Source organism: Motacilla alba, chromosome 9, assembly GCF_015832195.1.
Source record: "Motacilla alba alba isolate MOTALB_02 chromosome 9, Motacilla_alba_V1.0_pri, whole genome shotgun sequence".
Classification (NCBI taxonomy): Eukaryota; Metazoa; Chordata; class Aves; order Passeriformes; family Motacillidae; genus Motacilla; species Motacilla alba.
In genome coordinates this window covers 23,002,636-23,074,366 of record NC_052024.1, presented here as the reverse complement: position 1 = coordinate 23,074,366, position 71,731 = coordinate 23,002,636, and the positions used below count along the sequence as shown (strand labels likewise).

Sequence of the window (71,731 nt, the reverse complement as noted above, 5' to 3'; positions counted from 1 at the left end):
AGTGTTACAGAGTGTTTGGGATTTGAGAATTCATTTGATTAGTGCACGGGGAGGTGATACAGACATATGGATTCATGGCAACTGACAGTAAATAATGCAAAGGAAAGCTTGAAATGTAAAATAATTCCATTTTTGTTGTAATGCAATTAAGGAGCCTTTAGTGGCAGGCTTAACTCCTCCCCTTTAATCTTCACAGAAGCTGTAAAAGAGTTTTGCTAAAACCAGAGCCTGGCTCTGCACATTTCTTGTCAGAGTTTTGCAGGGAAGGCAGTAAATGTTGCTGTGAGCTAAAGGAGACAAAGAGGCTTTGGTTGGTGCAATTAAAGATCAGCTTTGTCATAATCATAAACCAGGATTTCAGAGTCCTGGCCACAGGCAGCTCTGTCTTCATTAATAAATTATGATCCTGTCTGCTATATTTAATTATTTGCAAGGGTCTTTTATTTCTCCCCTCTCCAGAGCGATGCTCCCCACTCTGGTACTGGTGGGGGCAAAGAAAACAATCCCAATTTCAGCTTGTTTGGAGGTTTAAATATATCAGAGCACGTCCCAATGAGTTTTGTGTTTAAAATTTTCTATTATCCAAATATAACATTTCGGGACTGTGCCCTTTGGCTCCTGAGGAAGGTGCTGGGCTGGGAGCAGCGGCAGGGGCAGCTTCTGTGCTCACATTTTGTCTGCTTGGAACAGAAAAAGCCATTAAAGGAGAGCTTCCAGAACTCTGAGTTAAAAGTTCACCCCCAAAGTTGTTCATCAGGAGCAAGAAGCGGCTCCTGAGCTCTCTCAGTGAGAGTTATGGGGCAGGGAATCATAAAGGTGTCACCGAGGGGAGTTTTAGTGCCCAGGGTGCCTGAGAGGCCCCTGGTTAACAGGAATTTTAAGGGACCCAGCCTTAAAAAAACTTTCTCAAACCACGGGATATTTCATCCAATATTTGGGAATATAAATTGTTAATTGGAGCAAACTGCTTCGGTTAGTTTGATACTGTTGTAGTGAAAATAGAAACCCAGTTATTTGGGAATGGGATGAACAGATGAGAAGTCAGTCTGAGATTCCTTCCTGAATTATTTAGGATATTGACAGGAGGAAGGAACTGCTCAGTAGTTTCCCCTATGTTCATAATGCAAGGTGAGCAGTAAATACAATTTCTTAACTCAGCCCCCTGATTTATGGCTTCATTAATGAAATGGATGGAACTTCTTTCATTCATTACTTATTCAAATAGTTTGGATAAAATATATGTTTTAAATCAAATGCAGTGGAATTTCTAATGAAGCCTCCAGAGACACATGGAGTGAATATTCAAAGAAATATCTATATATACTGATTCTAGAATAGTTAATATATTGGCAAGGAAAAAAAAAATTCATCTTGGCTCAGTCATACCATGCAAGATTTCTAATTCCCTGATGTGATGGATGGAACTAGTGTTCAATTGCTGAAATTAAAAAATAAAATATGAAGTATTAAATATATGGAGTTATTTTCTGTGGGTGGTACAGTCAGCAAGAGAACTCCCAGGATCATGGGAAGTGTCTGGATTAACAAATCCTGACGAGGAGAAATCCATGGAGCACGCACAGGATTTGTGGTTCGGTTTAGTTTGGGTGCTTTAATTATCATTTTTATTTATTTATTAAAATTTTGCACAGGAGGAGCAAGCAGCACCTCTGTGATCCATCCACTGATCTTGGGTGTTCTTTCTCTAAAAGGTCTCCTGCAGCTGGAATAGAGCTGGAGCAGAAAATAAAACACTCCATGCCTAGAAAATGAGGAATTCAGAGTTTGAGGTTGTGGTGGTGCCCTCAAGGAAGGAACTGTGGGGGAAAAATGGGCTCCAGATGTGCCTGGACTGGGTTGGACAGGGCTGGGAGCAGCCTGGGCCAGTGGAAGGATGAACCTTTTGAAGGTCCCTGCCAGCACAAACCAGTCTGTGATTCCAGGAGAGCTCATCCATCCAGCACAAACCAGTCTGTGATTCCAGGAGAGCTCATCCATCCAGCGTTTTCCCAGTATTCCTGCGGTGGGAATAAGGGAGGGAGTGCAGAGCAGGTGGAGAATTGCCCTTCTCCACTGGGGAAGGTTTCTGTGGCTGGAATCCTGATCTGTCCTCACGCAGAGCCTGTGGGGCAGAGGGAGGGAGAGGGAGCAGGACGGTGAAGCTGAGCTTTTCTGGGAGCAAATCCAGTTCCTGGGCAGCTCCTGAAGCAGCTCAACATGTCTTTCCATGTTTCCATACCAAGTACTTCCTCTGCTTATGTGGAAAAATAGGAAAGGAATATTTGATATTGTTGGCATTTTCCTTGGGCTTCCTCTTTCTAGCTGAGCTCAGTGTGCCCACAGGAACGCAATCCCTGCTTTCTGCACACGGGAACCTTGCTAGGCTGAGCTTGGGAAGGAATTAGGAATTGTCCTCTGGTGTGAAATGAGCTGGGATTCTGCTGTCAGTCACTGATCAGTGCTCTCCCGAAATTGTCCTCGGAGTTGTGTTTGTGTGTGTAACCACCTGTTTCCACTAATTAACAAAAAGTTAGGAATGAAATTCCCAAGGGAAATTAGTGTCAGAACCAGGTCATAGGAATAATTTCACCTTCTGCTTGATCCCATTTCTGTGTTATTAAAAATCCCATTTCTGTACTATTAAAAATCTATACAGTTCAATTCTGAAAATTTCTGGCATTGGTTATTTTCATGCTGGCTGGAGCTCTGTTCTGACACACTGACAATGAAAATGTTTTTCAGCAGAGCAGCTCAACTGACTTTTCACCTGGAGAGGGAACTTCAAACAGGCCGAAATTCTATCTTTAATTATATTTTAACTACTGAAGGTGGATTTTCTTTGGTCAGACATTAAAGGAGCAGCTCTATGGCACTGTCAGCTGTGCTTGAATATAAAATGGAGCCACTGGATTTTCCTGGTGAGGCAGGAATTCACAGTTGTTGTGCACTGCAGCTCTTAATGAAGGGATGGAGCAATATTTTGGACTCTTTATTATCCTCATTTATGACTTTTAAGGAGAATGCTTTGGTGTTTGGAGTTCCAGCTGGAACTTGATACATTTATTAAAGTTCTTTTTGTTTGTGCATTGTCACCACTTTGGGTGTAAATCTCAGCCAAGGCATGGAAAAATGCAGTGTCTCAGAGGGGATGAAATTCCAGGCACGTGGAGAAGATTTAGGGAGTTTCTTGGGGTGCAGTTAGGGTGAGAGGCAGCGGGAAAGGTTGGAATTCCATCCCTGAATCCCTTTTGCAGTGCAATCTGCGTTTCTGAAACAGTGTAGATACAATTATTTAACCCATATGGGTTAAACCTGTGTTGGGCTGGGAGAAGGGAATTTATGGGTGTTAAATATTACCAATAAATTGCTATTCATTAGGCCCTAATAATTAGAAAAGCCTAAATTAATATCCAGATCATAGCATCATGAAGTTTAGAAAAGCCATGGGGTCCAAGCATTCCCCCAAAGGTGCCAAGTCCAGCACTGAACCCTCGAGTGCCACATCCATGGCATTTTTGTTGGGATCCACACGTTTTCCATGGAGCTGAAGGTCCCACTCATGGTTTGTAACTTGGAGTCTGTCCCAGCTGGGGTTCAGGACCTCTGGGTGCTGGGAGGAGCAGAGATGGAAGTCCCCATGTCCATGAGGGCAGTGTGGAGAGGCAGAAGGGATTTTCCACTGCCTGTAATGAAGGCCAGGTTTTTAATTCAGTGCAAATCACAGTAATTCCTTCATTCCATAGAAATCCAGAGTCAGATTCCTTCTGAATTCCTGAGACTTTAAGATATGAACCACTAAGAAGTGCACTGAGATAACAAGAGCTTCCAGAAAGAAACACTGTGACCCATTTTAAAAACCTTTGTTGATTTTTGAAGCATTATAATTAGTTAGACACAATACAGCAGGATGGTTTTAATGTTTGGTTTTTAGGTAGCTGCTAAATTGTCCTCTTGAAATTATTTCCTTTTAAATGGCACAGCTCTTTAAGGATGATGACTTTATTCATCTTCAGTCTGGGAGGGCCAGGCACTGAGTGAGAAATTAAAATTGAAGGGGGTGTTGTAGATAGGCTGGTCCCAGTCCTCCTGCAAATGCCAGCAGCAGCCAAATCAATTTCCAAACTTTGATTTGTTTGTAAAAATTATTTTGACAGATGGCATGTGCAGGGGCAATTTCAAACCTGACTTTTATGGTGTGTTTATGATTCTTTGTAAATAATTGCGTAGTTTCTTCTGAAGAAATAACATCTTAAAAGATGATTACATCTGAGGCCGTTCTGCTTAGCTCAGTCTAGCACAAATCACAGAGGCTCTCTGTTAAAGCGAGTCCTGCTCATTGTGCTTTATTGTGCAGCAGCATTGCTGGGAACGATTGTTTCCTTTTGTGCTGTGGCAAAGTGGGGGCTGCAGTCTGTGTTCTCACTACCTGCCAGACTTCAGGCACCAGCTTTTCCCTCCTCCTTTTCCCTCCTCCTTTTCCCTCCTTATTTTCCTTTCTATTTTCCCCTTCTCCTCTCTGCTTTCCTCTCCCCATTTTCGCTTTTTTCCTCCTCCCTTTTTTCCTCCTCCCTTTTTTCCTCCTCCCTTTTTCCTCCGACCTTTTTTCCTCCTCCCCTTTTTTCCTCCTCCCTTTTTCCTCCTCCCCTTTTTCCTCCTCCCTTTTCCTCCTTTTTCCTCCTCCTCACTGCTTACCTCTCCCCATTCCCTTTTCCCTCTCCCTTTTTCCCTCTCCCTTTTTCCCTCTCCCTTTTTCCCTCTCCCTTTTTCCCTCTCCCTTTTTCCCCTCCTCCCTTTTTCCCTCCTCCCTTTTTTCCTCCTCCCTTTTTTCCTCCTCCCTTTTTTCCTCCTCCCTTTTTTCCTCCTCCCTTTTTTCCTCCTCCCCTTTTTTCCTCCTCCCTTTTTTCCTCCTCCCTTTTTTTCCTCCTCCCTTTTTTTCCTCCTCCCTTTTTTCCTCCTCCCTTTTTTCCTCCTCCCTTTTTTCCTCCTCCCTTTTTTCCTCCTCCCTTTTTCCTCCTCCCTTTTTCCTCCTCCCTTTTTCCTCCTCCTTTTTCCTCCTCCCTTTTTCCTCCTCCCTTTTTCCCTCCTCCCTTTTTCCCTCCCCCTTTTTCCTCCTCCCTTTTTCCCTCCTCCCTTTTTCCCTCCTCCCTTTTTTCCTCCTCCCTTTTTTCCTCCTCCCTTTTTTCCTCCTCCCTTTTTTCCTCCTCCCTTTTTCCTCCCCCTTCTTCCTCCCCCTTCTTCCTCCCCCTTTTCCCTTTCACACTCCCCACACTCCCTCTGAAAGAACTGCCCAGTCTGCTTTCCCTCTAACTCCAGGGCTTGAATGTGAGAAGGTGAGGTTGGAGGAGTTCAGGAAAGCATCAGATAACTGGAGGGCTTGATGCAACTGGGAGAGCAATCTCTAAAAGTCCTCCCAAAGGTGGCTCCTGGCACCAGGCATTGCTCGGTGCCAGCTGCACCCCACTGGCAGCAGTTTGTCCTGTGAATGCTTTTTTTTTTTTGGCTCCCTGCAGAATTTTATTAAATATTAGTTTCATTTGCTGCCATTGTGTAAGCCAAGATAAATCTGTTGGAGCTCCACATCTTTGCTGCCTGTTCCTTCTCTCTTGGTGGGGCAGAGCTGTTCTGAGGGGTGGCAGGAATTTTCTGGAATCACAGGTTGAGGTGGCCGTGACCCTGCAGGGTCTGTGCCCTCACAGGTACCCCTGAACCCAGGGCTGGGAAAGCTTTAAATTGTGAAAATATTTGTGCCTTGATTCCAGCCCTGCCCTGCTCAGCCTGTTCCAATGCCTGACCATTCCTTCCATGAATTTTCCCAGAAATCCAAATTTTCCCTGCTCTCCAAACCTCCCCTGGCACAGCTCGGGGCCGTTGCCTCTCCTCCTGTCACCTGGGAGATCAGACAATGCAGACATGCCTTAAATGATGGCATCAACATTTAATAAATCCCTGAAAACTGAGCCACATCAGCTGCCCTGGGGCACAGGGGGCAAAATTGCTGCCAGTGCCTGCGTGGGGAGATGGGAGGAAGCACCAGTTAAGTGAAGGCTGGGCACAAATTAGGGAACAAAGCAGTTTTTAATCACAGGGCTGTACAGTCCAGCAATTCCTCGCATTCCTGTTTTATGATCTGCATCTTGTTAAATCCTCTCTCATCGAAGAAGCACTCAAAGCATCACTTCAGGTGATGAGCTGACAATCCCCAGAGGAGATTATTATTTATTATGAGGTGATTAATTTGCATCCACTGCTGGATAGCTTTGGAATTTGTCCCTGCACTGATGAAAACAAACTCTTCTTAATTTGTTTCTCCCAGCACAACTTTTCTCCTTAAAATCTGATGCAGGCCTTGATCACTGATCTGTGAAATCCACAATAATCCCTTTATGACAGCGTTGTCTCTTGAGCTGACCATTTAAAGGCCTAAGGAACTGCAGAGTTCTTCTAATTAACTTGTCTGAGACACTGTTTATTCCATTTGTCTTTTTTCTTTCTTATTTTGCAGTGTCACCATGGCATCTGTTTGTTCTCAGCCTTTCTTCTCCCCTCTAATTATAGGCAGGGGAAGTGAAACCCTAACCTTGCTGCAAATTCGTTAATATTAAAATATTCCCCAGATGAGCCTGTAAATCTCCGTGCTGCAGTTTGTTGCTGCTTTGCTCAAGAATTCACCTTTGGAGTGAATGCAGATCTGCAGGACAAATTAGTAACTGTTCCTTGCATATTTAAATTTCATTTTCGACTCACAAACCTGAAGAAAATATCTGCTTTCGTGCTGAGAATTGGCAGGGATGAACTGTTCCAAACTTAGGGTGAAATGAACAAAGAACTTTCAAGAAATTCTGTTGTGACTATGTCCTTTTAAGAAAAGCTCAAAGTTATTTTTTTACTGTTATTAAAGGAATTATTAAATATACATCTAACACAGTACAAATAGAGAGGTCTGGGTTCTAAAAACCAGGAATCAGACAGAAATATCCTCATTTGGGAGACTTTCCAAGATGATTTCCTTGGGACTTTTTGAGTAATGTGAGATGAAATTTTGACCCTTTGCTACAGGTCTGTCAGCTTTTCTTCTGATTAAAAAATACAAGTTTAATCAGAAAAGATACAAACAAAATAACCCAACTGAAATTACATTCTGAATTATTTAGGAGGGCACAGGAGATGAAAGCTGCTCAGGAGTTTCCAGGTTGGAGATAATGCATGATGATCGATAAATGAACACTGTCCTCCCTAACCCCAAATATATTTGGCATCCATTATTAAAGAGGCATAAAATTGTCTGATTCCATTATTAATGCAGGGCTCTGCTGGAGCTGAGGAGGTCACACAGGAAGAACTTAGACTTGGATTCAGAGTTTTTATTTTTAATTATTTTAAAGGATTGTAGAAGAGTGGGTTTCAGTCCTCACCTCCCCTTCAATCTTTGTGTCCTGGTTAAATCCTTTTTAGTCTTTGGAGAGAAATGTGAGTTGGAGGGGTACAGCTCTTAAATTTGGGGGTGCTTGGGGTCTGTGCCTTCAACAGATAATCCCTAAAAACACAAAGCCAAAGGACAAAGATGAAACAGAAGTGTTGACAGTGCATTTACATTGTCTGTGCCTTGTACATTACAATTCCTAAATTCTCAAGCTTTTCCATAGCAGCTCTGCCTTTATTTCTGTAGGATTTTCCTTTCTGAACCACTCTGATCTTTCCCTTCCACATCTGCCCTCATCTCCCCTTCCCACAGACTGCAAATGTCAGCAAGTCCTGCTGATAATTTGCATTTTGAGGCTTCCTGACTCTGGAACAAACCCCTAATGTTTGTTATGGCATGGCTGTGTTCTCCCAGTGCCTTTGTTCCTGCCATCACCTAATTCCATTTAATTTTACGTAACATCCAATATCCAGAGATATTTATAAAGTTTGGGATGTATTTTCAGCTGGTTTGTACTGGGAAATCCTTCCATGCCAGGAGTTCTGAACACCTGCCAGACCTCAGGCACCAGCATTTCTCCTTTCCCTTTTTCCTCCTCCTTTTTCCTCCTCCTTTTCCCTTTTTCCTCCTCCTCCTCCTTTCCTTTCCTCCTTTTTCCTCCTCCTTTTTGCTCCTCCTTTTTCCTCCTTCTTTTTCCTCCCTCTTTCCTTTTTGCTCTGTGAGCATAAATAAGTTGTTGTGATGCGCTGGATTTAGGCAGAGAATTTTGTTTTATTTCCCAAAAGAATCACAGCTCCAGAGAGGGAAGCTACAGCTGGAAATCTGACTTGGGCTCTGGGCATTATTTAAGGCTTTCCATCTTCACAGTTTGCTGTTGTTCTACAGTAAATCTTGAGTTTTCACTTGAATTTTACTTTCACTGTCAAACTGTTGTGAATCCACGTTCTGGCCCTGAAACATGGGCAGATTCTCTGCTCAAACTGAGGGTCCCTCTGGAGTGAGAGTGGAGGAATCCCGTAAACCTTTTAAATTGAAAATTAATCTTAAAGGGAGAAAAAACAGAGTTATTTTTATACTTCCCACTTAAAAGCTTGATGTCAAAAATTTAAGCAACTTAAATGAAGTTGATTAAAAAAATGAAGTAACCTACCTGCTGTTTTTGAAGTTGCATTTTCATCTCCAGTGATGTGTTTCCTTCGCCCAGCTGGATTTCAGAGCTGTCCCAGGGAGTCCAAATCCATCATCTCCTAGAGGAGAGAACAGAATTTACCCTCTTCTCATACAGAGGAGTGAACTCAGTTGATTCTTGTGGAAACCTTTGTCATTCCAGACTCTCTTCAGATTCCAGTACTTTATAATCAAGGAAGGAACAGTGAGAATTGTTTTTCTGACGTGATTTTTTTACACGCTTTTAACTTTCATGTCAGCTCTGGTGTGTTCTGAAGCTGTGCCTTTTGGCCAGTTTGACTCCTTCATTCTTTTTTTTTTAGGTTTTTTTATCTCTGCAGAGCAAAAATCTTGTGAACTTCTCTCCAAGGTTCAATTTCCAGGTTGCTCTTAGTGACATTTTACAGACTTGTAAATCTTCTTCCAGGATCATTCACAGATAAACTTCATTCTTTACTAGGAAATAAAAAGGTCCCACTTTGAGTAGCTTCTCTTTTATAGCTTCTTGGATCTTCCTTGTTTCCCAGCCAGGTGAGGTCAGAATTGCTTCTTTCCACTGGTAAAAGTCAAATTTATTGAAAATCACTCCAAATGCTGCAATTCATTAAGGTATAATAGCAAGATTATATCTTGTTATTTTTGATTTTATTTCACTGCACAGATTTAAACCCAATTATTTATCATAGCACGGTGTTAAATGTTCTAAATGCTTTAGGTGGCATCTGTGTGCTTTAACAGAGATAAAATTATTAACAGAAGTACAAACACTCCCAGAAATAAAGGGAAAAAAAAGCTGCATTTTTCTTTTCACCTCTCTCCTTTAAAGTTCTTTCAGCTGTTCCATCTTCTCAGGAGTCTCTGCATAAATAACAAACAGAAATACAAAAGGAAAAATCAGCAGCACTCATTTATTTTTCTTCTCACCTAACTGATGTTGTGGCTCTCTTCTGGAGTTGTGCATCTTATTTTTTATTTCAGATGTGTGTTAGAAAGGTGAAGACATCTCTAAGCAGGCAGATGAGACCAGATTTCAGTGGTGATGGATAAAACTGATAAATTGTTTTTACCTGGCAGAATCATCTCCAAGGTTTGTGGCTGTTCCAAGGCCACAGCCCTTGCTGGAAATAGAAAGCAGCAATAAATTGGCAGAAACCAATGATTCAGCCTTAAAATTCCAGAAAACCTGAGCAGAAATCCACTCCCAGCTCCCAGCAGTATTTTGTGCACATAAATTCCATTTTTTACATGAAAGTTTAAGAAGATTTGGAGCAGCTCTTGTATAACATCTCTCCTGTCCAGGATGCAGACAGTGTAATCCTTAGCTCTGCCCAAATTCCAGTCCCATCAGGCATTAATCTGTGTAAAGCAGGGAATGAGATTGCCATGGGCTGGATTATTCCAGCTCTGCCTGCTCTGGGCCAGGCAGCAAGAGTCCATTAGGGAAAGGGACCCTGGCATAACTTTTAAATTCTTCACACCAGGAGGAATTTGCAGCAGAGGAGTTTCCTGTCCATTATAACCCAAATTTTATAGATAAAATCAAAGCAGCTGCGGGTTCAGTCCCTGAAGGCTGTCTCTGGTAACCCATCTCTCCCCATGCCAGTCTCTCTCTGTAATTCCATGGATTTTTGGTGTGGAATGTTGTTGGGAATGTTTTCTAGGAGCTCAGATAAAAGGTGGAGAAGATCTCCATGCAGGAGTAGCCCCGGCCTTTGTGTCAGCATCAGGACAGCTTTTAATTCCTGTGAAATTCTCTTTTCTGCTCCTGTTCTTCACCTCTTGAGACACACAGGCTTCATGGTTTGCTTTTAAACACTCCTGCTGGCATCAAAACCTCACAAATGCTGGCAAAAAATCCCACTTAGGCCCCAATTGTCCCAAGATTGAGAGACCAAATCTGGCAAATCTGTGCCCGGATCTGAAATCTGGGGGAATTAATAGCTCTGACCTGCACCTGCTTCATTCCTGCAGTGCCTTGATGGGAGAATCATTTTCCACATGAGCTTCCAGGAGCATCTTTGCCAGTGCCAGGCTGCCTGTGTGATTTATTCCTCGTTCCCTGTGTGCCCAGAGAGTGCCTCATCCTCCTGGACAGATGGTTGGATGATTTGCAATCCCCACAAACTCTCCCCGATGATTTCTGCCTTCAGCAGCCACTGCCATGTTTATTTTTGGTCCCGGATTATTGCCTTGCTTTTTCTGCCAGCCCTGGGCCTTCTGCATCCACCCAGGAACCAAATCTGCTCAATCACTGAGTAGCTGCTGGTATTTTATTCTTTTGGTTTAATTGTTGAAAGTATTGTTTTCATTTTAGAAAGCGAGTGCTCCGTGCCTTGTTTCTATCCCAGAAATTCCAATGTGCTGACCCAGTAGCTTTCCTGTAGATGCTCATTTTCTCTCTGCCATCCTGCTGTTTGCCAGTACCCCTGGCCTTGCCTAAATCCAAGAATATTTTAATGTATCCATGGGAAATCATATTTTTCTGCTTTCTACAGCTTTCTTTAAAGTACAGATAGGGCTCAGCTGATGGCCCAACACCTTTTTTTCCTTTTGAATAATAAACTGATTCCCTGGACTACAGAAAATACTCCCTTTTTATTCCCTCAATATTTGTGTTCACACAAACATCTCCTCTTTGAATACTGATTTCTCTCTTAATATTTGGGGTTCTTCAGTAGTAGAAAATCCAGTTAGAGCACAGCCCTCACTTGAAGCAGATAATGGGATTTATTTTATTCCTGTTGATTGGGGCCATGTTACAACACTGCCCCTGAGTCAAGTTGCATTTTAGACACAAAAATAGGCCTGATTAGGCACCGTGGTTAAAATGTGGTTTAGTTACACCTCAGCTGCAGAGCATTTTCAGCCTGGGCACAATCCCATCCTTGTGCAGCTCAGGTAAGGGAGGGTTTGTTGTGCAGCACTGCTGACCCCGGGGCTGAGGCTGCCAGAGCTGCTGGGCTTTATCAGATCAACACCTATAAACTGCTTGTTTGCTCCTGCAAATCCTCTGGAAATTTTCTATTAGCAGCCTTTACAAGTCCTCCTAGCCTCAGAAATAAATCTCTGAGCGCTGCTGCCTCATTCCGTCTGCGTGGTGTTCTGCATGGACAGGACAGGGAATGGCTTTGGCTTGGAGCACAGGAATCCACCGTGCTCTCGTCTGGCAGAAGAGGCCTCTGGAAATCAAATAGGAAAGCCACGGGGTTTGTAGCTAGCCTAGAAATTACTGCTGATTAAGAGAGATGTGGGATTAAAATCCAAACTGGAAAAGATCAAAGAAGCGAAGCAGATCTGCTCTTTGATTCTCTGCTTCTTGTGCTTCATTTTGAGGCTAAGAACCTCCATTTCCTTCTGCCTCTGAGGTGCCTCCATTAGAAGTTGCTCTAAACCCTGAAATCTTGTGTATCTTTAACTGCTCTGCAGCTGCCTCTGATGTGTTTTAAACTCTGATGTGTTTTACCCAGCTGATCAGCACTTCTGGCTCCCAGTGTTCTCCTGGAGCTTCCACAGTCTGCCCAGGTTATCCATCCATCCATCATCCCCACTCCTTTCTGATGGAATTTTCCACCTTTTCCATGAGCATGCTGGATTTCTCTGTGAAAAATCTCAATATCCTCTCACAACGCCTCTTCTGAACCACAACCCCATTTTTGATTTATGAACCTTTTTCTTCCTTTGCTTCTCTCTCTCTCCTCTCTATAACCGGTGTGACCAGTTTACCTTTTCAGAGATAAACTGCAATCCAGGAGAGATCCAGTTTTAACAGTGGAAGTGCCTTTTTTCTAATGGCAGAATGTGCTGTAACACCCAGACAGAGCTGCTTTGCTTTGAGATTAAGCAACTAATCCCAGTTATTTAAACTTTCCTTCGCAACTAACAGGCAGAGTGATCAGGATGGAGAGTTTTCAGTTTATATTTTATTTCCTGACTTCATGGTGTTAAATAATGTCACAGTGCTAAGTGGAGACAGGGAACATGGCAACAGAAAGCCCCAAGGAGTTAATAAACCATTAAAAGGAAAAGGCAAAGGAAATAGAGATGGATGGGATGGATAAATAGTCAGCAGCAAGTCTCTGTTGCAAGGAAAAATTCATGTCTGGGAAAGCCTTGGGAAGTTTTTGTTGTTGAAACTTCCCTTTGTGTAGTTCAGGAAGCTCTGCAGGAGAAGGGAATGTGGGGGTGAACGTGGTGCTGCTGGTTTGACTCCATCCTCTTTGAGGTTTTTTCCAACCTAAACGATTTTGTGCTATTTTGGGAGTGTTTGGGTTATTTTTCCAGGATAAGGGATGTGATTTAGGGATGGTAAAGCCACAAATTCCCTGTAATCCCTGGGCAAAGGGACCTCTGGAATGAGAGCTGTGGAAGTGCGGGCCTTGCTTATCACCTGCAGCTCTGATGAAGGTGCTGGACTCACCTGGGAGTCAGCAAAAATCAGAAAGAAGAATGATGTGGAATTCTGATACAGATTCATTTAAAACTGTTGGAAATTTAAAAAGCAACATCTGCCTTTCCAAATTAAGATACCACAGCCTCCAATTTCTATCAACACAACTAAAACCTTTTGCTGTGTGAACTTGTTCTCAACCTGTGAACAGCTCTTCCTGCTCATTCTGAACGATGTAAACTAAACAGCAACCACAAAAACCAGAATAAAGCTTGGATCACGTGAATCCCTGGAAGTTCTTGCCAGCTGCTCCCACGTTATTGAGCAATCTATCATCAGGCTGGTGCTGCGTTTGTGGTGATGCATTGCACTGATGCATCGTTAGGGAACTGTAGCCTTTGATAGATTAGTCAATAACAGTCCTGAGGAGGGAAATATTTGGAGAAATCAAACTCCAGAATCTGATTTCTAAAATGGTCCATAAGTGCAGTGTAAGTGGAAGGTATTGACAGCTCAAGTTCTGTGTTCTCTGTGTGTGTGTGTGAGTTTCTGTGCTCCAGGGACTTGTGGAACCAGCAGCGCCTGATTTTCCTGACCACAGGCTCTGGGATAAACAGGAATATAAAGGAACAGGAGAGGGAATAAAAGGCAGCAGTGATGCCTTGTGCAGGCTGCCCTGGAGCAGAGGCTGGACAGAGCTCCAGAATAAAGCAGGGATTTATTCAAAGCATCTCCTCCATGGATCCACCTTGGGCAGCACAAGAGCCCAGCCAGGGCTGCCCCCAAGAGGAACCCAAATGGTCCCAAAATGCACGAGCGCTCCCGGGGTCTCTGCCTTGGCTCAGCTCTGCTCCATTTGCACCTTGCAGTTCATTGTCCAGTTCCAGCTTTAGCCCAGGCACTCCCACCCTGCTTGTTTTTCTCTCTGCAGCCCACGCTGTTTGTGCTCCTGGGCTGAGCTTTGGATCATTTGTCCTTGGTGCCCAGCTGGAGCAGGAATTGTTTTGTCTCCCTGCTCTGTGCAGAGCTCAGCATCCCCTGATGTGAAGCTCAGAGCCACACACTAAAGCAGCACAGAACCTGAAACACAGAAAAGCCAAACCCGAGGCATCAACAGGAGAAGGAGAGGAAAGCATCTGCCTTTCCTCAGCTGGGAAAAGAGCAGGGAGGTCCCTCACAAATCTGCTTTTGCCAGCCAAATTCAGGTGTCTGGTGTGCTGGAAAATCCTTCCAGGATTTAGCCTTGAAGTCTGTATCAGAGTGTGCAAAAATCCTTTAAATTTTCTCTTGAAGTAATTTTTGAGGAGAAGCAATCTGCCCACGCTGCCATCACCTGCCCCTTTCTCTCCAGTTAATGCTGGGGACAGTTCCAGGCTGTGGCACAGCCTTGTCCCTTACCAAGGCAATCTCTGGAGCTGTGGCTGCAGCTTTTAGGAGAATCATTGATAAATGGGGTTTAATTTTCAACAGAGTTCCCTCCCTTCGAGTGGGTGTGAATGGGAACAAGTGCAAGTGCCAAAAAGCACAAAACCCCTTTTTTTATCATGCAGGATACCCTCCTTCCTGCTTTTTCCAATCCCCAAGGTAGGTAAAAATACTTTTTTACCATCTAGAGATAAGGATTTAACCTTCAATATGCAAATTATTTCATAACCACCATGACCTTATTAAAACAAAGTGCTTTGCTTCCATTCTTGGCTCCTTAAAGAAACACTATTAACAAAAAAATAAGACAATAAAATGATTGTTCCTCTATGGTTGTGCAGGGAAATAAATAACTTAGGACATGACTAATCTCATCTTGGGCTAAAATCTCTTCTAGTGAGCTATTTTTCAAATAAGTTTCATAATTGGCAAGGATGTTTATATGTTTGGGGTTTTTTTTTCCTTCCCCTAAATTGGGTTATAGCTATAAATGGTGAAAAATGAAATACCAAAGATAAGTATTTGTGAAGTGCCAAAAGGTTAAATCAACATTTATTTGGGATTTTTTAAGGCAGCATTTTTACAGTGGTTTGGGAGCTCCGAATGAGAATTTGTAAAGCAAATTTTGTTAAACTTTTTGTGGTGCTGAGCTCCTTCTGTGAGTTGGGTCAATTCCCATACCAGTGGCAAAGGTCAGGATTTGGAGATTGAGGTGTGGAGTGACATTATTTGGTCTCAGTTTGAAGGGCATGAAAATTCTTCTCTGCATTTTGACCCTCATAATTTTAAGAGAAAAAAATGAGCTCTAACTACATCTGCATATTTATTTTTCCCTGTTAAGGCCTTTGGGTTACGTAGAACAGATATTTAGGCTGGAGAAGTGGATTTTATTTTATTTTATTTTAAATTTTTTAAATTTCATTTTTATTTTCTTTTTATTTTACTTTATTTTTAAATTTTTCTTGCACTCATTCTTCACTAAATGAACCTCAGCCTCATCCCAGGACCCATCCTTGTCACAGGCAGGGAAGGGAAAATCCAGAGCTAAACTGCAGTGATCCCTCTACCTTTAAAACCATTTGGAAGTGGGAAATCCTTCACAATTATTCAGCTTTTCTATATTAGAGGATTGATATTTGGTATTTCAGCCAGAAAGGGAACATTTACAATAAATTGTGTTCTGCTGCTGACTGAATACACAAATTTCAGTGAAACGATGCAGTCAAGAAAAAACAGAAAGAGAAGAAATAAATTTTTGTGGTTAAAGTGAACCATAGAAAGAGAAGAATAAATTTCTGTGGTTAAATTGAACCTTAGAAGCTGACAGCAATATTTATTTGTAGTTGGGCCACAGGAAATTTCATGATCTTTAACCAGTTTTGGGTGTATTCAGCTGACATGGTCCTTTAATTCCATGAGAATAAAGGGAACCAGGACTGACCCCCTGAAAACAGGAGCAAGAAAAAGATCAATAATCTGCATAATCTGCTAAATTCTGACATTTCAGACAGTTTCACTTTGCAGATTTTTCTCAGATCTGTTTAGTCTGGAATTTAGGGAGGAAGTTTTTCACAGAAAGAGTGGTCAAATACTGGAATCATCTGCCCAGGGAGGTGCTGGAGTCACCATCCCTGGATGTGTTTAAAAAAAGCCTGGATGTGGCACTGGGTGCCATGATCCAGTTGAGGTCTTGGAACATGGGTTGGACTCGATGATCTTAAAGGTCTCTTCCAACCTAAAAATTCTGTGATTCTGTGTGATTCTGTAATTCCAAATATTCCTTTACCTCTACATTTGGTCCCTGGGTTTTGAGAACCCAACACAAACTTCTCAGCAAATCTCCCTTTATGGTTCTGTGATTTCCCCAAAATTCCCTTGAATTATCACCTCTTGAACACAGAAATCCATGACGAACTTCCCTCACAGCAGAAGGAATGACTGAAATCACCAAAAAACCCAGACAGAACACAAAATAAATCTCTTTAAGTCATCCTAGTGTCTGGCTTCAGTTGTCCAGGAGCTGTTGCCATTCCCTTTTGCCACTTGTCCTTGCTGTAGTTACTGCAATTCCCAACCTGGAATGTTGTTTTAGGGGTGATGCTGAGGAATTGCTCAGACCTGTCACTGCTCAGGAAGGCTGTCCTGGCCACATCAGTGTTTTCTTGTGTTTGGAGGAGCACAGAACTCCTGACACGAGCTGTGGATGTTTTTTTCCCTGAGCACCAGGGCAAGAGGAAGGAAATCCTGGCTGAGGGAGATGTGCTGGAGATGTTCTGCAGCTGTCCTTGGGGATGAAGAGTTCTGCACTAGCTCGGCCCTCTGCAAAAAGCAGCCTCACCACAGTGGGTCACGTTGTTCTTCCACCTGAACCTCTCCAGCTTTACCCAAGAATAATGAAATTAATTTTGCTAAAACTTAATTTGCCCTCTATTAATTACCCACCCGAGAGCCTAAATCATTTTGGAACCGAATTAAATTCTTTTCATCTCCTTTTCCCTGGTTTATTTCCCATTTAGCAGACGAGATGCAGAGCACAATTTCATCGGGTTAAGAGAGAAGGCTGTGTCGCTGCTCAGTGTTTATCTTGCTGTTTAATTTGAAGATTATCTTTAGTGTCTTGGCTCTCCAAAGCAGATGGGCTGTAGGCTTGCTGTAAATCACCCTCAAAGGAGCTGTCTCTTAATGCCTTGGGCTAAAAAATGTAGGTGCTGCTGGAGCCCACACTGCACCTTGCCCATTTTTGCTGGTGTTTCTTTATTTTTCCACATTGCCACAACTCCAAAGTGACTTAGTTTGCTTTTCCTAAGAACTAAAATAGGGGGTTTATGTTGTTTGCTAAATATTTTCTGTCCCTGCACATCCCTTCACTGTTGCCGTGTATAAAACAAAGTAATTTTGGGGGAAAAGTCACAGCTTTGGTTCTAAAGGAGGAAGTTAGCCAGATCTCCAGCAAATAACAGGAATCAATCCTTAGCAGAAAATGTGGGAACTGGGGGGAAAGAAAGGCAAATGTGCTCAGCACTATAAAAAATGGGGTTTAACTGCTGTAGTTTAGTTATTTTATCATTGTAATTATTAGCCATATTTAATAGAAGTGTCTGGATTTTTGGAACTTCCAAAATCTTTCTTTGGGGAAAAAACATTTCTATTTCTTCCTGATAAAAAGCCTGAGGGTGCCATTCCTCTCCTTTTCCAGAGGTGCACCTGTTTTTACTTGCTCATGCATTGAGCCAGTCTGCAGGGGGAATTCATAAATCAGATACACAGAGCCAGCTCATTTTCCTTCTGCAGCTCACTTCTTAGCTCTCATTGTGCCTTTACCTGAAGCTCTTCAGGTTCTCCCTCACTCCCACCCAGCAGTTGCTCCCGTTCCCTTTCCAGGTAGGAAACAGCTGCTATCCCAAATAAATCAGGGAATTTCAGGCAGCTGCTATCCTACATAAACCAGGGAATTCTCTGCTCTTCCACAGTGCCAGATGACAGCACAGCACCCACAATCTCAAGGTGCAGCTACAACTCCTCCTTAAGTTATTCATGATGCTGCTGCTTGAAATGTTTTTATTGTTCGTGGCTTTCTAAGGCCCCTTTTTTTGTCACCCCATTTTTAGCACTTTCTCTACAGCAGAAAACCCCTTCCATGACCTTCAGGCTGTAAAAAATAGGCTGGGGAAGGAAGATGTGAGCTGCAGATGGATGACATGAATAACTGGGGACAGAACAGCCTGTGAGTTACAGAGTTATCCATCTCCTCCTTTTGCCAGGAGCTCATCATTCCATGAGCTGTTCCAGGGAAAGAAAACTTTGCTCCATATAAAAACTTCCCTCAGACTCCTGAGGACTCTGTTCTCAGCAGACAGAGCATGATCCTGAGATTGAATTTGAGTTTCCCCGCTTTGCTTTTGGTTCTGGTCAGCTTTGGACTGGGTGGAGGAGGTTTAAATTGGCTGGTTTTGGGTGTCTGGCCATGTTCCTCTGTGGTGTCAGCAAAGTCACCAGCTCTGCAAGCAGGGCTCTGGTGGGTATTTTTAGGAAGGGCTCCATATGTGCCAGAGAGCTGCAAGAACATCTCAGGAATTCGGGAGGAAGCTGAAGTTCACAACTGAAATCGCCAGCTTGGAATTCCAGCAGAATTAAGGGAAAAGTTTCCTTCACCTCTCATTCCCTCTGCTCACCCTGCGTGGGCTTCACCAGGGACATCCTCAGTAGCTGAAATTTTACCCAAACTGGAAAAAAAAGGCAACAAATTAGGTTTGGTTTTGTAATTAGATAACTTAGGAGCAGGAATAAAACTAAATAATTTGGGGGGAAAGTCGCAGCTTTGGTGTGGTTCTGAAGGAGGAAGTTAGCCAGATCTCCAGCAAATTAACAGGAATCAATCCTTAGCAGAAAATGTGGGAACTAGGGGGAAAGAAAGGAAAATGTGCTCAGCCACTATAAAAATGGGGTTTAACTGCTGTAGTTTAGTTATTTTTTCATTGTAATTATTCAGCCGTATTTAAGAGAAGTGTCTGGATTTTTGGAACTTCCAAAATCTTTCTTTGAGGAAAAAACAATTCTGTTTCTTCCTAATAAAAAGCTTGAGAGTGCCATTCCTCTCCTTTTCCAGAGGTGCACCTGTTTTTACTTGCTCATGCATTGAGCCAATCTGAGGGAGAATTAATACATTAGATATACAGAGCCGGCTCATTTTTCTTCTGTCACTTTTGCCATGATTAATGACAGTGAAAGTGTGTTTAACTCTGCTCCAAATGACACTTCTGCTATTGCTCAGTGCTTGGATACTTTTTGACTCTGTTATCATTAACTAAAAATAAATTCTGGTTAAACTGCAAAGGCAGATAAAACCATTCCTTTTCCTTTTTCCTTCCCTTTCTTGTTTATTTTTGTTTTGTCGTGTTGAAATGACTGGTTTTATGCATTTAAATATTGTGAACATTTCCAGCAGCTGTAAAGATTATGCAGTTCAGTGGCATTTAAGCTTCCTGTATTTTATAAACATGGAGTGATATATTGATATCTCCTTTAAATGGACAGTTTCAAACTCATAATTGTCCAGCTACTAAAAGCTCTGGGCCCTGAGGTGGCAGGGAGATAAAAATCTCTCTCCCATCTGATAAACCAGCTTTAAAGGGAATCAATACCTGAATCTATCAGCTGCTTTTATAACAATATCCTGCACAAAAGAATAGCCAGGAAACCATTAAGGGCAGGAAATTCTTCCAAACTGGTTTCTCATAAACCAGGAGAAAGGGTCAGAGGGGATGAAGGATAGAAAGGGATTGTTGCTAGAATTGCTAAGAAATATTTTAAGGCAAGGAGGGATTTTTAGGAGTTTTAAGGCCTTTCTTGCAGAAGAGCAAGTGTCCCCAGGGCTTCCCCAACCTCAGTGATTCTGTGATTATCTTGATTTTTCCTTCCTTTTCCCTTTCACGAAAAGGTGAAATGATTTTAAATTTTATTCCTACCGGCAGGTGGGAGCAGAAATTCCCAGTGCTGGTCACGAGGAGAGGAAGAATTTCCAGTATTTATTTAGACTCTGCTCTAGAGGCTTGGAGGAAGTGGCTGGTGGGTGAATCCTTCCCGTGCTCCTCATAGGAAAAGGAGAGGGGATTGATGGATTCTGTCTTCAGTGAATATTTGCAACACTTTGTGAGTCTCTCTGGGTTTTGAGTCACTGCAAAGCAAAACAACCTATTATCAAAGCTGATTATTTCATAAGCAACCTGCCCATCAGCCACTTAGAAAGAGGGGGGAAAAAATTGCATTATTAATGCAGATTGGTATTGCTGTGTGAAAACTGCTCAGCCACTGTGAAAACTGCCCGTCCACCACCAGGCAAAAAGAAAAATTGAATTATTAATGTGTATTATTAATTCTACCCAAAAATCCCTTAAAGGAATATGAGAGGTTTCAGCCTTTCTTTGAGGAGATTTTCGAGTGGTGAAGCTGGGGTGTGCAGAGCAGCCATCTCCAGCATATTAAAAGAACATAAATAATGAATGAGTTATGGAAAATCATCCCCCAAGAAAAGCAAAATAGGCATTGTTAATGCATATTATTTGTATTAAATGAAGTCCCCAGGAGGAGAATTCCAGGAACTGCAGAGTGTCTTGCAGACTTGGTGCATAATCAATGGACAGAAGGCAATCGGGGATCAGGAATGTGCTTTACCTGGCTTGAGGAATTCCAGAATCCTCTTGGGAAATGGCTTGGACTCAGTGAAGCTCCTGTTTGTGCCACAGTGAGGAAAGGCCAAGCAGGGACCAAGGGGAATCCCATGGGTTTGCTGGAAGAGGAAGGAAGGGGGTGACAAACTGTGCATTCACATTGAGGCGGCTGCTCAGATCAACACGTTTTGCCCTCTTTTTATGACAAGATGCAGGAAAATAGGTATGGAAGGTGATGTAGAAGATGGAGGGTGGGTGATGTCCCAGCTGGACTTCATCCTTCATCAGTTCTTACTTCTGCTTTTAAGGACAGCCTTTGGCTTTAGCTGGGAAACAGAAACAAACATTCCCAAATGTCCTATTTGCTTCATCTCTGGAGGTGGAGAGACCTCAACCCAAGTGCTCCAGCAAAGCCATTGAAACTCTGATCTGTGTCAAATCTGCTGGATCAAGAGCACAAATGAGATGCATTTCATAGGACAGAATCTCCTGGTTTCAGGCCACTGAGCCAATTTCATAAAGCATGATCCATATTTAAGCCCCCTTTTAAGGATTTGAGGACATTATCAGATGTTCTCTGTCTATCAGGCCTAACTTACTTTGATGGTCTAACAAGCTGTAGGCTTTTGATTGAATACCCAGTCTGCCAGTCTATTTATTTTATTGAATAATAAAAGAAATGCTACTTATTTTGTTGAATCTTTAGTCTGGGAGTTCTTCCAGCCCAGATTTGGTGGGGTATTTGGAAGCCTAAAAGTGGCAGGAGGTGCATAAAGCAATTTTTTCAAGTGGTTGTTTTGTTTGCAGTGAAATCCCTGGGTACACGGCTGGAAAGCATCTGAGCAGGTCCTGCATGGAGGGATCCCTGTGGTTATTCCTGATCAGGTGAAACATTCCCACAGCTGGAGCAGCAGGATCTGCTGAGCTGGGCTCTGCCCTGGCCCTGCTCCAGCTTCTGGGGTGTGATCTCCCTGAGCCTGCCAAGTGGTTCTGTCAGTCTGCTAAAAGGATTATTTGGGGGTGAGTGTGGTGTTAGCCAACCTTGTGACCTTTCTCCTCTGTAGGTCCCAGAGGAGATGATCCATCCCTTGTGGATCCTCCCAGCTTTCCATGCCTTTATCCCCTTTGCCTGCTGGTGATGCCTTGTGCAGGCTGCCCTGGAGCAGAGGCTGGACAGAGCTCCAGAATAAAGCAGGGATTTATTCAAAGCATCTCCTCCATGGATCCACCTTGGGCAGCACAAGAGCCCAGCCAGGGCTGCCCCCAAGAGGAACCCAAATGGTCCCAAAATGCACGAGCGCTCCCGGGGTCTCTGCCTTGGCTCAGCTCTGCTCCATTTGCACCTTGCAGTTCATTGTCCAGTTCCAGCTTTAGCCCAGGCACTCCCACCCTGCTTGTTTTCCTCTCTGCAGCCCACGCTGTTTGTGCTCCTGGGCTGAGCTTTGGATCATTTGTCCTTGGTGCCCAGCTGGAGCAGGAATTGTTTTGTCTCCCTGCTCTGTGCAGAGCTCAGCATCCCCTGATGTGAAGCTCAGACCCACACACTAAAGCAGCACAGAACCTGAAACATAGAAAAGCCAAACCTGAGCCATGAGGGACACTGAGGAGTAAATGGCTTCTGGGAGGTTCTTGAGGAAGTTTTTTATTAGATAAAGGCAAAACCAAAGTCTCAAGGTGTAAAATAAATGCTGCAGTCACTGCCCTGGCTTCCTCTCCCATGAGGAATTCCTGTGGATGAGGCAGAGCAAGTGAGTGAGGACCCATTAATGGCTTAGGATGACCTGCTCAGGAGCTGGAGAACATCAGACTTGTTTTGAAGATATACTCAGCCATCAAATCTTTTCATCTTAAATTTGTTTTGCAGATTTATTTTGGTTTCACTGTTAAAAATAAATTGTTATTGTTATTATTACTTATTTATTATGAAACTTCATTACCCAGCAGATTGTCAAGGCTTTAAACAACACAACATTTGAGTTTTTACACCCTTTTTCCTGCAGATCTGAACAACTGCAGAACAGATGGTTCAGCTGGTGGTGGAGGTAAAAGGCTCTGCAGATTAAAAAATTGTTGGCTATTTTTATGCCATTTCTGCTTTGGCATTTTGCCTCACTTTTGCATCTCTGCCTAGCACATAAAATGAATGTTTTCGGGTTTTTAAAACTTCTAACGATGCACAGTTTATTCTGTGTAGGAACTCCAAAGTGAGAGCTGACCCACAGAAGGAGAGTTAAAAGTAATGGAATAGCTGTGGAATTTCTGATGAAATTAATATTTTGGCTCAGGATTTTTTTTTTCTCTTTTCATTAAAGTCACTTTCCCTAAACAGGCTGTGATAAGAATTTGCTGCTTTAAAACAATTCTGTCTCAACACCTTTTAACCAGTGTTACGTAGACATAGTGGCCTGTTAAAAGGCAAAATTTGATAACAAAATTAACTTCAGTTGGGGCAGTAATGGCTGGAGATTCTCAAAAAAACCCCTGTTTTTCTTCTTGTGCAGGGAAATTCTGGCTTGACCCCACAAATTTTTCACTCACATCTCCCAGCTGCACTCAGTTGTTTCTCTCTTTTCCACGGGTACAATTTTTTAATGATCACTGTGATCTCCACAGGGACAATATTTAAGGAACTGTAATGCTCAACAACCTCCTTACCTTAATGGAGTGTTTATCTCAGCTATTAAATATTCTTCAGAGTTCTTTTAGAGAAAAACCTTGAGGTGCTCATTAAAATTAATGTGTGTGGTTTGTTTGTTTAGCTGCCAGAAAAAGAAAACACGCAGACACACACAAGTGTTTCAAGGCTGGTAATGTGCAAAGGTGAGAACCAGGACGTGAGGGGTGTGAAGGAATTGGGAACAGCAGAGACTTTTTTCCTAATTTCCTGGGTTTTTTTGGTGTTTCAAACCTACACATGGTGCAGCACAGGGTGATTTACTGGCTAAAGTATTTTTATTAGAGTATGCTCTAAAATAAAAGGTAAAGAAAAAGGATAATGAAGGTAAATCCCCAGTATTGATGCTGTAAATTTAGCAAAACTTTGGAATCACACAAAGCAGGCACAGGCAGCTGCTCAGCTGGTGCTGGAGCCCCAGGTCACAGAAGATTTGAGGCAGCATTAAATTACCCTGCTGCCGTGGTAGGCACTGGAAAGGCCAAGAAAAAATAGATTCTGTGGGTAGGGATGAAATATTTTAGACAAGCTGATTACCTCATGCGAGAAAATGAGTTAATACTTGCAGCAGCCCTGTAAATTGTTTCTTCTTTTGGGAGTTGTTTTCAGCTACTCTGATATTTGGGATTAAGGGGCTTTTCTTTCTGGGCTCTGGGTAGTGCCAGTGTCAGAAGTCTCATTTTTGGAGCTGAGGGCACATCCCACACTTCTGTCGTGATAGTGGGCAAGGTGAAAGTTGAGGGCTTTTACCTTAAATGCAAAATTTTGCTTAAGGACCACAAAGATGCAAACATGAGCACTCTGATAATGGGAGTGCTGGGCTTCTCTCCCTGTGTGTGTGTGTGAAATGGGCTCAGTTGCACCAGGAAAAGCAGATATTAGGAAAAGTTTCCTCGAGGGGAGGTTGTCAAGCATTGGAACAGGCTGCTCAGGGGAGTGGTGGAGTTTCCACCCTTGAAATGTTCAAAACAACGTGTGGGTGTGGCAGTTGAGGGCATGGCTTGGTGGTGGACGGCTGGACTTGAAGACTCAAAGGTCTTTCCCAACATCGATGATTCCATGATTTTTTTTTTTTTTGAAATTGCAATATTTAGTGAGGAAAAACTTAGAATCAGTCAAAGTTTTGGTTTTTTTTTTTTTCTTTTTTTTTCTTTCTTTTTTTTTTCTTTTTTTTTTTTTTTCTGAAGTGAAAAAATATTTCTATAGCACAAGGGCTGGACCATGAAAATCACTGATAAAGAACATAAAATCCATCTGTTATTACTGTGGGTCAGTTTTAGGCAAAATTGAACCACTTTTTTGTGCTAATCTTTCATCATGATATTTTTATATCTGGGTGATTTCAATTTGTTCAAGCCCAAAACAGAGGTGATCAGTGGAGAGACTGGACAGACGAAAAAAATGGATATTAGAACTGTCTTACAGGGATTTCTGATGGACTGATTTATCTGGGTTCAGGGGTGTTTTTTGGAGGAGTAATGGAATTATTCCTGGCACTGACAGTGCTGACAGCAAGGCTGATTCTAGAATGATATTGGAAGGTAAAGGGAATTTGGCCTTCATGTGAATAATTTGTTGACAAATGCAAAAAAAGGCAAGTAATAGTTTTAAAAAATGCAGATTATAAGTAGTGAGTTTGGGGATTTACAGTAGTCAATACAAAAGAAAGAGAAAAAGGCTTAAAATGTTGTTATTAGAAGAAAAAAAAAAGTAAATGGCCTAAATGAAAATTATTGAAGTATTTACATAGCAAAATGATCTCACAGGGAGTAGTTGGAGCTCTCTTTTAAACAGGGAATATAATGTATTTCTTTTGGATTCCAGTCAGAATGTTTCAGGGTGACTCTCTTGGATTTTCTGCAAGAATATGAGAATTCAGGTAGCATGGTAAAGGTTTATCAAAAGTAAATTAAATGGAGAAATTGCACGGGTTGCAATGTCTAGACCTCAATAATTTGTCCAGAGCAGCAGTGAGATTTTAGGGCTCAAAGTCACCTGTGGATCATAAATTTGTGGGATTTAATTAATTTTCCATCAGAACCCTAAGAAAAGATGCTAGGAGGGAATGGCAGGTGTTCAGAAGGCTTTTGCAGCCACAATTTCCAGAAAATTCAGTGTAACATGTTTAAACCACCAGCTTCCAAGGAAGACCAGACGAGTTCCTTCCTCAAGGTTGAACTCTTGACTTCTGGAGCTCAGGAGTAATTGCTGACACTCTCACTGCATTTTTTTTTTTTTTTTTTGTCTCCTTGAAGTGTAGCTGGGCTCCAGCTGTAAAGGAGTGTGGAACAATTATAAAAACAACGATAAAAACTCTTCCTCTGCTGGATGCCTGAAGTGGTGTTGGAGGTGGCTGCAAACCCGTGCTCGGAATCGGAGAAAAGCAGAGGGACCGTGGGGAAGGTGAGCTGAGTAACAAATGAGAAAGTTTAGTTTGCTGCACTCCTCCTGGCAGCAGAACTGAACCATCAGGAGTTGTTCACTTGCTCTTAATAAACAGCACCTGGAAGAACAGGGGTGAGGAAGGAAAATTGTTATTAGAAATTGAGGATTTTTTTGTCTTCCCTCCTCTGTCCCTCCTTCTGTGCTGCAGTAAATATTGATTCGTGGGCAGGAGCAGTGAGGGCTTTGCCTGTGCCCATTCTGATCTCATCAGAGGTGAGCAGCAAAGGGCAATACTTAATGACATTTTCCCCACACCAGAAATCACTCTATTTAAAAAAAAAAACAAAAACAGCATTATGCTGAAAAACTAAAATAGCTGCCATTGGGAATCTGCGTTAGAGTGGTGCTGCAAAACGTTCTGGAAAGGGGAATTCTCAGAGGAGCTCTGTAAGTATCACATCAGCTGTTTAGTGCTACTGAGAACACTTTTATTTTGTTTTTAAAACATAATAGAGGTGCATGCTAGAGTGGAAGGGAGAGGAAATAGGTAGGAATTTACCTGGCAGTGTAAAATTGATGGATTTGTAGCAGGATTCGGTTGTCCTGCCCATGGAGAGCTCCAAGGCAGTGTTCTGAAAAATCATGTCAGTGACCTGACCCTGATCCCGGTGAGGGCAGAAATGACAGGAATTTAATGTTTGTTGTAGGGTTCTTGTGTTGTTTTACACACCCCAGGCCTCCTGGGTTGCCATCCTGTTAAAATTCATGGCAAACAGAGCATTCCAAGCCCGTGTGCTGGGCAGGGAATTGCTCATCTGTCAGCAGTGGAGAATGATCCACGTCAGGCCCTGACACTTGGCAATTGGATAAATGGAAAAGTCTTGCTTAGAGCAAGGCATGTTTCATCTGTGTAAATGTCACAGCTGGAGTTCTGGGCTTTGGGAAGGTCAGGTTCTCACCTGCTCCCTGTGTGACCCCACGCAATGCCAGGGGGAAGCTCAGTCTCACACCTCGGATGCTCAACACGGCTCAAAGAGCCAAGCACACAAACAGGGCTCTCAAAATCTTCCTGATGAAGAATGTCATCTGCTCTGGGCTTTCTTTCCAAACCCACTTAAATGTGTCCCTGTGAGGGTGGGCAGGCCCTGGCTCAGGTGCCCAGAACAGCTGTGGCTGCCCCTGGATCCCTGGAAGTGTCCAAGGCCAGGCTGGATGGGGCTTGGAGCAGCAGAAGGTGTCTCTGCCCATGGCAGGGGTGGCACTGGATGAGCTTTAAGGTCCCTCCCAACCCACGCTTTTCTAAGATTCTGTGCTCCTTAGAAGTCTCAGTTTTATATCTTAACCAGGTTCCTTATCTTTGTCAGGAGTGACAAACTGAGGGAGCTCTCAGTTGGCTGCACACCTCGCTTTGGTGTCAACACGAAATGTGCAAAATGCATCCACAAAGATGGATTTGCTTTAACAAAGGCTTCAGAGCCACGTTCACAGCAGCAGTTGGGCCAGTCCTTTATACTGGTGCTCAGTTTTAAGGAAAAAAAAAAAAAGAGAAAGATATTTGTTGTAAAAAGATACTTAAGTGTGTTTGTAACCTTAAGTGGGCTGATGTTAAATCTGGGCAGGTGTCCAGCTCCTGTGCTCATCAGTCCCCAGGTGCCACCAGAGTTGTTGCACTTCATTGGCTTTAATTTTCCAGGGAAGCACATCCCTGTCTACCAGCACATCTTTGCTTCAGCCGGGCTGAAGCTTGGCCTGGTGCCCATCTTTGTGCGTGAACCATCTCAAACTTTTAATAATCATTCAAAAAAACAAATCGGGGAACAACCAGGAGAGTTGTGCTGCTGATCAGGAGATGCAGCCCTCAAAACCAGCAGTCAGGGTATTGGTGACTTCCCGTGCCAGGGTAGGATCTGCATTCCAGCAACCTTGAGAAATTAGTGAAGAAGGAAAGATAAAGCCATAGTTAAGGAAAAAAAATTCATTAGGTAACACTTTTGTTTCTGATGCATCGTTGGATACAATTAAATTTTTGGCAGGAGCAATGGTATGAAATGTTTTGTCCAGAAGGTTATTGTAGCTGGAACTGAGGCTGGATGGCCAAACAACCATTGTCATCAAAACAGGGGGGAAAAAAGTTGGCTGCTTGTAGAAATGCAAGGCAAAGTGCTGATCCCAGAGGGAATCCAGGCTGGATTCCTGCTGGAGATAGAGATCCTGATCCTGCCGTGTGTGAGGGTGGAAGAACCTGGAGGTACAAAGTGCAGATGTGGTTTTATTCCACGAGGAACAGACATTCTTCTATAATGTGAAACATTTAATTCAACCATCCTGCCTTCTACCAAAAAAAAAAAAAACAACCAAAAACAAAAACAAACCCAAAGCAACAAACAAGCCAGACCACTCAAAAAACAAACCAGCCACAAAAAAAAAAAAAAAAAAAAAAAAAAAAAAAAAAAAAAAAAAAAAAAGGGAAAGCAACACGTTATTTCTGCAGGCAGTTAAATCACAGCCTTTTTATAAAACAGAAAGTCTGCATTTCTTACCTGACTGCAGCAAGTCACATTAGATAACAAATTATGCAGATTTGCTTTTCAAGACTATTTTCCCCCCTTCTTTTCTACCTCAGTTGTGTCTTTCAGAGACAGCTGGTTGAAATGACAATACTCTGAAGAGAGGACGTGGTTGTGACTGTTTCCCCCCTCTCTGAGCAGCCTGGGGAGTTGTTTGTGGCCACCCAAAGCTCTGCAGGGCTGGTTCAGAGCTGCTGCTCCTTGTGCAGCCGGGTGTGAAGGAAGTGAATTATGGAGCTCAGCTTCTTGTTCTATGTTAAACATTTCAAAAGGAGGCTTGGCTGAGCAGGATGGGCTCTTGGTGCCCTTGGAAGGAGAAAGTGTCTCTTGTCTGAGATTCATGCCGAGTAATTAGTTCTGTTCAGACCAAAGAATAACTAATTCACTGTAGTTTATCTCAGTAAAGGGTCAAACAAAGGCTTTTCTGTTTTGTGAGAAGTTGTTACAAAGCAAGACAAATAAATACATCCTCCAGCTGAAACGCAGCTTTGTTCAGAAGCTTCAGGACCTCTGGTGGATTTGATTTAAGGGCCCATCCAAGCCCTCTGCAGAGCTTTGGTGAAGAGCTGAGTTTAATAAAGGTAATCATCATGGCCCTGCAGAGTGGTGGGAGGCTCTGAGGCTGATAAACAAGCTTTGCCTGTCCTTTAGATGTAGTTTGTGAATAACATCTTGCTTTCCTTTCAGTGCAATAAAGGGGAGGTATCAAAGCGTTCTGGGCATTTCCCCTGGCTGCCGGGCTAATTAACCAGAGTGGAGCTCTTTGTGTCATGGCTTGAGACTTCACTGATCATATTAATCAAGGCAGATCAGCAGAGGATTTTTGGTGGTTTTATTTTTTGGCTTTTCTACAGAATTGAGGTAGATGGGCATGTCCTGGTTGGGGTGGTCTGTCCCTTCCATGTGCAGGACGTTCTCCCCCCTCTCTGCCAATCCACTGTTCATTTTCACTAATCGCCCTAAATATGATTCCAGACAGCTCCAAACCAAATAGTTACACGAATGTTCCTTCATAAACACGAGTCTGTTGTGAGAGCACAGAAAGATTAAGGGAGACAGAACTGCAGCAGGAAAGGGGCTGAAGATTGAGCAGCCAGGAGTGTTTCACTCAGAACTGATGCCCTGTCTTGTGTCACAAACTGGCTTTTCCAAAATTTTTGGAGAGAAGAAGAGAAAGAACTGGCTGTCATTTAATTGATGTCCAATCTCAGTTATTTACAATCTAGTGAGGAACTTACTAGTGGTTTCTTAAACCTTACAAGATTTAAAAAATATTCCTTGCAGTTCAGTCCCTCCCAAAGGACATGTCATCCATACCATCTTATCAGCCAAAAAAACTGTATATATTTATGTAGACATACCTGTTTCTTGGAAAGGTCATCTCTGCTGAAATGTTAATTAGATGTTGGTGCTGTTAAATATTAATAGACTAAAATTCAGCTACAAAAAGTCTTTATCTTGGTTTCATTGTAAATACATTTTTAGTGCTGTGTCCTAGAGATTCTTGTGGATAAAAAAAAAATCCTTTTAGTTTTCTTCCTCTCAAGTTGCTGCTCCTGGGAAAAGCAGGCCCATAAGTTAGTGCTGTAGTAATAAATTTAAATTCTTGTAAGCAGGAATTCAAACCCGGCAGTGCTGCTACAGAAACTCTTAATAAATTAAACACATTCATTGCACTTTACCAGATTATTAAAACACTTAAATATTATTAGCTGGGCTGCCTGAGAGCAGTGGGCTTCTCTGCATGGAAATGTGTGCAGGGAAAAGCTTCCAAAAAGTCCCAGTAGGTGGAGGATGCTCCGTGATTCTCTCAACTTATTCCTCTCTCCTTTCTGAATTCTCTGTGTAGCAGCCTGGATCTTTCCTGAAATTAATTGTTTTAATTATGGCAAATGGCTTGAATGGCTTCTGTGTGAGGGAAGAATTAAAACTCTGGGACAGTTTAGTGCAGAGAGGGGACGTAAAGAGGGCACACGATGGAGATATCCCAGTAATGAATTGCCACACACAAAAAGTAAATCTGGCACTTGCACTTAGCTGCTCTTACAACACAAGAACCAGGGGACTTGTAATGAAAGAGAAAGGCAGCAGAATGAAAGCCCTTAAAGAAAATAAATATTTATACAAATGCATAATTAACCAGTGGAGTGAAGCCAAGAGCTTTGTGGGGTCCAGGAGAGGAATTAGGGGTTTCTGTGGGTAATGGGAACATCTGGAGTCGTGTTGGATGGTGTGGGAAGAGTGAAGGGACTGCAGGGACAGGGAGTGTGCAGACCCTGAGGAAAATGGCACTGGCAGCACAAACCTGGCTCAGGAGGGAGGAACTTCATTTCATTCAGGTAAATGCCACCATGTCACTTATTTTGGGAGGAGATTGTGCTGGAACAATGACACTCCTGTCTCATTTTACCCCAGCTGAGCCAAGAACAGATGTTTGAACATCAGGGGAAACACATCCAGAGCAAACCAACTGTTTTCTGTCCTGTGCGCTTGTTATCCCAGCATTCCTAAAGAAAGGCAGAATAAGTGAATAAATAGAATTCATCTTTGGGAAGCAGGTGAGTTTTCCAAGCCAGCCGAGCTGGGGTGAGATGGGAGCTGTGTGGTGACAGCACTGCTCTGTCCCTGTCCCTGCTGGTTTGCCCATCCAGTGTTTCAGTGTTCCCACTCTTCCTGAGGGGTTAATGTTTGAAATCCTGCCATAACACCGTTTCTGCAGACATACATTGTCCACAGGTCATTGACTTTATAAAATAAAGCACATTCACTTTCCTTGTCAGGGTCTCTGCCAGTGTTCTGGAGACCAAGGATCTGCATGGCCCACGTGACATTTTTATTTAGCCTGTTTTCCCCTTTGCTAATAGTAGCTTTATCCAAACCAGCTTCCAAAAGCTCTCCACCCAGCCCATGCAGGGAATTGTTCCCTCCAAACACAGATGTTGTGGGAATGGAGCAGACACGAGGCAGGCTGGAGGTGGATTTCCATCTCATCCATTAACCTTTCCAGAATCTCTGCCAGAAGGTGCCCACGGTATTTTGGCCTCTTTATTGATGGTCTTCATTACCCCACTTGTCTGAGAAGGATATTTTAAGATCAAAGCAGGAATTCCACCTCAGCACAGACAGACGTCCCAAAAGGCTTCTCATTCACACTCAATTGATTCTGTGGCAGCCTTAAACATTTCCCAGCCCATTTCTTTGTGACCTGCTTCATTCCAGGTGATGTTTGAAAGCTCTGAGATGTGGCAGAGATAATCTAAAGTAGGTCAGGAGCTGCCCCACTGCTGCATGTCTGCCCTGCAATTCGTGGTACTCCTCAGGTAGCACAATGCCTGAATAACAGCAGGTTCTGTAAAGCAAATATCTCAACTTGAAGTAACAAATTACTTCTGTGGTGGAAATGAAGACAAAATCTGACTCATAAGTTTAAAATAGCCTTGATTTTATTCTGCAAGGTTTGTCATTATGGTTCAGAGTGTTAAGGTAGTTAGAAACAAGATTTTCTTGGAGCTAAAAGTTTTCCCTGAGCTTGAGATGTCTTGATTTTAGGCATGATAAGGAAAACTTAGTGAAAACTCTTTCCATACTTCTTGTTTCTGACCTGTGCACGTGAGACAATGGAACAGACCCTGTGAGCACCATCCCAGCACAGAGCTCCCTCCTGTTCTTACTGTGCTGGGTCTCCCATCCTCTCTGCAGGGAGGTGCCCACCCTCATCCTGCCTGGACAGGGCCCCCATTGCAGGGGAATATAAACACCACTGTTGTTAGATATTTTCTGTTGTTGGAGGTATGCTGTTGTTAGATACATACTGTTAGGAGATATTTAGCATAGAGACTTGGCAAGGTAGAGGCCTTGTCAAGCCTCTGAAAGGGAATAATGCTTTAGGATTTGAGCTTTTCTGTTTCCATCCATCTGTAACCCTGCAGTTCTTCAGTGTGTAACTCTGAGCTCCACCCCCAGTGTCAGCTGCTGCTTTCCCATTTTGGGCAGACACAGCAATTCCTCTCCAGGCCTGGCAGTCAAGGACACCTCACTGCCTCAGGCCCAGAGATGGGAACAAAAGTGACCTGGGGGAGCAAACTGGGGGTCAGTGACTTCATTGCCTGCAGCTGGAATTGGAGGATGAACCCCCAAAATGCAAATGGGCCAAACTTATAAAAGCGTGCCCCCCTGACCCGTGGTGCATTTTGGGTGCAGCCCCTGGGGGGCTTGGTGTGCCCTGAATGTACCTGAAGGGCTTCAGGCAATAGAACTGCTTTGTATTCCCTTAACTCTTGTCTGCCCTCTGGTTTTAGGTAGCCCTAAAAGACATCACTGTGTCTGGAATAGGTGCCTTTAAACTCCAGGGGTTTCTGGTTCAGAGCTGCCATGAGCAGCCCAGCACCTCCTCGTGATGAGTTCTATTTATTGTGGCCTGACGTTGTCTGAGGGAGCGTGCAGGGCTCAGAGCTCCTTTGGAGCTTTGTCTTCTTCAAACCCATCTTTAATGTGCTCTTTGTTTGAGAGCTGCCTTTGTAATTTAGTTGAAGCTGAATTATGAAAGGATCCTGATCTAAATGAGTCACCGTCCCTCTAGAAAGAATGTGACAAATATTAAATATTCTTGTGTCGCTCGCAGATCTGAAAGCAAATCCATTCTTTCCCTTTAGTGCTGTTCCTGCCTTTATATTCTGATGATTCATCCCACATTATGGTGCCAATTTTTCCCCCTTCTTCCCAAAGCTAACAGGTGTTCCTTGGATTTGCCTCATCTGTTAGGAATCACTGTTGAGCCCAGCTGGAAATTTCCCATTCAGGAGCCCCTGCACTGAGCATTGTGCACCTGGGCCCAGCTTTCCCAGTCCAGCCCAGCGTGGAGCTGGGCCTGGCTGGTCAGGGCTCGACAGCTGCTGTGGCAGATCCACCTCATTGTCTGGGCTGGATTTACTGCCCAGAGCCCAGGGCTCTTGTACCACATTATGGAAATGCAGCTGCTCCTGCCCTGAGATGGTGCTGCTGTGGGAGAGTGGTTAAAAGCAGGTATTCATCCTGAATTGTTCCCTTTTCTAAGAAAAATCAGCCCTTCACAGCAGTAACATCAGCAACTGTTCTTAGGCAGGAGTTTGGGTTTTTTTGCAGCTCAGTGAAAGCTTGTTTTAATAAGGTTACATTGTCCAAACTCTCATCTTTTTAAATGAAAATGTTCTGCCAGATTGAGATGGATGAGTAAATGATGAAAATCCAGCACACGTACAAGTTCTGCTCAGTCCTGCCTTTGGCAGGCAGTGGTTTCACACATCTGAAACCATCACAGGCAGCAGAACTGCCCCCATTTGGTGGGAAGTGCCAAATGGCATTTGACAAATATTAATTTGATTTGATCGGATTGTAGTGCAATATTTTATTTGCAAGATGTTCAGACCTAATTAAAAAATATTTTTGACTTACTAAAATACCTTGGAAAACATCAGCCTTCTTTAATTGGAATCTGATAAACCAAGAAGCCAGAGCCGTCATCCCCGTTTTAATCTGATTCTGTAGAAGTAGGAATTGTTGCAATGCTGAGTAAAGAAAGATTAGAAAAAATATGTGAGTGCATTTTCTAGTCTAATCTCTTTGGTTTGGTGCTAATCTGAACATATTTAATTTGCTTCTGAAAAATGTAGGGGAAGATTTAAGAGGGAACGGTAATGTTAAATTACCCTCATTTTGTGACACTGATCTTGAGAGAAAAATACCATTTTTGTTATTGCCTGTCACTGTAACATTTCACCTCATTTATTAAAGCTGTTAGCACCTTGACTTATATAACATTGGAAAGAATGCACAGGCAAAGTCTTGCCCAAATTCCTCTTTTCTCTTGGTAGAAGAGATGTACAGAAGAGTTGGGAGAAGTGTGAAGAGTCAAGGTTCAATGCACAGCAGTGGCTGGGGTGGCACCACTGCCTTGCAACCTCCTTTCCAAAATAAAACCCCTGACAAGGTTAATTAGAGCCAGGAGTGCTTCACTGTGGGTTCAGCACTGCTGAAATGTGCTGATTCAGATGAGAACACTGTCAGGCTTCCTACTATGGCTGATTATCTAGACCTTAATTATTATATAAATCAATTCAGGATAAATAAGACCTTCTTGGTGTAATGGCTCGCTGCCATTTGTGATTAATATTTCATTAGGCACGAAGCCATCAGAGCACTTAAACAGGTGCTCAATTTTAGCCACTTTAGTCAATTATACTTGGAATTAGGCATATGTTCCCAGGCATTGCTTGACTGGACTGTTCCCCAAAGCTGAGCTGACCTTTACCTTTGTCATTAACATCAGTGAACAGTTTCTGTCTGTGCACCACCAAGGATTAAACACAAGAAATTCGCTTGTTCTGCTCACAAACGAAATGTTGTCACCATTTCCAGGACTCTTTTGTCATCCTTCCATATGGTTGAGAGGATGCTTTTCCCCAAAGCCTTGTTTTCCTTTGTATCCTTTGACTCTCCAGGTGGCAATCACGTTAGTACACTGAATTATCAGCCTTCAGAGACACAAGCCAGCAAAACGTGTGTGCCACATCTTTTTTTTCCTTGTAGTAAACAGATTAAAATACTGTTGTAGCTTTTCCATAGTCCTGCAGAAACATCTCACCATTATCTACTTCATGTGCTGGTTTTTCATTACCAACAGGTTTTTACACCTCTTCTAATGACTTACGTTTAATTGCCTGAATTTTGAAAGATAATCAAAAATCGTGGGCTAATTTTGCCAACCTGAATTCTGGGACTAGTTTTCCATGGGTTTTTCAACCCTTTGGTGGTGGGATCTGTGCAGGAGAACAGGGAATGAGGAAGGCTGGATGTGTCAGAGGCACGTCTGTGAGACAAGTTTGTGAGCTCAGAAGTCTTGTTTACACTAACATGCAGTTAAGTTTCTTTGTTACCTTTCTCACTGCAGATGAATAGTTTCCAAAGCCTCTGTTCTCATTACAGATCTAATTTTGACTTTGTGCTTTGGAAAATTCCAGTGTTGCCACATCTCAGTTTCCTTGATTTTCTCTCTCTTTTCCAGGATGCTGTAGGAGAGGCTTATCCTCCATTTGTGCTTCCACCCCCTGTGCTCCTGCTCTGGATTTGCTGTCCCAAAGATGTCAAAACTGCCTTTCAGGGGACACTCAGTAAGATTTGGACCCTGATGTCCATTTTAAAATGGACTGAGGTTCGGAAAAGCAGCATAATTGATTTGTAATTGTGCTGCGGGGCTGGAAGAGGAAACACAAGATGCAGCTCAAGGAGGATTTGTCCATGAAATGATTTCACTGAGGTCACGGGCTGATGGCACTTGATGGGGTAGGATGTATTTGCTGCAGCCTTAGTGGGTTGGAATCCTTCTGGGAGGAGGATGATTGCTTTGGAGAACGTTGTCCAGTTTTATTTGTGAGCGGCCAAATCCCCTGAGTTATTCAGGCAAATCTGAAGGAGTTGCTGGTTTTTGTCTACTGGAGAAAGAAAAAGGGAATGATCTGGGATTCCTATAATTAGCAGGATATCTGGACCTTGATTTCCTTATTGTGTGCTGAAGACTTTGCAGTCTAAAGTGAAAGAGCAAAATACTTTGTGGTCAGCAAGGAAAACTCAGCTTTCACGGCAACTGTAAATATTGGAGAAATATCAGTCACATTTTTCAGAAGTGTCAATCTACTGGAAGTTATATCCATGGTGGACAGGATTGTGGGACTTTATTGTTGGAATCTGTTTAATAACCAGAATGAATTAAAAGGTGGAGGCTCAAGAGGAGAAAGTGGGAAGTGGTTTGATATGGGTAAAATGTAGCCAAAGAGGCAGGTGCTGTGACCTGGATTAGCAGGTTTATTTGGATTCTTTTTTCCTTCTGTCATTAAACTGTGAAAGAAGGGTTTGATAACTTACCAAAAGTTCCCGAGTTTTATTTGGATTTCATGAGAGATTATATATTCCCATAGCTTGGATTTCCACTGGTGAGACATTACAAAACTGTAATGTCTGAATGGGGTAGGTGACAGAAACAGTAAAAAAATAACCTCAGGTGATTTGTGTGAGACTTCAGAATCTGCTTTAAATACACAATTTTTTTTTTCTCAAAAGACATGAAATGTTTGATTTCTGTAGTCCTTCTGCCAAATGCCTGGCATTGTGTTATTCCATTATCTTGTTGTTGATAATTTTTATGATAATGAGGGGGGATTAAGAAGTAATTTCAGAGCTGCACTTGAAGATGTGAGCTGGTGTTTCCTCCTTCCCAGGCGCCACATGTAACCACACAGCAAAGGCAGCCTGACTGAATCCATCCATCTGGGGAGCAGGAAAACTCTGCTCGGTTCCAGCTCACCTTCAGAAATCCTTTCCTGATAAAATCAACCCAGAATTCATGAAAATCAATGGAAAAATGGAAAGTGACTAGCAAAAATAAGCCCAAATTTCCCCTTGTAGTCAATCCAAGGCAGAGTTTTGAGCTGGCTCCAGTGCCCACAGGGTCTGTTCCTGCTGGGGACATTGATCCTTTGATATTCCCATCTCTTTGTCTTTCTTTTTCATCTCGGAACAAAGTATTGTGTTCTTCAACTTTGACCAAAGAGATTGGCAATGGGACAGGAGGAATAATCTTACCTGTCCAAGGCCCATTAATACTCACAAAAATATGCTCTAAATGAGACATTTATACAAATCAATATACATTAAAATGTATGGGGAGCCAAGGCAAGCCAAGCAGAACTTGTTCTTTAATCTTCATTAAAAATAAAAGATTAAAAATTTATCTCTTCCTTCCTAATGCAGAGAGGTGTGGTGAAGGGAATGTGACCCGAAGTTTTAATGGAGCAGCACTTAAATTTTATTACCTGTACAAAAAAAGATTTTCATAGCGGAAAAAGAAAAGGATAATATACTTTTAAAAAGCAGCAAACAAGCAAACAAAAGGGCTTGAGGTTTGGTTTATGTTTTAATGGAGCAGTATTTTTAGAGGGACACAGGCTGTGCTTGGGTAGAATTGGGATTTTTAACTGGGGGCAGGCTGAGCTGGGTCCCCACAGCAGCATTTCCCTTTTTATCTATCTCTGCATCTGCAATGTGCTGCCTTCCACACCCTGGACTCGTTAGGTTACAAATGTCAGGGAGAGCTCTGTGCATAAACAGGGAAATTATATGGATGGGGAGAGGAAAATGCAAGGGGTGGAGGGGAGGACTGGGGGTGTAGTGAGGTCCAAGGCCAGCTTGGACACTGGGGCTTGGAGCAGCCTGGGATAGTGCAAGGTGTCCCCAAGGTGGACAGTCTCACAGGTCCCTTCCAACCCAGGCCATTCTGTAATTCTCTGAAAAAAGCAGGATTTTGGTTTCCATCCACTCTCTGCACCATTTGGGTTACCTTTTTTCCCCCTTTTTTTTTTTTTGCTGTTCCCTTGATAGGGCTGTGAATAATTTCTGCATTTACTGTGGCACTGCAGTCACCCTCACTGCAACAAAAGCAGGGCCCTACGAGGAGCAGAAGATGACTGCAGCTTTTATTTCCTTTATTCACACAGAGTTTTCAAGTGTATTTGGTGTTTTAGGTGTGATCAGCTGAAGTGCTTTACAGTTGCTGCTGATCTCACCTTTTTATCCCAGCGCTCGCCACGGGCACAAACAGAGTGGAGCTGGGCTTTCAGCTCAAGGTTCAAGGACCTTTTGTGTCTAAAAGCTGCTCCTCTTACCCATTAGTCCAGCACCTTATTTATTCTTGCAGATAAGCCTCTTTCTTCTTTCCCTTTTCTTAGGACTTGCAACAGTGTGCAGGAGTTCAGGGTGAGCGGGAAGGCTCCGTGTCAGGAGGGCAGGAAATGCTTTGTAGTGCTGAGCTGGAGCTGCTTTCCAAGGAGTTCATTTTCTGCAGAGATTCAGCCTAAAGAGAGGACAGAGAAGCCATGCTGGCAGTCGGGATAAATCCTGGGGAACTCTGGGGATTAGAGCTGATTACAATCCTCAGGAGCTCAGGTTGTAACTTTTGAGGAAGTTACAATCCCACTGACAGGACAGGGAGGGCATGAGGAGGAGGAGCAGCAAAGTTTCCCTGGATTTTTCAGGCAGGAAAAATCCCACTTTCACCCGGAAGTTGAGTGGATTTACAGCTCATTTGGGTCTTTAGGTTTTGTCTGCTTGAAGCTTGATCCTTGAGGTTTGGGAGTAGAAACAGAGACATCCAAGTGTGGTCACTCCTTTCTAGTCCTTCCTGGTTTGGATTTCCTCTGCCTATCCATTTTAATTCCAGGTTTCTTAATTTTGAATTCATTATCTGATACAGGTTTTAGGAACACTAAACCTAAGGATGTTCAGAAAGGTAAAAGATGTTCTGATCATATTTTGCCTACAAATGGACACAGTCATCAGTGCATCCCTTCTTTTACGCACTGAATTATTTTTCAAGCTTTTTTTCCCTGTCAACAACTCAGGAATCTGGGGTTTTCTCCAGTAAAAGGCACTGGTTTGGACTGTCACTGTGCTTCTTATCCTCTAAAAATAAATGCTAACTAAAAGCTGAGCTAGTCTGGCTCCTAACAGGAAGCAGAATTGAGCTCAACTTGTAAGGAAAATGGATGGAAAATATCTGCTCTGAAGTTTTGCTTATTGTTTTCCATAAAGAAGGCTCTGCATGAAGCACTCCATTAAAAAATAGTAGCATGGGAATGGAAAAAATTAATAGTCTTTTTTATATATATTATCAAATTGTGATCATATGCATGTGGGGGCAAAATAAATTTCAACATTAAACTGCTCAGCTAAGTAACTATGATTTTAAGCATCAACACAAAACAATTCTTCTAAAATCAGATAGGAATTTTTGGAAGAGGGCAGCAAAAAAACCCTGAGCTTGAGATGTTTTACCTCAGTTCCTTCAGAGAGGCTGGAGGGCTGGAAGAACAGGAAACTCCTGTATAATTCCACATGGAGATAATGCAGGAGGAAGGAGGGATTGGAAAACATGGCACTTGTGGACAGATATTGTATTTCTTTGAAGGAAAATCAGCATCCTAAGCCCTGTGGCAGAAAAGCCCAACACATTTTGCTGAAAGCATAAGTGGAAAAGAAATTAAACTGATGAAGAGACTGTTAAATATCACTGAGGAAACTCAGAGCACTCATTGCTTATCTAAAAAAAATAACAGTGCTCTCTATTACCCACTAAAATATAGGGAAAGTTACTGTTGCTGAGAAAGCCTGGATTGTTATGGGATAATAAAGATAAATCAGGAGTGTTAAGGCCCAGGTTTCATTGTAGCTTTGTCAGTGTTTGCTGTAACTGCTGAGTTATAACTCCATTTTCAGTGAGCGCAGGGTCCACTCGGGGTGTTGCACACCAGTTCTTACATTTACTGTCCACTTCAATACCCAGCCTGGCTGATTTAAAACACACCTTAAGTTAATTAACTAGGTCAGCATTAAGATTATCTCAGAGAGCCAAAAAGTTCCATTTCAGTGTTAATCACGGTGTAGCTACAGCTTTTTAATTTGATTTTTTTTTGTTAGTGGAGATTCAAGAGCGGTGGAGTGCCCAGTAGTGCAGAGCATTCCCAAATTCTTCATTTAATCCAAACTCATAATTACCTACAATTCATACTGAAGGCTAAATTCATAACAAACAACGTGGCTGGATGGGGCTTAAATTGAAAACCAATCCCAAGACAAACATTATTATTTACCCTTTAAAATAAAAGCCTGTGTTCACTACCATTATTCTGCTGTTTTCCTGCACTGTAATTTCTCCTGAAAGATTTTTGTGCTCTACAATTTTGCACTGCTCATCCTCCTGGTTGGATTTTCCTCTAGATCAATGACACTGAGTTTGGTCTGGGTCGGTTTTGTTTTTTTTTTAAGTAAATGGAAAGTTCTCTCTGAATCCTGTGGTTGGAGGAATAAATTGGGGAGCTGGATTCCTTTCCCAGTTTTAAATCTGTCAGGGTGATAATAGTGGGTAATAATATTTTAGTATGACATAAAATCAGCCAGGAGATGATATTGGTGGTACTGCCCTGATCCCAATGCCCTGGGCTGAGCAGGGCATCAGATCTGGAGTTCCACAGGGATCAGTCTCCCAGTTAAAAACAGGAGTGTTGGGACCAGTTTTTGGAGGCAGAATGTTGATTTTGGAGCAGATGTTTGGCAATCAATGGTTTCGTGGCCACGGGGCAGCTCCTGCTTTTCTTCTCTGTGCACTCACCATTCCAGCAGGGATCTCTGTGGAATTTCTTTTTGTGGAGAGGAATTTCTTCCTGTGGGTTCTTTCTGGAATCAATGCTTTGATTACCTCCTGTGATTTCACACAGTTTGAAGCCCAGCTTATTGTAATCTTGGCTTAACAGCCTCTTCCACGCTGGTCAGGTTTCCAGCTAAGCAGCTCTTAGAAACCTCACTTAATGCTTTTCTTGTCTCAGGGCAAAGCAAAAGATTTCGCCAGCCTTGACTGTGAGATAAATGGCTCAGATATTACTTTTTGTGAGAGATTTCCCAGGTTTTCCCCTTGAATCTTATCACCATATTCCCCTCATTTCCAAGGTGCTGCATTAGTTTGTGTGCTTTATTTTGCTCTGTGTCGTCTGCTCCACACAATCTCCCCATTTCTTCCTGCTTTTGTTTAATTGTGATTTCGCAGCTCTTGTGCCTCCCAGTTCTCTGCTGGGTTTTTTTTTATCTAATCAGAAGGATCTGATGGTTTGCAGGAGCACTGCAGCTCTTAGGGAGCAGCCAGGAAGGGAACTTGCTTTTATTTGATTGTGTATTTACCACTTCTGGGGGTATTATTTTACTGAATAATGATCCAGTCTCACCAAGACTTCAGAGCATGGTGAATTACAAACTGCCTGCAGTTTGTGGGCTCCTGTTTAATTGTTTGCAATTTGTTGAGGTGTAAAGTGCCTAAATGCATGAAATCTTTAGGACAGAACTTGTTTTACTTCTCATTTACTCTCTGGGGTGAAACTTGGCCATTAGTTCTTAGCCAAAAAAATGAGAGTTTGTTGTAGACTGGAAAACTTGTTTTTTCCAAAGATTACAGACATTTCCCACTGTGTGATATCAGGGATTTACACATTCCCAGCCTCATGGAAGCTTCACTTTCTGCTCAGACTTGTAAGCAGCCTTCAAGAAAATTCCTTTTTTTATTAGCTTATCCTCCAACTTCCAGCACCAGGCTGGATGAAGTTGTGTAGATACCCCAGGAATCAACTCTGTCAATATTTTCAGCCTTCAGAAGTTCAGTTTCTGCTGCTGGGCTCCTTTTCCTCACTGGTTTGCCCATCCCTGTGGCTGAGTGGAATGTCAAAATCCAGGAGCACAGTGTGAGGCTCTGCCAGGAGTCCTGCCTTGGCACTCCTGATAAAGCTGAGCAAGATCAAAAGTTCCCTTCCCTAGATACTGAATCCTGCAAGCCCAGAATGTGAATCCTGGTTTTGTGAACAGGAAAGCTCCTGTTAAAGTTCTGTAATTATTTATCAACAGCTTTCCAGGTGACAGTTCAGTTCAGACAGAGAGATTCTGCACGAGCTGCTCTTTGTTCTTGCCGCAGCTCCTTCAGGAAAGCCTCAGCATCCTTCACCCCTCTGACGCCTTGTGCAGGCTGCCCTGGAGCAGAGGCTGGACAGAGCTCCAGAATAAAGCAGGGATTTATTCAAAGCATCTCCTCCATGGATCCACCTTGGGCAGCACAAGAGCCCAGCCAGGGCTGCCCCCAAGAGGAACCCAAATGGTCCCAAAATGCACGAGCGCTCCCGGGGTCTCTGCCTTGGCTCAGCTCTGCTCCATTTGCACCTTGCAGTTCATTGTCCAGTTCCAGCTTTAGCCCAGGCACTCCCACCCTGCTTGTTTTTCTCTCTGCAGCCCACGCTGTTTGTGCTCCTGGGCTGAGCTTTGGATCATTTGTCCTTGGTGCCCAGCTGGAGCAGGAATTGTTTTGTCTCCCTGCTCTGTGCAGAGCTCAGCATCCCCTGATGTGAAGCTCAGACCCACACACTAAAGCAGCACAGAACCTGAAACATAGAAAAGCCAAAACCTGAGGCATCACCATGGGTCTGGATTTGGGAACTCCTTTTCTTCCACTTCTAACAATCAAGAACTTTTTCAAACTACTGCCCTTCATGCTCTCCTAGCTAAATTCACCTTAGGAAGGATATATATGTGGCGTTTTGTCTAAATAAGACAAAAAATACTCAGCAGCAGTGTGAATCATTGTGAGCATAAAGAGAAACACATTGAAACCAGCACAAGCTCACATTCAGAGAGTCACTCCATTTTGGCAGCTACGTTTTAGTTTGATTTCCTTTTCCATTTTTCCTGAGGTTGCTGGCACTTTGTGACCACGCTGATTTAAATCCTCCATCTCTGCAATAGGATGGGCAGTGTGAAGAAGGGAGTGATTGTGGTCTGGCAGTTCATTTTGCTTCATCCCACTCCTCTGGACTGATAAAAGCAGCAGGGTTAGACCTGGTTGGTAGTGGGAGGCTCCACTGAGCAGATGTAGCTGGATCCTGAGTCTTAAAAATGACAGAACTTAGACAAAGCTTGGCTGGAGTGATTTAAGGAGGCTGAACTGGATTTGTCATAGACTCCACTAACACTAATTGGGCTAATTTGATACCAATATTTAAATGCTCTTTAAGAGTGAGGGATGAAGCTGCTCCAGCAGCACTGACAGTCTGGGTGCTTCTCCAGACTGCAGCCTGGCTGTATTAATGCCACTTCTCAGGACATTTGGGGCAAAACCAGCCACAATTTTGGCTGTAAAAGGAGATTTCTTTGCATTTCTTCCCATTTCAGCCATGCAGGGAGAGCATGGATTGAGGAAAGCAGTACTCTGTGCTCTCCACCAGTAATTCTGTGTGGCTCATGCAATCTGTGCTTTAGTAAGGAATATTTTTAAAATGAAATTTTAGTGAATGAATTTTAGTGAAATTTAGTGAATTTCAGAATGAATTTTAGTGAAACAGTCTCTTAACTTAGAGAAACACTTTCTGGTGAGGGATTCTCTGTTTGTGTGTCCACATGAGCATTCACATTCAGCACAATCCTCATGTTCAGGAAATAATCCTCCCTTTGGCCAAACAGAATGGCAATCAGAGGCAGAGGGGTGTTGTCCAGGACAAATCCAGCATTTATTCAAGAACTCTCTCTCAATTATCATTTCAGTTTTGTTTGCATGAATTCTGCCTGCCTGCAAATAGGATTTGCAGTCCCGAGCCAGATTTTAATTCAATAGAAATCACAGTGGAGGTAGCCATGGTAGAATCACAGCTTTTTATTTCAGTGGAAAGTGTTGCGAGAGTTTCACAGCCAAGCCAAACCATTTGTTTGCTGTTTTGTAGTCAACATTTTATAGCCTCTTTTTAGTACAGGCTGTTCATTTAAAAGAAGGGAAAAAACTGGTCATGGAGTGAATGCCAGAGGTTATCTGCTTCTCTTGAATAGGAAAGTAGCTTTATTTCCACTAAAAAAAAAAAAAAAAAAAAAAAAAAAAAAAAGGTGGTGTGGAAACCATGACAAAATTAGCAAATAATTGAAATTTGAGGCGAAGGAGTGGAGCAATCTGTGCTGTCAGCCTGGGAGGTTGGTGTGGACGTTGCTCTTCCTCCAGTTGTATCTTCCCAAAATAACCAAGGGAGTTCAATGTTTGCTGAAATGAGAATCCACTGAGCTGCACTGGCTTTGAGTGCTGTGGGGATTCACCAGAAAGGGGCTCGCTGATTTGTAAATTCATTCCTCAGTCCTGCTGACTCTGAGGGAGAAAATCTGTAGCTCAGCTGCTGGAATGGGGGATCACACCTGGGCTTGGTCAGTCCTCTGAGGTGGAGGCAATGCAGTGTTCAATGGAATAGGAGAAATTGTTGGGATGGAATTGTTGGAATGCATGAAACAGAAAGCTCTCTGAGTCCTTCAGAGAGAGAAAAGAATGCTGGGTTTGAATTAGAACCTCTAGAGAAGCTGAAATATATTAAGCCACACAGATGTGAAATAAAAGTTTTAGTTTTAAGTAAGTAGAAATACATCTTTAAACAAAGTTATGGTTGAATGGGATTGGGAAGAGAGGTTAAGGCATGGTTTACTCAGTCCTGGCAGCAGAATGAATCATAATTATTTTTTAAATTTTTCTGCATTTCACATTCCTGTGATGATGCCCTTTCAGTGCTTAAAAAATTATTCCACATTGTAAGATGACATATTTCTGATGGACCTCTGTTTACTGTTAATTTAGCTCTGATTTATCCTGAAAATCCCTTTCAGGAATGCTGAAAAGCATTTTCTTTTATGGCATTGCAGGGAGAAAGTCACCAAAAATCTTGGAAATTCTGCTTTAAAGCCGTGAGCTGCAGTGTGGGCAGAGACTCTCGGATAATCAGAACAGATATTTTGATGCTTTGTTATTCCATCTGAATATGTCTCTAATCTTAATATAATCAACTTTCCTGCTTGCACACATGGTTAGTATTATTTTTTGTTAGTAATTAAGAGTTTGGCATAGCAGAAGGGTTTCAGATTCATGGAAGTATCCAAAGAAAATGAAATTTTAGCATTTTTTACTAACCAGTGAGTAAAGGTGGAGTACTAAAGCGACATGATTTTGGGTGCTGACTTTGAATTTTCATTTAGCGACTTGCTTTCCTGCTAAAATTCTCCTTTTGGGGCTAATTCCAGCATTGTTTATCTGTTGTTTTTAAACAAAATTACATCTGGAATGACTTCCACCTGCTTCTTCAGCTCTGTCTTGAGGGCAGTGTGGGTGGAAATGAAACAGCAGCAGGGGGAGGGAGGGATTGATGACCGTGGGATAAGGGAAAGGAAAGCAAATCCCTCTCTGATCCCTCCTGGGTCTGGTCTTGTGTTGCTCCCTCACATTTTATTCACACTCAAAATTTGGGCCATCATTTATTTGTAGCACGTTTGGTCTTCACTGACTAAATTAAATGGGATTGATAAACAGAAAAGTGGTTTTGGGGGGCAAATCAAAAATTATCACACGGCTGGAGAAGAATATAAGTTGAGTTTTACCTGTTATTATTCACTGCCTTTCACACAACCCCCAAAGTTTCAGGAAATTCTGTCTGCAACCATAATAAGCCTCAAAAAGGATAATAAAAAAGTATCAGGTGTTGGCAGTCTGTTGAGAAAGCAGGTGGCTGCTCCTAAATCTAATTCCTGGGGTTTTATGGCGTGGCAGTAAAAGAGGGAAGTATCCAGTGTTGTCCCCCACAGAGGCAGAATTAAATTCAGATTTGTTTCATCAGGGCATTAATGGGGTTCCTCAGAGAGAGAATCTCTGGCTTTGAGTTTGGTACTGGGTGGAAAATCATCTGTACAGGGGTTTCTGAGCTGTGACAATATGCTACAACTCGAATTTTTACTAATTCAATTTATTATACCCAATAGCTTGTTTCCATATTAGATGTCCCATTATCTTTTTTTTAGGCCTTTTGTTCTAAGGGGGATTTCCCTTGCCTCCACTTCTGTCTTCGTGGTTCACATCTAATTATTAAATTAATAATTACAGGTAGCTCTGTTGATTTTACCTTCTGGAAAATCCATTCTGTAAAGATCAGTTCCACTTTCTCCCTCCCCTGTAAAGATCACAAACGTGTTAAAACCAGAATTTGGGATCAAAAATACCAATTCACCATTCAAAGAAAGCCCAGCATGAAGATTTGTCACAACATTCTGAGCTTGTTGCTTCTTTAAAAAGGATTTTCAATTCTTTAGTTATGGGTTTGCATAGAGAAAACCCGTTTAGGGGTGTCCATAATGTTTCTACAAGTGTAAAAGATTTAAGTGGAATAATCAAAGCAGGATTATTCCCTGCTGGTCCTGCCCAGCCCCAAAAGCTCAGGTACAAATTGTGTTTCTGGGTTCCCTGACTGACCAAGGGCATTTTCTCACTTTCTGCATATTTTTCTTTTGTTAAATGTCCTTATTCCAATTTATTTTATCAGACAGATCCTTTAGCACTTCAGTCAACAAGCAAATAATAATGGTTTGGTCATAGAGCTCCATGAAATTCTTTGTGGATTTCTGATCCTATTGGTCATTTTCTAATTTTTTGGGGGAGAACTGAAGCCAGCAGTGCCCTTCAGAGCTGGGCATTTGTATTTTTAGCTTTGGCCTGCTTTAGGGTAGAATTATCTGAATTGCTCTGCCAGTGTCCAGTTAATGACATGAGCGTCTCTGATAATTCCTGCATTTTTTGTCCTTGCACTTCCCAGTTTTTAAACCTCTGAAAATAGCTCAGGAAAAAGCTTCAGGAGTCAGGAGGGAGCAGGAAAATGGGGAATGTGCTGTAAAATTAATCAATCCTACAGTAACAGGGGTGAGGTGAGTGTAACCCTGCTATAAATATTAACATAGGCATAAATTGGGCATTTTTAGCTGGCATCCCATTTCAGTCAAGCTTTTTAATGTGGTACCTAGAACCCGAAGACTTTGGGTGGAAAAAGGAAAGAGCGAAAGCTTAATCATAATATTATTTTAGGAAACAAAATTAGCCTGGATGCAGAGATTTGGGTCCCCACAAGGGCAACTGGCCATGGTAAAATAATTTCTAAATTTGAAATACCAACTAAATGTACAGAAACCTGTTACTTTATACAGACACTTAGTTAAAAAAAAATCAGAGTTTTCCATCTTCACTTTACTGCTCAGTGCCTAATTGGGGCCTGAATATATTTAAAATGAACAGTCATTTTTCTGTATCATTGTTCCAAACTCATGCAATGGAATTAAATCCATTTCCTGATCCTAAACCAGGCAAGAAAAGGGAGTGGATTTATCTTCAAAGGCAATGCTTGACTTTCTGGAAAGATTAATGAATCTTCTCTCTCCATATCTGGTACCAAAGCAGATCCTGAAGATAAAATAGGCTCTTACTTTGCTTTTTTTCCCCCCTTTTTTTTCTCTACTTTAGAAACACTTACAATGTGTAAAGAAGTTCATTTTGGCAGTAATACATTATTTATCATTTTGAAAAAAAATTACTTAAAAAATAATTTTTACCCGATGAATAGAATTATGACCTCCTACCATTTCAATTCTGATAAGAACTTCCCCATTCTTAGAAATCAGGCGTTTCTAAATGCACATATTCTGCATGATTTGGCAGAAATGTTTGCCCCGTGTGGTTTCTTCTGCCGCTGAACATCTGGCCAGATGTTCATTCCCATCTCTTCTTTCATTCCAGTGTGAATTTCCATTACTTGGAGAGGAGGCAACTTCATCTGGATTTAATGGCAGTCGTGTCAATCCCTGGCCTTGAGAGGTGAAAAAAGCAGGATTAACATGAATTTTAAGAGGATTGATTAGGAAAAAAAAGGGATTAATGGGAAGTTGGGTGTTTTTTTAGGGATTGTTTTGCCTTTAGAGGGTATGATAAAACATCACTGTCGCTGCTGTTTGTCCCCATCGTTTGTGAAGCCACTCTGGGCATGTCACCCCTGCCTGGGCTAGCTGAGACCTCCCAGTGCCCCTGCAGGATTGGGATTTTGGGGTGAAGATCCCATCCTGGTGGAGTCAGGTGGGAATTCCTTGCACACACGGCCCCTGTGCGTGTGCAGCAGCAGCAGCAGAAGGAGGTGCTGGGTGGGAATTTGAGAAATGGCTGAGCAGATGGCAGCTCCAACGTGTGAGGAACTGATCTGCAGTGATTAAGACAAGTGTAAAATTGGATTTTGAGCATCTTAAAAAGTGCACGGCTCGCTTGCTTGGAATTTCATGCAAAATAAGTGGAAGTTCCGTGACAATTTGTAAATTTGGCTGAGGGGAAAGCCATTAATAATCCTGGTGGCTGTCTCACTTCTTGAGGGATGCAAATGGTGCAGCCTCCTGTGGTGGCAAAGGCAAGGATTTACCCAAGGCTTTGGGAAGAGAACTTTTACCCAGCTGGCAGCAGGAGCTAAAAATGAACTTTTATACTTCCATTGTGTAAAACTTTTTACTTGTAGTGTTGTGTGAGAAAAGAAATTGTTTAAAATGTTGGTGTTACAGGAAAGCATAATTCCCAGAGTGAGGATTAGGTCCACATCTGTAACTGAGAGTTTAAAAGTTAATGCATTAGTGTATATAATTAATTAGTTTGTGTAACTCTGACAGTCTCTTACCCGTGCCGTTACACAGAAGTGGTTGGGTGGATTTGCAGTTGTTAATCAAGTTTGTCTTTTGGTTTCAACGTTACTTTTGTGAAGGACTGGGTGGATTTGCAGACTTTAATCAAGCTTTCCTTCTGGCTTCAACATTTTTTTTCTGTCTGTTAACTTCTGAATTCATTTTCACCGCTTTATTGAGAACTTCAGCTGTTTGCACCCTTCAGAACTCGCCGTAAGGTTTGCTGCTTAATTAGGGTTGAATTACATGACACAAACCCCCAGATATCAGCATCCTTGGTCCTTCCAGCCATTGCCATGAGGTACTTCTGGAAAATTCCTGGATGGAGCTGCAGATGCTGCAGGGAGAACACGCCTGGAGCAGCACTTAAAATTCTGCCTCAGGAGTGGCAGCCATTGCAAATTCACCTCAGAGCTCCTGCTGGATATTCCTGGTGGATATTAATATTGGATATTCCTGGTGGATATTAATATTGGATATTCATGGTAGATATTGATACTGGATGTTTGTGCTGGATATTAATGCTGGATATTCATTGTGGATATTCTTGCTTAATGTTCCTTCTGGATATTAATCCTGGATGTTCCTTCTGGATATTTATCCTGAATATTCCTCTGCATATTCATACTGGACATTTATACTGGATATTCTTTCAGGATATTCATTCTGGATATTCATTCTGGATATTCATAGTGGATATTCATGCTCAATATTCCTTCTGGATATTAATCCTGGATATTCATGCTGGGTATTCATACTTGGATATTCCTTCTGGATATTCATGCTGGTTATTCGTACTGGATATTCATCCTGTATATTCATGCTGGCTCCTCTCAGAACAAACAATTCCAGCAGATATTATCAAGGGGAATGCTGAAATAACACTGCAGTCAACACAGATCTTGAATTGACCTTTTTTTCTTTCTTTCTTTCTTTCTTTTTTTTTTTTCCCAAGCCCTGAAATATAAATGTAGCCAGGCTGCAGTTTGGAAAGTAAATTAGGCAAAGCATTAAAAACCTGGGTTGGTGCAATTTTTTTAATAATAATTTTTTAGTGGAAATAATTTCCTGTAATCCAGGCCTCCCATTGCCACCTACAGAAACCATTTTCCCAGTTTGGGAGTGGGGTTGGGAATGGGACAGCCTGTGCCTGAGGCACTGAGAAAATCAGCAGTGACCCAAGAGCTGCTGGGGGATGTGGGCTTGGAAATAAAGTGCTGGTGATGAATTTAACTTTAAAATATCTCTCAGAATTCAGTCAGGAAGGACTGACTCTTCATTTGAATTGTTCAGCTGAACCCCATCGTTCTCCCCTTTACTGTACAAAGTTTAGAAATTCAGATTTTTTTGGTTTATGTACTAATCATGTTGCGGTTGTCTAAATTAAAACAGATTATGGAAATGCTGAATCCATGACCCCATCCTTCTCCCTGAACACTTCTTGGACCATCCCAAGCTCAGGTCCTTGGCTGGTTGAATCTTGGAAACCTCCAGGAATGGGGATGAGTTGCCAAGCAGCATTTCTACCCTAAGCAGCAAAAAAAACACCAACCCAAATCCCAACAAAAAAGTGCCACACAAACATCTCAGTTAAATCATATTTTCACTTTCTGCTTTAGTTCATAGCTGTGGCCTTTGGAGGGACGGAGTGAAAAGGAAGCTGGCAGGGTTTGGCAGAAATGAATTCATTAATCCGGTTCTAAAATTCTGAGGAAACAAAAGAGATGAGGAAATCGGTGCAGCCTGACATGCCAGTAAATGAAATAATGGCCAAGTAGACATATTTGAGAAAAACACCTGATTTTCTTGTGCTGCCATCCTGGAAAAGGCAGAATGGAACGAAGCAGGGATCATTTGGAACCTGTCATTCTGCATTTTGCTGATACAAAAGCTGTTGACTGCGTGCTGCAGAACCATTTCCCTCATTCACAAAGGAGAATTTGAATAGAACAGGTTTATTTGGAAATTATATTTGCATATGCACTCCTAGTTTTTTTTTTCCTTGTGGAAAATAAATTATTCTCTTTAATACACGGGAGAAATGAGCTGACTTCCCACCAGCATCCTTAGAAATGGAGTTCAGAAGGGCCTTGTGATGTAGGAGGAGATTTGCATCTCCACAGAAAACAGGAGCCTGTGGTTTTCCCTTTGTTTAAAGCAGTTCTCTTTTTGCTTTGATTTTCTCACCTGTAAGTTTATTTATTGAATTTTCAACTAATTTGGTTTCAAAGCAAGTGTGGTAAACAGATGGAAAAAATATTGATCGCTTTTGCCACCATGAAGCATCTCTTGCATCCAGGAAACATTTATGTTTTTAAAGAAGATAACATTAAAAATTTCTCTTTGGAGAGCCAGGAAATGATTCTTAAAAATGAAAAAAAAAAATCCCTTTGTAATGAGATGAATCTGTAGATGTTGCATGTGATATTAGACAATAATTTATCCAGCCAGAAGTGTGTTCACCTATTTTCAGTTTATGAGCACAGATAGACTGGGAACAAAGCTCTGCCTTCTGAGAAGATAAGTGCTTTTTAGAGATCTCTGGGCTCTCTGGGGTTTTAATTAGGGATTTTTATAGCTTTTGTATACGAGCTTCTAAGACCTTTTTACTTCAAAATAAAATTCAGATTTTTTTGTGTCCTCCCTTGATCAATTTTAAGGCCAACAGTGAAGGTAGAAAGGATCTGTTTCTAAATACTAATGAGTGCCTTTCTAAAAGGAGAAGGAACTTCTGGCAGTGTGCGTGGGCAGGTGTTGAGGTATCTATAAAAGCCTATTTTATGGATACAAAAATAATTGTAGAGCGTTTGTAATTAACAGAATTATTTAATTAGGCTCCCAGATTTGGGCTTTGGCTGGTGAATGCTTCACTGCGGGGTTGGTGCTCCATGCAGCCCTCAGGAAGGGAGTGATGTGCGTGCCTAAAATTCAGAAGGAAGCTGTGGTGACTATTTCTTAGCTGAAATCAGCCCAGGGCCCCATGGAGGTGGCTCAGGGAGCCTCATCCATGCAGGAATTGGAGCTCTGAGATTTTCTGTGGGATTTTTGGGATGCTCAGCAGGCAGAGGCATCTCAGGACCACCCTGCTGGGACGTGGGGACAGCTCTGCCCTGCCCCAGCCCTGTTGAGGCAGCTCCAGAGCAGGGCTCACACTCAGCCGCTCCATCAGAAGCTCCTCCAGAGATGAGAAAGACAGAAAAAGTTCATTTTTCTCCAAATTATTCCCGCTCTTCAGTTGCCATGGCTGTGGTGAAAGGTTGTCTTCAGCTGGGGTTGAGCTGGTGGCTCTTTCAGAAGTTCTCTGAGTCAGCAAAATGGGAATAAAAATTGATGGCTCCTTGCATAACACATGTTTTATAAATATGATTTATCCCTGGGAGAGAGCACAAGTCAAAGGCATTGTTGGCAGCCTCGATTCAGAGGTTTTTTTTATTTTTATCTGATTTTTGTGCATCATCTGCCAAAAGAAAGCCCCGGAAGTTTGACTCAGGGTGTGATGCAAGAGGAAACAGATGGCAAATTCCACCCAAACTCAGGGTTAAGCCACGATGGGTAAAAACCTGTGGGAAAACTCCTATTTTTAAATATTAGTGACCTCATTTTTTAAACTGAGGGAAAAGGTTGTTCTCCTTCCACATTTAGTACGTTATTTGTTGTAAGTAAAACAAAACAGGAAATGTGTTCTTCTCTTCGGCTTCTGTAATTTGAATAAAAGGAAAAAAAAATAGCTCAATTATTTTAATTTCAAAAAATAATCCCAGATCCAGCATTTCTAAGGTTCTTATGATGATTTTGGTAGGATTTTGTAGCAGTTTTTACAGCTTATGGTAAATATTTGTGTATTCCCTGTTGAAGCCTTTTGTTTATATAGAAATGTAAATTAATACATACAAATATGTCTTAAAGGTTGGGCTGAATGATTCAAGAATTTTACGATTCAATAATTTTGTGATTCCATAATTTTATGATTCCATAATTTTATTATTCTAAATAAAGGCTCTGATGTGGGGAAAAAAAATGAGATTTACAGGATAAACTTATTATGACGAATAGTGGGGGAAAAAGAAAATAAGGCTTACATGAATGTTTTTCCTCCCAAAAGAGTTTTCCAAAAAAAATGTTTCCATCTGAATGATATGAACAATTGTGAAAGCAAGACAAGAGCTACGGGTGGTACTTTCAGCCACAAATACCTGCCAGAAGGACGTGAAAAAGCCCCCATTGTTACCAGGTAATCCAGCAGCCATGGCTTTAGTTTTATGCTTGAAATTCATTTAATCATTTAGAAAACACTGCCTGGATTAGAATATTTTCTGCTTTGAATAATCACTGAGACATTGTGATCAATTCTAGTCACTGTTTTAAAAAATATCTTCAGTTTGAAGTATATTTTTTTTATCCCATTGTCCAAAAACTGGATGCTATTTCTTTCAGCTGGCCTGAATAATGCATTTTCAGTCTTGTTCACCCTGTGGTTTCTGGGAGGCTTTTAAGTTTGTTTTGATTTGCACTGCAAGGAACTCTGCAACTCAAATCCGGAATTTCTGAAGAATCAATCTCAGAACTGCTCTTATTTGATGTTTTCTCTGGCCCTTGGGAGAAAAACGAGAGGATGCTGATGGAACTGGCTGGAAAAATGGGATCTGTGGGGAAGAGAGAAGGGTGGCAATAGCACAGGGAAGCTCTGGAGTGACATTTGAGGAATGAAAAGCACACAAGTGTTTAACACCTGAGAGGATGAAGTGCAGCGAGTGCACTGAAGGATGAACAATTTAAAAATAAACACATGGAGAGATGTTATCAGGTAGCCATGCTGGGTGAACATGTGGATACATCCCACAAACTGGGACAGGGTTGGAGATAATCTGGGGGCGATGGGAATAGATCAGTTTATTGGGGTTTAAGGAATTGCCCTTCACCAGGTGGGGAATGTGCCCATGGATTTCCTTCTTCCTCTGCTTGGTTGCACAAAGGGTTGGTTCAAAGTGCTTTGTGTGAGGTGATGACCCACAAAAACCCTCTCAGACACAAACCCTGGCCAATCCCATCCCAAAAAACTCAGGCTGTTGTCTACTATCCTGTCTAAAAGAATGTGGAGAAGGTGCTTTCTACTCTATCTCCACTTCTAATATGAAAGAGTGGTGCATTCCTATTTCATAATTTTCAAAGAGAAGAAAAGCTAAAATCTGGTATTTTTAAGTTGGTAATTGCACCAAGGTCTTGTTTCATCTGGTTTTAGTTTTGGTTTGGTTTGGTTTTTAGTTTGGGACATAGCCCAGCTCATCCCATCCTTCACCACGTTCATCCCTGACTTTTTAAAATGAACCATCCAGGACTCAAACTAAATGTTTCTTATTTTTTCACCTTTCATTAATCAATCCTTAATCTTACAAAGAGAAACCTCATTAGCTGGGCAATGATCTAATCTTTATAAACCTGAGTTTGATTTGCATTAATTACACTTTCTTAAAGTTCTGTGCTTAATGAGCTCTGCCTCGGTCGTTCCGTTCCTTGGCCTGGGATCCTTGTCAGACTGATAATTACAGAGTTACTTTGTCGTGCTGTTTATCTCTGTTCCATGTTGACAAAACATTCCATTTCTTTACTAATCCAGAAAATTCCTGGCTCTTGAAGAGTGTGAAAAGTCAAGGACCATAAAAAACTTGCTGGAAGCCTACGGGAGGAGCCTGTTTTGACCTCCCTCATTTATGGTGCCTGGGTTTAATAGCTGTGCTGGGCATCTTCAATTGCTTTTTGAAAAGAAAGTTGGCTCATCATCTCATGAACAGACTAAACCACTTGTTTCTTGACAAAATAACAGGTAAGTGACTGCACGGTGAATTTATTTGGGTTAATTTTTCCCATTGTTAGGATCCATCCTGTGACATAAAATATGAAGCAGAAACAACAGAGAAATGGTTCAAAGTTTGGATAAAGAAGGATTTTGGCAGCTCTATTCCACGTTTGATTTGTAGATCCCAGAGTTAAATGCTGTGCACTACTGAGCTTTCTGAACTTCAGGAAAGATGCTGCAGCTCTACCTCAAAGTTTTTTTTTTAAGGCAGATGGTGGAAAGCTTCATTCTCTGGCCCTTCCCTGTCAATCTTCCACCATTTCCAGCTTCTGTGTCAGCTTCACAGCATTGGTTACCAGTTTCTTCTCACAGCCACGGATGCTGTCCAGCTGGTTTTGCTTCCCAAGATATTTTTCCATGTCATTTTTGTAGGTTTATGTGTATTTCTTCTGCTGTGGTCGATTTTCTCTATTGTTGGGGACACTTGTGACTTCAGAAAGTGAGTCACAGGCGCAGCTTAGGTTAAGGTTTCATCCCTGAAGCAGAGGCAGAACCCTGAGTACGTCCCTGGGCTGCCTTGCTCCATCCAGGTCTGTCCCTGTCCCTTTTGCACAGGGAAGGAAGGAAGTGAAGGGAGCAGGACACCTCCAGAGTCGCCCAGCTGCAGCAGAGCTGCCAAGGAAAAAGAGCCTCTTCCAGGCACCTCTCAGACGCCTTTGTTCACCAGTCACAGTTTTGACAAGCTGCTAACTCACTCTCTCCGAGATTTCTGCATCTCCAGGCAGGAAAGGAATGACAAATCAATGACAAATCACTCCAGGTTCAGGCAACAAGTTGATCAAAGCCTCAGCAGTGGGAACACTGCCGTTCCTGGGGGTGGTGGGAACAATCCCAGCCTCCTCCCAAAATAACTTGTGAGCTCCAGCTGGGCTTTAGTCAGGCTTTCAACCTCCCTGAGATCCAGGCAGTCCAAGGGGCTGGCAGGGAGAAGAGGAGCCTCAAAATGAGTTTGTTTGACATCAGAGGCTGAGCTCCCACGTGTGCCAGGGCACTTTGTGTTTGCCTCCTCCTTGTGCTGCTCCTGCCACTCTCTGCGTCCCTGTCCCTCTCTGCAGCTCTGACTCACTGCTGCTGACTTGGAAACTTCAAAAAACCCCAAACTTTACAGCTTTTCCAAGTGGTTGTAACTCGGTTCTTAATGCTTGTGTAGAGCCAGATTTGGGCTACGTAAATTCTGGAGTCCCAGAGTCACTTGAGTGATGATCCGCATTTAGGGGAAAATGGCTTTTTTGGTGTCCCTTGGCAATTTTATTGGGATACTTTGTTCTTTTTTTTTTTTTCCCCCCTCCTCCTGGTGCCCCACAGTGGAGGAGACAGCAGTAGTACCCTGTAAAATGAGAGGGCTGTTTGGTGGTGCTGTGGAACAGGAAAGATTTCCTTGGAAAATTCCCGTACTAAGGGACACTCAGTGCTTTATTGCTGCAGAGCATGAAGTGAAAAAAGCCCACACCCGTGTGCCCCAGTGATTGCCCATTACGTTGTGTAAACACAGGATCCCATGGGTGCAGGCTGTTGTTAGCAAATATTTGTGGAGGTTTTTATAGCAGTGTAAGAAGGCTTTAAAACCAGAGAGTCTCTGTTAGCTAATAAAGCATTTATTTCCCTGTTTTTTAATGGATTCCAGTGGCCAGAGATGAGATGAGCGTGTACTGGTGTGGCTGTCACCACCAGTTTGGGTTCTTGCACCCAGCAGTTAAATATTTGGGGAAAATGCATCAGAGTGGCATTTGAGTAGCTCTGATACTTCAGTAAGTTGTTTTTAGCCTGGAAAAGTCAAAATGCCTATTTGTGATTCCAAGGCAAAGAGGAAATTCCTGGGGAAAAAAAACTCTTGGTGTTGTGTTGAGCACCTTTGAGGGGATCCAGTGTCATATTTTAATGTCCCTTTTGTTGCTGTGCAGGACATGGAGACTTTCCCTCTCTCTTCAGTGTTTGCTGTAGCATTGACCTGGGATTCTCCCACACCAGGAACTTGGCTGACCAAGCAAACCAGAACAATTTCCCTAATTTAGTGAGTATTCCCTTTCCTGGGTAATCCTGATGATGAAATCCTGCCTGTGTACTCCACCTGAAATGAAGGAATAGCCAGTGTCATAAAAATCTGAAGAAAATCAACATCCAAACTGCAACAAGCAGCAAAACTCAAATTGTGGACTCCTGGCTGGCTTTCTTTCCTTGACCTTTCAGCAGCAGTAAAAGTGCTGTGTCATGAACTTACCCATTAAAGCAATTTTAAACCACATTAGAACTTAATGAAATCTGCCCAGGCCACTTATTTTTTCATGTATTTTCTGTGTATCTGATGCCATCTTAATTAATTTTACCCTTAGACTGAATGGCTAATGCAGTGAAGGGACCATGAGGTGTGACTTTGTGCCACAGCCCAATTCATTTTTGTCTCACTGCTGTTAAAAGTTTGATGTCTGGAGGCTTAAATATAGTCCTGGAACTCTCATGCATTGAGGATGAATAGTAAATTCCATTTTTTTTATGTTAAAGCAGTGGATCATAACACATAATAAGCATTTTGACGAATTTGTTATTTTTATAACTTTATTAAATGCCCCACAGTTCATTGTTTTAGTGGCAGATACAGGAATATACTTTGCAGTGCTCAGTTCTTTGCAAAGTATTTATCCAGGGAAGTACAGCCACAACATCCCATCATTTATTAGACTTTGGCCAGCAGTAGCTTGGAATTTAACTATTTTTAAAGACATCCTGTGTGCCCGTGTACTTAAAGATGTACTTAAAGGTAAAATTCTTTAACTGTGTTATAAACCAAGCCTTGATATTTTGAAAATCCAGTCTGGGTATATTTTTTTCTGTGCCACAGCTTCATTATTTCAGTATCTTTTTCAGAACAAAGCCATGCAATAGTAAATCAGCATTTCCACAGACAGTTCTTGATGCTGCTGGCTGCATTTGCTGTTTTATCACATGAATCAAAGGTGTGGCAGCCAAACTCCAAGTGACAACTCAGGTTCGTTCAGCTAAAAACCAATCTATTGAAGAAAGAGGAGAAATCAAAGAGAAAATGGGGATGAACTGCACTGAAACAGCAGAACTCCATAATGATCAGCCTGCTTTCATAATTGAGCAAACAGACATCCAGCTTCGCAGCTCCAAATGCGGGAGCAGCGAAAACAGAGCACACCAAACACTCTTCATGCAGATGGTAATGAAATATTTCTGGGGTTTGTGCACAGAGGGCCACTCCTCAGGGATGGAATGAGCGTTCTGTGAAGCACAATTCAGTGTATTTCCAGTCAGTAGTAAAACCTGACACCTAAAGCAGAGCTGTGGTGGAATTGGAGTGTTCAGGTCTGGAATTGCTGGTCCCAGAAGGGATCAGTCCCAATTTATACTCCAAACACCTCGTGGTTTGGGACCTGTGGATGGCATTCAGTGGTTTGTGGAGACTTTGGGGTTTTGGGGCATAATCCTTCTGACTTCTGTGGTTGAGGAAGTCTTGGGACTGAGCCCTCTATTTCCTCAGTCCTGCTGCAGCCACTGGTTTGCAGTCTAAAGTAAAAGTGGGAGAAGTTGCAACTCTGGGAATCCCAGAATGGTTTGGGTTGGAGGAGGTCTGAAAGATCATTTCTTTTCATGGGCAGGGACACCTTCCACCATCCCACGGTGCTCCAAGCCCCAGTATCCAACCTGGCCTTGGACACTGCAGCGACCCAGGAGCAGCCACAGCTGCTCTGGACAATCTTCCACCTCTGCTTCTATTTCCATCAAAACATTGCCACAGCATTGGGCTTGCTGTGCCAGTGTCCACCTTCAGGAGAACTTTGCAGGTCCCACATTTCCCTTCTGAATTCCAGGTTCCTTCACCTGAGAACGGGGCAGCAGCTCAGACTCGGTCACCTTTCCTGGCTGAACACCCCAGGCAGCCACTCTGTGTTTCCACCTCTCAATCCTTCTGGTGGATTTCATTTCTCACAGATTTCAAGCTTCCACCTCAATTTTTGTGCCGAGCAGGGTTGGAATTGGTTGAACAGCACTCGAGAGCATCATTTTGTGGCTGCTGACCCTCTTTGCAAAGGTTGGAAGTGCAACCAGCCAGGCATTGCTGAGCATTCTCTACATCATTTTTATTTAAAATATTCCTTTCATTCTTATTATTCTCTCTCCACGATCTGCAAGGCCCAAATCTGTCTTTAATTTCCCTGGGTTTTTTTTTGGGATTTCTCTTTTCCCTTCTCACTGTATCCATGATGTGTTTTCTTCTTTTGGAAAGCTTCTGCGTCATCCTTTCCTGCTGGGATTTTGGAATGTTTCCCCCATTTACATTTCTCTCTTTCAGGTCAGTCTCCCCTTATTTGAACAGCTTCTTTCCCTGCAGGCAGGTAAAACAGTTTATCATTCTAACGGACTGCTAAATACTTTTATTTTCTCATGGCATATTTAAATGTTATCAGTTCTAAAAAATATCTCGAGCACTGTGTGAATTTACAAGTTGCTAATGGATAATGTTTGTGAATTATCCTCAGTTTCCTGTGTACTAAGCCAAGTCCAATTTACTTAATTATTGGTTAAATCTTACTCCGACTGTGCTACATTTAAAGAAATGGAGTCTTTGATTAAACTTTTGTAGTAACTAATTGCCAGCCAAAGAGAAGGAAAATCCTGTGTTGGAAAAGTAACAAATTGGATTTTGCTGTGTTGGTTTTCTTGTGTGGTGCGTGGTTAATCCTGTGAAATCACTATGAAATTGCCATTATTATTCTTCAATACAGTGCCCAGAAATTCTTTACTACAATCTTTGCAGGTAATTGACTCCAGAGAAGAAGGTGGTGTTAGAACATGATAAAGTGAAATTTCTGTAAAATCCAGTTTCCTCTTTCAGGCCACTCTTGTATTCCCAGGGCTTGGCATGGCAGCCAAGGTTTGGGATTTCTTACTGTAAATAGAAGTGCACTTGACCACAATATCAAGGAAGAATACATAGGAGCAACAATGCAGATGGAATTATCTTAATTTTGCTGGAGCTACAGCAGATTTTAACTCACCCTGAAGCTGCTTTTTGAGGCAGGTAATTTCCATTTAAATAAAGACAAACTATTTCTTAGAAAAGACTAAATGTGAAATGACAGTGGGAAAGAAAAGTAGCAAAAAAAAATAGACAAATTACCATTCTGATCCTGTGAGGAAAGAACGAAAATGCTGGAAAACAGGAATTTGTTTGATTTAGAATGGACCAGCTGTGGCTGCCTCATCCCTGAGGTGTCCAAGGCCAGGTTGGACATTGGAGCAGCCTGGGATGTGGAAGGTGTCCCATGGTGGTGATGATCTCTAAGGTTCCTGGAACTCAAACCACTCTAGAACTCCATGTTTCTGTGAAAATCAGCTTTTTAGTGTGTCTCAGCAGATGTGAGCTCCCAGCTCTCTGGAACTGCTCAAATTGCACCTCCCTTGCATTCACTTGAAATGTTTGATTGGTGCGATCTGCAGGCCTGCACTAGAAGCACAAATATATTATTTTTTATACTTCTTTTTTAAATTTATGGGCCAATGAACTCAGGAGGGAAGGGCTCGGATTCGGCTGGGCTTTGGGGCAGCATTTGTCACTGCCACCACCATCCATCCAGGGTAATTCCACCCCTGAATTACTGGCCTGCCTCTAATCCTGAAACCCCTCTGGCTCTGATGTTTGTGGCTCAGGATGTCACAGGTTCTTCTGGCAGTTCAGATCCCTCTGGCTTCCCCTTGTTCTCTCAGCTCCCTCCTCCCCACCCACAGTGAGATTTCACTGAAACGTTCAAGCATTAGGGATGGGGCTGGGGGCAGAAGGGTTCCTCAGAGATTGAGGTAGTGCCAGGAAAAGAGGGAAGAACTGCTATTTCTGCCTTCTTGTGCTCTATCTTTAAAAATTCACCACCAAAACAACCTCTGGCTGCCTTGAGACACCTTTCCTTCTGGAGTGACTTAAAAGGGAGAAGAAGAGAGCAGTAATCTCAATGTGAAAATGAAATAATGGAATTTCTGCAGCATCAGCAATATTGGTAATGCCCTCTCTGGCCCAAGGAGAGAATGGAGCTTAGAAAGCTGTTGAATTTAAATTTACCAAGGGCTGCTTTCCGGGCAGAAATACTCAGTGTTCCTGTTTCTGTTTTGGTTTGTGGTAACTGAGCAGTGCTTTTGCAGTGTGAGGATCACATTCCAGCACTCATGAATGTCTGTCCACGTACCTGTTCACTCTAATGCACTCCAGTTTTATCTCTGAGGTGATTTTATCTGTTAATTACAGCGCTTCCAGATGCAACAACAAAAATACACAATTCAGTTGTGAGGCAGTTTTAAATAAACCCCAAAGTTGCCAAGTGTCTGCTACCTTGGAGCAGCCCTCTAAAGTGATCTCTGTTTTCCATATTTGCTCAGAAAAGCTGCGAGGAACGTGGTAGAAGATTTTATTTCAGTCTTCCTAATGATTCATAATTAACTTTGAGGGAAAACGATATTTTTAACTTCAGATTTGCATCGCACGTCAAAACTGATCACTTACTCCTGTTAGAGCTCTGTTACCAAAATTCCACAAAGACAGGGGCTGCTTTCAGTCTTTGGTTTTCCGTACCTGACTCCAGGGATGGGAAGAGGGGATGGAAGCAGTGCCTGTCCTGAAGCAGAGACACTGGGGAAAGGGACAGAGGAGGACAGTTCAGCACTGAATTCTGCTTTTCCCAGCAATTACATGAACAGAAGATATTTAATTCTCTATTTATACTTGAACTACACAATTGATAGAATTTAACAGGCTAAAGTGGGGAAATGATGCCTCGGGTTTAGCTTTTCTATGTTTCAGGTTCTGTGCTGCTTTAGTGTGTGGCTCTGGCCTCCATATTATGGGATGGTGAGCTCTCTGCACAGAGCAAGGAGACAAAACAATTCCTGCTCCAGCTGGGCACCAAGGACAAATGATCCAAAGCTCAGCCCAGGAGCACAAACAGCGTGGGCTGCAGAGAGAAAAACAAGCAGGGTGGGAGTGCCTGGGCTAAAGCTGGAACGGGACAATGAACTGCAAGGTGCAAATGGAGCAGAGCTGAGCCAAGGCAGAGACCCCGGGAGCGCTCGTGCATTTTGGGACCATTTGGGTTCCTCTTGGGGGCAGCCCTGGCTGGGCTCTTGTGCTGCCCAAGGTGGATCCATGGAGGAGATGCTTTGAATAAATCCCTGCTTTATTCTGGAGCTCTGTCCAGCCTCTGCTCCAGGGCAGCCTGCACAAGGCATCAGAAGATCATTAAAAACAACCCCAGCAATTGGCTTAACCCCATTACAGCCATCCAGTAGGGAAGGTTTGGGTGGAGATCAGGAAAAGGTTCTTGCCCAGAGGGTGCTGGGCACTGCTGAGGCTCCCCAGGGAATGGGCACAGCCCCGAGGCTGCCGGAGCTCCAGGAATCTTGGGGCAGGATGCGATTGTTGGGGTGTCTGTGCAGGGCCAGGAGTTGGGCTGGATGATCCTTGGGGGTCCCTTCCAACTCAGGATATTCCAGGATTCTTTGATTCTATCAGTTTTTTCCTGCAGATCCCCGGCTCAGAACCTCAGAGTCCCTGAGTTCAAGGAGTGAGGTTGGATCTCTGGTGTTTGATTTCCTTGTCCCTCGCACCCAAACCGAAGGTACCACGTCTATGAAGTAACCACAAAAACTGCACAATGTGTCAGGTTCTGGTGCAGACACTATCAGTTCCCTCTTTAAAGATGCACTTTTAGTTCAGGAGGAGTTCAAATGCTGTGCTTGGAGCACGGGAGGGACGCAGAGTTAATTTGTCACTTATTTGATTTATTCTATCCCACTGAAATGAGCAGATTGAGTCCAGAGGAAGAGTGGAACAACACAGGGTTTAATCAAACCATCTCTCATTTCTGCTTGGGCTCACTTCTGATTCTCTTTTTTAATGCTGGCTGCAGATAGTCTGATAAAGTAATAAAGGGTTGTGTTGTTTAGTACAGAATTGTTCAAAAAAATTAAATCCTGTCTGGATCATTGTGCACATCATTATTATTTTGAATATTACACGAGTGTCTCTCTCGATGCAAACAAATTAAATTGCTTTCATGTATAGAAAACATAATTATGCTCCACAAGGGATAGTGCAGTAAACGCCGTGTTTCAACACTCCAAATGCATTTAAACTATTGATTAAAGATGCAGATAATCTGTTTTCCATCATTGTGTCAGAATCACATTCCTTCCCAGGAATCTGAGCTCTGAGCTGGTGGCACACCGAGGGATTCCATAGTTTAAAATCACAGAAGACAACTGGGGGTATTATGGAAGTTGATTCTCTGAAATAGAGGCAATTCCCTCACAAAGGATCTCCAAAACTAGAGAAGGAATTTTCTGAACTGAAAATATTTTATTTACAATATTTTTTAGAATAATGTTGTTTTTTTATTTTAAAAATAACTTTATTTTGTTAAAAATGGAAAATTATGTTTTCTATATTTTGAGAACCCTCTGGTGGAGCTCAAGAGTTATGAGCCAATGGCTCTTACCTCAGTATTTAGTAAATTAACTGAAAATTAACTATAGAGATAATGATAATTATGGGCATGATATTCTAAGGATGGATTGCAGCAGTCCCAAAAGGAAATTTTTCTTTCCTCTGGGATGTCAGCAAAATAGCAGATAACTGAGGAGTGATACATATAATCTATTTGGGGTTTTAGAAAGCTCAAGTGCCTACTAAGACAACTTGGAGTAATTACAGGGCAGGTCATAATGAACTTTCATGGCCTGGAAGCTGCTGAAGGAAGGAAACAAGAATGGAATAAATGGAATTAGCAAGTTAGAAGTTGGGCTGAAGACTTAATTCTGGTTTAATGTCTGATGGGAGTTTATGGCTTGGGTGATGTATTGTTATTTTTGCTCTCAGGATTCAGATAACTGGGCAGTGAAAGGTCCTTGCTATCAATCAAAAGCAGCTCCTCATTTTGTTTTTTAGCAGCTTTACTCAATTACCAATAACTGTCATTCCCAGAAAATCTAAATTGCTGTAGAAGAGGAAAGTTTTTATTACCTGATTGATGGAGAATATTTTCAAGTCTGCCGTTTACAGTGCTCCAGAGTAAAAAAAATCTACCTTTATTTATTTGATTTCAGGATTAGGATGACAGCTGGTGTAATAACGAATTTACATTTGGATACAAACATGTAATTAAAAAAACCACTGATTTTATGGGGGGAAAAATAATATTTATGGCAGATCATGGAGTTGATGTTCTTGTCCAAACAGAAAATTCTGTCTTGTGGAGCTTGTAAGTGACAGCATCGAGCATTTAATGGGCTTGGTTCTCCCAAATATGAGAGATATTGGGAACTTGGTTGTATTGGAGCTCTTCAAACAATCTGGAAGGGCAAAAAAAAAATCTTTTCCTTGGTCTGAGCCCAAGGAGATGCTTCCCATCCCAGGGTTTGCTCCCTTTTCCATCTGCAGGCTGTGCATCCAAGCGTGTGCGTGCACGGAGAGGGGAGTGCAGGGGGGCAGCGGGCAGAAGGAGTTTCCTGCCTTGGATGCACATTCCAAGGGCTGCCACGTCTTGGGGAGGGTGCAGGGCAGCTGTCAGATGGATGAAATGACACAGTGAGGGTGGAGAGCTCTCCAGATAAAGCGTTTTTTTGTGGATATGAAGGATGAAAGGCAGAGCGTGAGTGATGGGGAATGGTTTTACTGACAGGGGTAAAGATGCTGCTTCACTGGAGACTGTCAGAGCCAGGCAAACATCCCCCAGGCAGCAGCAGCAGCAGAACTGGTTTCTTCCAGAGCGGTGTCTCGGAATTTAAGCTCAATTATGTTAATTGGGGAGACAGTTCAGGACAGGGAGCGGTTGGAACGTGGGCTTTGAGGGTTATCAGAAGAGGCAGGTGTGCTCTGTGGGGCAGTGGGACCTGTCTGAATTTCTGCTGTCAGGGCACTCCAGGTTTATGAGTTTCAGTTCCTTAATGAGCTGCTTTTTAAGCCTCAGAATCTCCTAAACCCCTCTTTTGTTTGTGGGCCTGCACTGTCACAACTCTGCTGCTCCAGGCTCATCTGGGTCTTGGATCACTGTAAAGGAATGGTTTAGGCTGGACCTCGGTGGCTTTACAGAGCTGCAAGTGTTGGTTGTGCCATTAGCATGGGAAGGATTCCTTCACTGTGCTGAACTCCACAAATTATTGATTTTTGTCGTAGCTTTGAAGGTGCTTCTCAGGCTCGTGGATCTCTTCAAGTTCAGCGTTGGGCAGGCTGAACTGCTGTTTGATACTGTGTGAAGCTGTGTTTGTGTCTGCGAGGGTTGAACGGGGGGTGAAGATGTTCTATCAGTGCCTCTCAGGATGCTGCTGTTTAATGATGCAAGCTCCCTTTTATTTGATTAGGGACTCAGTGCTATCAAAACAGCCATGCAGCTTTTATTACAGGTGTGCAGAGAGGCTGTTCTGTTCTGTTCTTGGATGGATGAGTAGTTTTTGACACAAATCTCTCTGAACACCTTTATTCCTCATTATTTTGTGAGGAGGCCACCCAGCGAGCTGTCTCAGTGGAACAAAAAAAAAGGTGTTTACACGTACCTGGGGAGGGTGGGTTGATGTCACAACAATAATTAAATATGCTGATGTGATCTTAGGATCATTTTCATGGGTGGAAACCGAGACTTCTGCTCCTGATGAGATCCTGCTGATGAATAATCAGCTCCATATCTCAGCGAGGTAAACACAATCTGGGGTTGAATGGATACCAGGGGAAATCCTTCATGTATTTTCATCAGTCTTTGTGCTCAATTGTTATTCTTGAATCCTTTTCCAGCAGGGTTCTTGCCCTTGCAGCCCACTCCTTTCCAGCAGCCCATTCCTGAGCATGGCTCCAGGCTCTCCACGGGCAGGGAAGGGCCCTGAGGGAGGGGCTGGGCATGCAGCATCCTCATGGATGTGCCCTGGGCACAATCTTGGAATAATTTGGGTTTTGAGGGACCTCTGGAGATCATCCAGTCCAACCCCACTGCAAAGGCATCCTGTGATGCCTCAGGATTTGAGCTTTTCTGTTTCCATCCATCTGTAACCCTGCAGTTCTTCAGTGTGTAACTCTGAGCTCCACCCCCAGTGTCAGCTGCTGCTTTCCCATTTTGGGCAGACACAGCAATTCCTCTCCAGGCCTGGCAGTCAGGGACACCTCACTGCCTCAGGCCCAGAGATGGGAACAAAAGTGACCTGGGGGAGCAAACTGGGGGTCAGTGACTTCATTGCCTGCAGCTGGAATTGGAGGATGAACCCCCAAAATGCAAATGGGCCAAACTTATAAAAGCGTGCCCCCCTGACCCGTGGTGCATTTTGGGTGCAGCCCCTGGGGGGCTTGGTGTGCCCTGAATGTACCTGAAGGGCTTCAGGCAATAGAACTGCTTTGTATTCCCTGAACTCTGTCTCACTTCTGTTTTTAGATAGCCCCAGAAGGCATCACCAGGAGCAGGTGACACAGAAATGAGTCCAGGTGAGCTTGGAATATCTCCAGAGGGAGACTCCAGGCCCTCCCTGGGCAGCTGTTCCAGTGCTCTGCCACATTCCATGGAAAGTTCTTCCTCACGATGAGGTGGGACTCGTTGTGTTTTAATTCATGGCTGTCGCTCCTCGTCCTGTTGCTGGACACCACTGAAGACAGCCTGCCATCCTCTTGACATTCCTTGGAGTTGTTTACATGGATTGCTGGGATTCCCTCTCAGCCTTCCCTCCTCCAGGATAACCCGCTCAGCTCCTGCAGTCCATCCTCATCAGAGATGCTCCAGACCCCAAATCATCTCTGTGGCCTCCACTGGAGCCTCTCCAGCAGCTCCTTGTCTCTCCTGAACTCTGGAGCCTGGAATTACGAGTGATATTCCAGGTGTGCCTCAGCAGGGCAGAGCAGAGAGGGAGCAGAGCCAGGAACAAGAAGGGAAGGAGCAGAATCTGATACAAAGTGAGCAATAACCACCAAATTTCACAGCAGGGAGAGATCCAGCAAAAAATTATCCAGCAGGGATGGTGGGGAAGGATCTCAGCCCAGGCTGGCAAGGAACTGATACAAAAATAATGTTTGCAGTGATATTTTTAATATTAGGAAAGCAGCATTTTAGAGCTGGGCACTGAGCTGCTGCTTTCCAGGGAAAAGATGAATGTTTGCAGTGGTGCAGGTGCAGGTTAAGCTCCAGATCATCCCAAAATTCAGGCCTGGTTCTGGAGAGGTACCACAGCTTTCCATGGGCTCTTTTCCATACTCATTCTTGAGCTAAGCATTCAATAGGTAAAGCAGTTTATCTCTTGATCTCGCCCCCTGACGTGAGCCTGAATTCCGTCCCTGATGTGTGATCAATGCAATTCTGTCATTGTAGCATAATGCAGTTATGTCTAAATTGGTATTTTCAGGACACGATAAAATCAGCTGCAATGGTAGAAACCATTTATAAAGATCAGCTAATTAGGGAAACTTCATAAAACTTTATTTTTCCTCTCTACTTTTCTTGTCCTACCTTGTTTTTTTTCCAAATAAAGCACTCCTTTCAGTACCTTAAAGGAAATTTGATGGCTTTAATTCTGAGGTATCTACTAAAAGAGAGTGTAAAAGATGCCATGAAATGAGAAAAAGCCAAACTTAAAGTATCTCCTTAGCAATGAGTGCCCCTCACTGTGATTATAGCACTGGATTAAGTTCCAGTGATGTCCCAGTTAGGTAAAATACAAAGTGTCACAAAGGCTTCCTTGGGATTTGAGAATCCTCTAAAAAGAATTGTTCATTTAAGGATTTAAGGCATGAGTTTTTGGAAATTCTGGTGTAGGGATTACTAGATGGAGTTACACCAGCTTTGCAAAAATGCCGGGAAGTAGGGCAGTATTTTTGTCACAAAATGTTGAAAAACTGCCAAAAAATTATGTTACTTCAAGTTTCTGTTTCATCCTACACCTGATAGTCCTAAGGTGTTGGGGATTTTTTTCAGGGCTACTATTACACAAATGATTCAGCTCTCTTTTGGCTCACATTAATCTAATTTTCCACTGTGGAAGGGCTGTGAAATAATAAAAAATAGACAATCTAAACTTTGAGTTTTCAGTGATGTGAGCTTCCTCTTGGATTCCGGAGTGCTGATCCAAACCAGGATGCTCCCTTTCAAATCAGCTCAGGTTTTCCTGGGTGAACAGGATGTTTTCTTTTTTAATTACATATTTAAGCCATAAAAACTTTGCCTGTTGACTTACTGTGGCAATTTTTGCAGCTCATAATGCCAAGGCTGGAGAAACCTCTGCTGTGCTTTTTATCTGGTTGTTATCACAGTGTTTAGGATGTAAGTAATGAAAATGTTAATGTTTATGGATTTATTTGTTTACTTTCGGTTATCTGCTTGCAATAATATTAGAATTTGGCCTTATTGTTCTGCTGCTGTTGCATAACTTTGCCTAGAAATGAAAAAAAAAATTGCTTTTATGGGCGTTGTAGGATTATTTCTTGAATTATGTATTAATAACTTTACCTGAAGGTGATGTTCTACCACTTAAATTGCAAAAGGACAGTAGTGGAAGCAAGGACTAGAATTAAGAAGTGTCAGATGTGTGCTCTCATTGTTCCTGGTGGATAATTAGAGGTGTTTGGGGGAAGCTGGAGTAAAAAGCAACTTCATTTTTTTGCCACATTCAAATTCATGATGGTCAGGATGAATTTTTTTTTTTTTTTTTTTTTTGGTAGAAGCCAAATTTTTCAGACCTGAAATAAACCTGAGCTGATGGGACCAGCCTCAGAAAGAAAGGAGATACCAAACAATTCTTCCTTTTTGGCTTTGAGTTTCCAAATTTTTTGGGGGGCAAAACAGAATGAAACAACAACAACAACAACAACAACAACAAAAAAGAATGAGGGCTTCTGGAAAATGCAGAATAAGCAGTTTCCCATTGGGGGTGGCAGAACCTCCCCAAATTCCTGCAGCTCAGCTTTGCCCTCTGTGCAGCCTCCTCCAGGAGGCAAACTGCGCTCAGGGAAGGGAGTTTTGTGCTGGCTGCTCACTCCCAGCCCGGGAACAGATGGCACTGGGCTACCTGGGACTAATTCTGTCCTCCTGGTACTGGGAGTGCAACAGATTGAAGAATTCCTGGGGAAGGAGCTGAAGAATTCCTGGTGAAGGAGGTGAAGAATTCCAAGGGAAAGGAGGTGAAGAGTTCCCTGGGGAAGGAGGTGAAGAATTCCTAGGGAAAGGAGGTGAGGAATTTCTGGGGAAGGAGCTGAAGAGTTCTGGGGAAGGAGCTGAAGAATTCCTAGGGAAAGGAGGTGAAGAATTCCTGGTGAAGGAGGTGAAGAATTCCTAAGGAAAGGAGGTGAAGAGTTCCCTGGGGAAGGAGCTGAAGAATTCCTAAGGAAAGGAGGTGAAGAGTTCCCTGGGGAAGGAGCTGAAGAATTCCTAAGGAAAGGAGGTGAAGAGTTCCCTGGGGAAGGAGGTGAAGAATTCCTAGGGAAAGGAGGTGAAGAATTCCTGGGGAAAGGAGGTGAAGAATTCTTGGGAAAAGGAGCTGTTAAAAAAAAATGAGCTTTTTTTCCTAGAGATTTTCTTAATTGCTGAGAAGAATGTTGTGAATATCAGTGTTTTATAAAAGGTTTGGCAGGACACAGGAGAATTCTTGAAAAGTGAAGTAGGTTTTCTGTATAAATTGAGATGGTTTGGGTGGAAGGAGTGCTGAGTGTCAGATCTCTTAGTGGGTCACAGATATTAACACAGGAACTTGCTACAGCCAGAATAGTTTGTTTTTCACAGAGTATTCTTGTCTTGAAGAGTGGCTGTGTCTGAGAACAGAACAATCCCCAGATTGTGGAGATCCTCGTGGGCAGCAGGGGCTGGATCCAGATGAGGAGAGCTGGGTGGAGAAATGGCTGTGTGAGCTCTGCCAGCATCAACCACCCTGAAACATCTCCCTGTGACAGAGGTCGGGACACCCTGACAAAATTGCTTTATTATCATTTTTCTTGCCCACTTTCCAGTCTTGACAGAAAAGAGAATTAGATGGCTGCATCTGAGGGGTTGTGAAATGGAGGTGTCACTGTGTGAGGGCCAGCCTTTGTGCAGGTGTGCAGTGACAGTATTAATGCCAATTACAGTCCAGGCCAGTGGTTAAATTTCATTTAAATACCATCCATTTCTGCTAAAAAATGTGAATTCCACTAGGAATATGTGCAGAGTGGGGAGAGCAGCAGGTACCCCTGAGGTTTGGGTTCTGAGTGTGGGGCGCAGCGACAGCAAATGTCACTGAGGCCTCTCCTATCCAGAAGGAAGTTTGTGGATCATCCTCCAGGTGGATTTGGGCTCCTGGGATGCTGCCCAGGATTCTCTTATACACCCTGAGGACAGGAATTGAGCTGGGGCCTGAAGCAGCCCAGTGAAATTGCAGCATCACGCTCAAGAACGACTCTGGAAAAACAAAAATAATGTCACAGCACTCAGTATTCCATTTTTCACTTCACCTGCATCAGCCGTGTGGCTGAAAGGAGTTATTTCAGTGAAGGCAGCTGTGCTAGCTCAGACTCAGATCTGTAGCTGACACTTGGATGTGGAGGTCAGAGAGTTGGTGTTCTGGTGCCCTGTCACCAGCAATGAGTGTCCTGCAGCCCTGGCTCACACCTTGCGTGGCCTCACTGCCTGGAGTGGCTGCTCAGATGTAATTAATTCACTCTGGGCTTGCTTAATGATGCAGAGGCAGGGAGACATTCGAGCTCAGCCTCTGAAATCTTAACAGGATTAAAGCACCATTAAAAGAATCCAGGCAGTTCTGTGAGCAGCGGAGCTGCTGAAGCCAGGATTCCTCTGGATTTGTGTCTTGTGCTTGATTGACTATTAAACTGATTTATGTGGAGATTATGTTATCTCTTTATATACCTATAATCCCTTCCTGCTGCATATTCTGGCAGTTCCGTGCTGCTTGCTGCAGAAATCCCCCAGCAGGATCAATAGTTATTAGGACAAAATTGTTCAAAACCTGCTTTCTCTTTTACCTCACCCCCTGGCTTTGGAAAATGGAAACAATTTAGGTTTCTCTTTGCATCTTTTAATGCTGCCTTTCGATGGGGAGTAGCACAGGGACGTGGTTATGAGCTTGATAAACCCTGATACTGTGAAATAAGATCAAAAAAGAAGAGTGAAATAAAGAGGAGGCTCTTCAGCATAATTCACAGGCCTGTGAGAATAAAAAAGAAACAATCACAGAGCAATCTCACAAACTGCTGGAAGGATAACAGCATTAGGAGGAAAATGTTTATGACTAAGATAAAATTGGTGGGAGTCAGATCAAGATAAAATTGGTGGGAGTCAGATCAAGGATTTGGGTGAGAGAACCACACTTTTATTTTTGTACAACCTATTATTTTATAAACCTCTGGGAAATAGTTATGCTTAAGTGGCAGAGGAGGATTTGAGGTCACCTGGCTCAGGAATAGGGGATGAGTTTCGGTGTCCTCTCTTTTCTCTGAGCTGCCCAGCATTCACAGGGCAAGAGTGCCTGGTTTTTATGGAGCTCTTCCAACCCAAACCATCCCATGGCTTTGTGCCTCCAGGTCTGCCACAGTGCTGGGGATGTTTTCTTTTGAGAAATTTCTGAGTAATTACATTCATTTCTTCAAGAGAAGGATTTTTAGAAGCTGTGCTTTTGACTGATTTCTCATATGTGCATGATCAGTCAGCTAATTGTGTTTAAAGTGTGCAGGATTCTGTACTTGTCACAAAAGAATTTCACCAAAACTTACAGGTGCTGGAAAAGGCACTGATAACCTGGGTAAACTAAGCCAGGATGGCAAAAACTTCATTCAGTCTTTGGGAAAGCAATGCATGTGTCATTCAGGAATGTAATAAATCATAATTTAAATGTAATATCCACTCATTAGGCTTTAGAAAACACAAACTGTTCAAATAGGTAAAAAAAAAAAAAGAAAAACAAGAAATGGGGAATTCTGGGATAGTCCAGTTCCTGAGAATGAAATGAATATGTCTAATTTCACACAGAAAAGAAAAGCAATAGCATTTGTGTGTGTTTGGTCTTAAATTCTTTACAGCCTTTCATAGAATTCTGTATTATGACTTCCATATTATGAATTCTGTATTATGAATTCTGTATTATGATGTTTTTCCTGTGTTAATAACTTGTGGGGGGTTCTTATTTTTTTTCAATTCTTGAACTAATCTTAAGCACCACTTTTCAAATCTAAGAATCCCAGGCCCTGCCTGTTTTATAACTCACTCAAATCACTCTCCAGGTGTAACCATAACTGCAAGGTTCATAATTTTAAATAATATTCTAATTCACTTTATTGTGCACAGCGTGGATTTTGCTGTAACAGCAATACTTACATTCAAAGTAGGGGAAAATAATTTAGGGAAAACATCATTTTTGCAGCTGTGGCTGAGATTAGAACAGAGCTTGTTAAATTCAAAGTTATTTGTGCCTTTTGCTGCTTCTGATTCTGCGCTGTGGGAGGAGTTCAGGTTGTACAAATGTGCTTTTTGTTCAGCTGCAGGAAAATTCATTACAAAGTCAATAAAAATGGGTCATTTTAATCAAGTTGATGTATTTCTCCTCAGTTACACTCCTACAAATCAATGGCA

At 42.5% G+C, this 71,731-nt stretch overlaps 1 long non-coding RNA gene across 1 annotated transcript; it reads left to right on the top strand.

Moving 5' to 3' along the window:
• The first annotated feature begins 25,501 nt into the window (after nucleotides 1–25,501).
• Nucleotides 25,502–58,507, top strand: LOC119704804. The gene is made up of 5 exons (XR_005258037.1): nucleotides 25,502–25,643; nucleotides 52,401–52,529; nucleotides 53,913–54,119; nucleotides 56,054–56,163; nucleotides 58,465–58,507. It is a non-coding gene; the product is annotated as an uncharacterized LOC119704804 (long non-coding RNA).
• Nucleotides 58,508–71,731: the final 13,224 nt, after the last annotated feature.